The sequence below is a fragment of the Gobius niger genome, assembly GCF_951799975.1.
Source record: "Gobius niger genome assembly, chromosome: 3".
Taxonomy (NCBI): domain Eukaryota; kingdom Metazoa; phylum Chordata; class Actinopteri; order Gobiiformes; family Gobiidae; genus Gobius; species Gobius niger.
Genome location: NC_136854.1, coordinates 14,416,970 through 14,489,058, shown reverse-complemented (window position 1 = coordinate 14,489,058; position 72,089 = coordinate 14,416,970). Strand labels below are relative to the sequence as shown.

At 42.1% G+C, this 72,089-nt stretch overlaps 4 protein-coding genes and 1 long non-coding RNA gene across 5 annotated transcripts in view; 3 read left to right on the top strand and 2 right to left on the bottom strand.

The window, feature by feature from the left end:
* Nucleotides 1-14,781: 14,781 nt before the first annotated feature.
* LOC306961433 (lecithin retinol acyltransferase) lies at nt 14,782-17,800 on the bottom strand. Its single transcript, XM_079554174.1, has 2 exons — nt 17,009-17,800; nt 14,782-14,989 (listed from the first exon to the last, which is right to left on the bottom strand). Exons 1-2 carry the CDS (start codon nt 17,492-17,494, stop codon nt 14,834-14,836), a joined length of 642 nt encoding a protein of 213 aa, XP_079410300.1. The 5' UTR covers nt 17,495-17,800; the 3' UTR covers nt 14,782-14,833.
* Nucleotides 17,801-19,330: 1,530 nt separating this feature from the next.
* On the bottom strand, nt 19,331-20,252 carry lrata (lecithin retinol acyltransferase a; the record flags this gene model as incomplete). The annotated part of the gene is made up of 2 exons (XM_079553639.1): nt 19,331-19,563; nt 19,722-20,252. The coding sequence occupies 2 exons, from the start codon at nt 20,250-20,252 to the stop codon at nt 19,411-19,413; spliced, it is 684 nt and encodes a 227-aa protein (XP_079409765.1). The 3' UTR covers nt 19,331-19,410.
* Nucleotides 20,253-37,199: 16,947 nt separating this feature from the next.
* Nucleotides 37,200-48,384, top strand: fgg (fibrinogen gamma chain). Its single transcript, XM_079554163.1, has 9 exons — nt 37,200-37,348; nt 37,435-37,482; nt 38,817-39,003; nt 40,505-40,589; nt 42,189-42,319; nt 42,811-42,944; nt 44,629-44,813; nt 46,743-47,020; nt 48,117-48,384. The coding sequence occupies exons 1-9, from the start codon at nt 37,286-37,288 to the stop codon at nt 48,299-48,301; spliced, it is 1,296 nt and encodes a 431-aa protein (XP_079410289.1). The 5' UTR covers nt 37,200-37,285; the 3' UTR covers nt 48,302-48,384.
* Nucleotides 48,385-54,846: 6,462 nt separating this feature from the next.
* On the top strand, nt 54,847-65,523 carry LOC306961519. The gene is made up of 3 exons (XR_013792777.1): nt 54,847-54,950; nt 55,052-55,163; nt 65,455-65,523. It is a non-coding gene; the product is annotated as an uncharacterized lncRNA (long non-coding RNA).
* Nucleotides 65,524-70,280: 4,757 nt separating this feature from the next.
* Nucleotides 70,281-72,089, top strand: part of plrg1 (pleiotropic regulator 1) — a 9,785-nt gene continuing 7,976 nt past the window's right edge. Inside the window, exons 1-3 of the mRNA XM_079554162.1 lie at nt 70,281-70,423; nt 70,633-70,739; nt 71,867-72,003. Coding sequence (XP_079410288.1) covers nt 70,415-70,423; nt 70,633-70,739; nt 71,867-72,003 — 253 coding nt within the window. The 5' untranslated portion in view covers nt 70,281-70,414. The remainder of the gene's footprint in view (nt 70,424-70,632; nt 70,740-71,866; nt 72,004-72,089) is intronic.

Genomic DNA, 72,089 nt, shown 5'->3' with positions numbered 1-72,089 from the left:
TTGGTCAGAGTAATTATAAAGGTATGTGGCAGAAGTTGTTTTCACAGAGAACTTTATTAGACTCAATTTACAGCATGTAGAGCTTTTCCACTCACAGGGCAGTGAAGGCGCTTTACATCAAGAAACCACTTACCGATTCACATTTGCTTTCACACTCGGTGAGCACAGACATTGGGGACATGTGGGTGAAGTGGGGTTTTTTTCTGCTTTTTTCTGACCTTGTCCAAGCTGACCCAACAACCTGCATTTACAGTAAGGCCTCGTGAGCAACATTTAATGAGCTTCTGAGGATATATGCCTTACAGCACATCAGGCACAACAAACTGGACACTTTTGAACTGGTGGAAACTGTTGTCATTCTCGGTGCTGTTTCTGTACCGGTACCAGGAGATCTGAGGAACTGGGCCACTTTTAGAGGGACCGTTTCAGGTCCTGCTCTGGGGTACTACATTCCAGTCAGACGATCAAAGTTTATTTCTATCTAGCGCTTTACAACTACACTTGGCAAACCAAAGTGCTTTCCATAAAAACATCAACATTTTTATATATTCATTTGGTCGGGACAGAGCACCCCTGGCGTCTCTGGCCAGAAAACCATGTTTGCAACTTGACTGCCACTGGACTGGAGCAACCAATGCACACAAACCGAATCACGAAGAAGAAGCTAACATGCTAACGGGCAAAGCTAACTGCGGGCTAGCATCACTTTAAACAGTATTTACAGCCAAGTTTGAGTGAAAACAATTATCTCCATTGTGCAATTGGATGTACAATATCCCTCTCTCCCCTCGCAACTTGCTACGACATCTGCAGTTGCGCTTTTGGCCTCTAGGGGCAGGATATATGTCACTGGGCTTAGTGCCCCAAACCTTTAAAACAATTGGTCCCAAGAGGAGTAACTCTATTAAAACAACAATACGCAACGCAGATAAGTTCATAAAGGTTATTTACTACAAAAATAAAAGGTTTAAAAATGTAGTCCCAGGCCTAGGCTAAAATGGTCTAAGAAGCGCCTAAAAAGGGGAATTTGTTGGTCGATAGGTGCGCCAGTCCATCCGGGGGGGAAGCGCGTGGAGTGTGCCGTCCACGTCTGCGCGTAACGGGGGCTAGAAGTAGGACACAGGCCGTCAGGACAGTTGTTAAACTTTCACGAAAAAGTGCCAAACAGGACGTCTGCCACTTAACGCCAAAAAACGCGCAAGAAGGCCACTTAGCTGAGAGGAGGGGGATGGCGAACTCTCCCCCTCCACTGTTCCACCGGTGCGTCCGCTCTCCACAGCTCCTTTGTAGCTCCGATGGCGCCGCTCCGAGAGGGAAGCCTAGAAGACAGGCCGTCACTACTACAGGCCAGTGACAGGTTAAGGCTCTAGTACAAGCTGTCCGCACAAGGGCTAGCTGATACGCACAGCAAGGCACACACACACACACTAAACAGCGCAGTAGCCCTGCGCGCACAGCTTTATGGAATAGGCACTTAGCTGGGAGGAGGGGGGTTGCCGTACTCTCCCCCTCCACAGTTCCCACGACGCGTCCTGTCACCGGCCGCTCTTGTTGTCCCGTTGTCCCGCCGGCGTGTGCGCTCAGTCCCGGCTGGTCCCCTCGCCCCTCATCCAACCACTCTGCAAATCCGAGTCAGAGTCCGGTGCTGGGCGCTCCCCGACTGTTCGCTGTTCGGCGTCTGAAGAGCTGTCCCCCACAACACGCTCACCTGTGCCCAATTATTCACTGATGTCGTGGGCTGGGTCACTGTTCCGCGCACTCTCCCACTCGCTCTGGTCACGCCCAGCTCTCACACCCGGTCTCCAGTCACCCCGTGACATATACTTAGTACTGCTTTAATGAACAGGCATGGACACATGCATGTAAACACGCCACACCAGATTGTAGCCTTGGGCCAATTTCCGTTGTCCCACACACATTGTACATGTTTTTAGTGATAAGGGAAACCAGAGTACCCAGAGGAAACCTATCACAGGGAGAGCATGCAAACTCCTCACAGAAAGGCCCTGTCCAGGTGGGACCTATGTGTTATAGAAATCTGAACCATTAACAGTTTATTCCTCTGATCATGTCACATATGCTTTCAGGACATTTGACCATTACATACAGTGACCTATATTCAGTGAGCATGACCTCATTTGTTCCTTCTGGATAACTTCATTTGTTCTTTAGATAACCAGTCATCTAATCTATACACTGTTAAAAGTCGTATGCCCATTTTGTTATTGTAACGTAGAGTGTAGTTTGTTTTCACATGACAATGGTCGTTTTAAATGTTTAACTTATGTCAGTAAGTTCAAAGGTGAAAAACTCCTTGAGGTGTGTTGGGGTAACATTTAAATACATGAACTTGACTTAGTTTGGTAAGTTTTAGAAAGAGACCGGATCTTGTAACCCCACAACCATATTACTGCGCCACACATATAGTGCTAGAAAATAATATAAAATAATATTCAGCTTTTTTGAGAGTGAATATTTATTTTTAATAATAACTCTTACTGTAACTGCTTAAGAAATGTTGTTGGTAAAAATCAATCTGGACAAAACTGGCGGAAGAATGCGATCCACATCAGTCCGTCCTACGGTACATTTCAACAGTTTTGTTTTCAAATGAAGTGGACGTTTCTTCGCTGAGGATCGCGCTAAAGAAAGGAAACAATCTTTCACTTGTGTTTTAGCCAAATAAAATATATGTTCAATATCACCCTAAGCCATGTCCTGCCCATATATAGATATATGGATATATTTTTTTGTAAAGTAAGCCATGCGGTGCTAAAACTAGCCTCAAAAGGGGTGGGCTATTTGAAGAAAGTTGTCTTAGAGTGGGGTTTTTAATTTGCTCTAAAAGCTTCATCGTGGTAATATTTTCTCGTGTAACACAGCAGGCGAAGTCCAGGCCAGTCTCCCAGAAAGGAGAGAGACAAGGAAGAGAGGGGAGCTACTGGGCTAGCCATGCCACAGGTTTCATCTGAGTTCGTGTCTGTGCAAAGGTAAACTAGTACTAAGTGTAGCAGAGTGGAGGTTACTATAAAATAAATAAAATAAATATGTTGCCACAACGCCACCCAGTATAACTGGGAAATACCTTACAACAAGTCTAAGGCACACAAGTTCGTTAAAAGGACCGGGCAGAGGCAAATGATTTACAAAAGCGTGTTTTGTTTTATTATCCAAATTAAGTTTGGTTTCTTAAAAAGTTCATTTTGGACGTTTCGTTCTTTAAAAGCTGGTTCCAGGACGTACAGAAGAGAACAGGTTGACAGACATACAGGCAGGGGAGGCATGATGGTGCTGCCAAGACCCAGGTAGCGAAAGCGAAGTGAGACACCCTACGAGCCCGCAGACCCCGGACCACGTCCAGCTATACGGCACCACTCGGACCGGCATCAGCAGCGCATCGAGGCATGGAAGTTGCATACAAAGTTGACGGCCTTAAGCCTACGTCGCCGGCTTGACGCTCCCGACACGACGCACAACGAAGCAACCCCAGACTAGCAGCTAGTGAAGCCCCGCAGCAGGTGTGACATCAGAGAGGTGAGAGGGCAGGTGATGGAGAAGAGGCCCCTTCTATAGTGCGCCCCCTACATTCTATTGGCTTAACGCAGGGACACCTACCCCACCTCACTACATAAGGCTGTCATTTAACTGTTTAGCAAGTACTTTAACCGCTCAAGCAATGACTTTGTCGCCGATCATTTCCGCATTACGTTATTATTTGTGTTGTACACGCTGCGCGCCACTTTTCTCTACTTAGTGGAGCGGCAGTGCTAAGCTAAGCTAGCAGGGGTGCTAAGCTAAGCTAGTGCAGTTCAAGCCCAAGAACAGGCCACGCTCTGCGGTCACTGCAAGTGTATCAGGCCGCAGACCCGTCTCGGTCACTGGGCTGGTAAAGCCCCGTGCTCCGTACAGAGGTTTGAACGTGACCATTCTGAACATAACGTAAAGTACAGATAATCTGCAAACACATAGACACAAACAACTGACTCACAGATAGACAGTCACCCTCAGCACAGAGGAGCAAGACTGGGATAAAAGGAGATAAAAGGTCTGGACTTCTTCTCTTTCTCTGAAGTCACCAGCTGGTTTTACTTCTTTGTAACTGGAACAATGGCAGTAAAAGCCTTTTCTTTGAGACAACTTATATCTCCAGTGTTTGCTTTGGCCATATCCAAATAACTGTTCTCGCGTCATACAAAAGAACCAGATCCTAACAAACCCTAGAACACAATCGCTCAAACTCTGTTCTTTGACAGAGTAATATGGACATTCAGGAAGAAAGTCTTATATAAATCTATTAACACATCTGAAGGAATGAAATCTTGAATCTTTTAACTATACTGACAAAATCAAAGCACAATAACACGTAGAAATCCAAACTTTAAATGCAAATGTGAATATTTATTCAAAATTTGAGGTCACACACACACTTAAGCATCAACATTATTAAGGTTTAATGTATAACAGGTCTTAAATGGGGTGAATGACAATTACAGTAGTGGATGGAGTATCTTTGTTACATTGGTCTAATTATCTTTAATACGGTTTGGCCTGATCGATTTACAAAGGGTTTTCAAAAGTAATGTAATAAAAATGGTCAAAGGTAGCCTGGTCTTACCTCATACTCATTTCATACAGAGGGTCTGGATCTTCACAATTGAGCTCCATTTTCAGGTGGTAGGGGTGAACTCCTTTTATAGTTTGATCTGATTTCACGTAGGCGATGTAATGCGCCAGAGTGAGTGAAGAGAGCGATCAAATGCTACACCTACAAGCCCCGCCTCCCCTGCTCGCTGATTGGTAGGTTGAAAATCAACCGATGTAACGCGGCCACTGAGATCAGACCCACACGAAACATGTAGGGACATAATCATTGGCCGGAGTTACGGATGGCGATGGCGAGGTCAAAGGGGACATTGGGCAGAGCTGGAGTAGCCTGCGCTCAACACCAAGCCGACAGACACCGCAGGATGGAGGCGATCTTTCACCTGGAGGCCATGGAGGTGGACAGCACTTGTTTTGGAGGACGGGTTTGGGACCGTGGTGGTCAGCCTGGTGGCGCCCGAGAGGAGCCAGGTGCGCCTGGTTTGACCACTTCTCTCCTTGTGTGGGTCCCCAGAGGCTCTCCAGTATACTCGCTCAGGCCCAGCGCGGGTACTCTCGTGGAGCCGCGCTGAGCTGCTCTTTAAAGCTACTGCGGCCGGTGCTTGGTCGAGCCCGTCCAGGGCTTCATTATGTTGCAAAAAGTGCTTTTAACAATTGTGATCAAAAAACAGTTTCCCCTACCACTAAAAACGGATGGAATTAGCCCAAGGCTGCAATCCAGTGTGGCATGTTTACATGCACGAGACCCATGTATGTTAATAACACGCACTGTCCCGACCAAATAAACCAATAAATTAATTAATTACCTCAAACACAAGGCCAAGATGTTGGAGATTTAGCAGAGTCAGGGCTGGCCACCTTCCCCCCATTTCAATCCTGAATCCAGAGTAGTGTGGCTTTTCAGCAGATGTTAAAGCTCAAGGAAGTTTCATCTTTGTGAATGAGTTTTAACATTAGTATCAGCTCCTGTTTTTACTTTTAGCGGGTTCCTTGCCATCCCAGTGGGGGTCTTGCTTCTGGCAAAAGGAGAAACAAAGGAGTGCCAGTCTGGAGAGGATGGAAGTCATCCATCTTGTTGATTAGATCCTAGGAGTTTAATTCTAAGTTCAGTCCCAAAGAATTGTCATTACTTGAGTAAAAGCATCTTTGTAACTTCAAAAATATGACGGTAAACTTCTGAAGACGACCCAGTTCCTGATCACCTCTAAACATTGGTCATACGTTCTTAAACTCTGTACAGTTTGGGTAAGAGGGAAGGAGTGATCAAACTCACACCAGCTGTTCCCCTTATTTCCCTCTGCAGGCCTGAGCTCTGAGGCAACACGTGGCCGTCCCAGGAGGAGAGTGTCCCAACACAGGAGACTTGAGCCGAGACCGTTGAGCTGAAGAAACAACCTAAATGCAGGTACAAAGCGATGCTGCCCGCGACAGCAGCCACAGAACGAGGTCCACTGCAGCTGCGTGGAGCCCTGCCCCGGGTCCTGCACATGAGGGGGTTTGGTGACTCATCTGTCCCAGAGCTGCCCAGTCCGGTTACACACAGTACCCTCACGCCCCATAATGTCACGCCCTATCCTCTCTCGCGATGTCCTAGCCCTCGCTAAAGGCCGCGCGATGTCCTACCCCTCGGTAATGTCCCGCGCGATGTCCTACCCCTCACTAATGCCCCGCGCAATGACCTACCCCTCGGTAGTGTCCCGCACGATGTCCTACCCCTCACTAATGCCCCGCGCGATGTCCTACCCCTCGGTAGTGTCCCGCACGATGTCCTACCCCTCACTAATGCCCCGCGCGATGTCCTACCCCTCGCTAATTTACCCCATGCCGTCCCATCCTGGACTATCAAATCTCTACCAAACTGAGCTCAGTAAAAGCAAATTTTATGCCATTGATGTGAGAGAACCGCCCCCCCTACTCCTGTAACCACTGTCCTGTCCTAAACCTCCCCCCTCCCCCTACTCCTGTGACCACCATCCTGTCCTAATCCCCCCCCCCCCGCCCTCAAGTCCTACAACCACCGGCCCTGTCACACCAATGGCAGCAAATTTACCTCCCTGACGACTAATCAGCTTTTCGTAGGGTCCGCTCGCCGCAGAGGCCCCTCCCACCCCACCGTGCGGGACCCCGGGGTCGGAGGCTTCCAGACGCAGCTGCAGGTCCGCGCTCTGTGGCCGCTGTCGTTCGAGCAGCATCGTCCTTGCACCTGCATTAAGCTGTTTCCTCAGCTCAACGTTGTCTGGGCCCTGGTCTCCTGTAGGGGGCGCTCTCCTCCTGGGACGGCCGCCTGGTGCCTCAGTGCTCCGGCCTGCAGAGGAAACGTACAGGAGCTGAGATGTGTGTTTATCCCTGAGAAGAATATATTCATATTTTAGAAGACACAGTTTTCATATGAGCGAACAACTTTTACTATTAAAATAAGTTCAAGCACTTTACTGGAGTAAAAGCATCTTTGTAACTTCAAAAACAGACCTGATCACCTCTAAACATTTGTCATACATTCTTACTCTCTTACCCAAACTGTACAGAGTTTAAGAGGGAAGGAGTGATTAAACTCACACCAGCTGTTCCCCTTATTTTGCTCTGCAGGCCTGAGCTCTGAGGCAACAAGTGGCCGTCTCAGGAGGAGAGCGCCCCCTACAGGAGACCAGGGCCCAGACAACGTTGAGCTGAAGAAACAACCTAAATGCAGGTACAAAGCGATGCTGCCCGCGACAGCAGCCACAGAACGAGGTCCACTGCAGCTGCGTGGAGCCCTGCCCCGGGTCCTGCACATGGGGGGGTTTGGTGACTCATCTGTCCCAGAGCTGAACTCAGAAAAGCTATCTTGTCGCTGCTCAGTCCGGTTACACGCAGTACCCTCACACCCCATACTGTCACGCCCTATCCTCTCTCGCGATGTCCTAGCCCTCGCTAAAGGCCGCGCGATGTCCTAGCCCTCGCTAAAGGCCGCGCGATGTCCTAGCCCTCGCTAAAGGCCGCGCGATGTCCTACAGCTCGGTAGTGCCCCGCGCGATTCCTACCCCTCACTAATGCCCCGGGCGATGTCCTACCCCTCGCGCGATGTCCTACCCAGCGCTAATTTACCCCATGCCATCCGATCCTGGACTATCAAATCTCTACCAAACTGAGCTCAGTAAAAGCACATTTTATGCCATTGATGTGAGAGAACCGCCCCCCCTACTCCTGTAACCACCGTCCTGTCCTAATCCCCCCCCCCCTACTCCTGTAACCACCGTCCTGTCCTAATCCCCCCCCCCCCTACTCCTGTGACCACCATCCTGTCCTAATCCTCCCCCCGCCCTCAAGTCCTACAACCACCGACCTGTCCTAACACCGGCCCTGTCACACCAATGGCAGCAAATTTACCTCCCTGACGACTAATCAGCTTTTCGTAGGGTCCGCTCGCCGCAGAGGCCCCTCCCACCCCACCGTGCGGGACCCCGGGGTCGGAGGCTTCCAGACGCAGCTGCAGGTCCTCGCACTGTGGCCCGCTGTCGTTCGAGCAGCATCGTCCTTGCACCTGCATTAAGCTGTTTCCTCAGCTCAACGTTGTCTGGGCCCTGGTCTCCTGTAGGGGGCGCTCTCCTCCTGGGACGGCCGCCTGGTGCCTCAGTGCTCCGGCCTGCGGAGGAAACCAACGGGAGCTGAGATGTGTGTTTATCCCGAGAAGAATATCTTCAATTTTAGAAGACACAGTTTTCATTTGACTTAATAGTAAAAGTTATAGTAAAGTTTTGAGTTTAAGTCATTTTGACCTATTTACATATTCATTTGTTGATGCTTTGGTCTTAGTGGCACCATTTCTACAACTGTCACTGAAGGATCGTTCAGAAATTGTCCTTGTTCTGGGGGAAAATCCCCAAATGTGAGCAAAGCGTGGTTATTGTGGCCTTCGCTCATGTTGGCGCTGTTCGCTGGCTCAAATGTTTGCTGGACGTTTTCTGCTCCTGAACCCTGTGTGTTCGTCGTCTGAGGGATTAATATTTCTGATGTTCTTTCAACTTCGATGATGAGATGCCTTTCATCCTCTTTTAACACGTTTAAGAGAAGCTCCTCACGTACTGCAGACTCTCGTGCGGCGCTTTCAAAGTCTTGTAACTGTGACTTTCACACCAACGTCTTTCATTCTCAAATTGCGTCTCTGACCACTGTCGTTCTCTGGCATGAAAGAACGACAGCCAGAGCCCGTCACGCTCCTGCCTCCATCTTTCTCTCTGAAGGAGACCTGATCTCTCCTCTGTCCACTGACGCTCTCTGTCATGGAGCTCCTGGATCTTTTGTTTGAGTTTGTCTTTTTCAGAAAACGCTTCAGCTCCTTCGGTAACACTGTCAGAAGTGTCTTGGGCGTTTTCCATTTTGCTAATGTCACAAATGTTTGTAAAAGTCGATCAAAACTGTGAGAAAGTGCTGAGCGTTTGCTAAGACGGTGTCGCAATGTGAACTAAACCAACAGTTTGGCAGAAATGACCTGGACTCACCATAGCAACAGACACAGCATTCCATATGGAGCAGGAAGGAATGTGTCATGACACATTTTGGAATATGACCTGTTGCTAGGTTACAAGGTAGATTCCACTTTCCCAGGTCAAAGGTCATGGTACATTACACCAACGTGGCTAAAACTGAAAATTGCAAATGGTCTCAACTCCACCTACATTAGGCACTCAAAGCGCTTTACAGCAAGGATCATACTCTCATTCACACACCGATGTACGCAGACACTGGGGGCAATGTGTCTTGCCCAAGGACACAACGACAGTGTGCACTTTCAGGAGGTGGGATTCGAACCCCCGACCTTCCGATCATGAGACGACCCGCTCTACCAGCTGCACCTCTGTCGCCCCTATAATAATGATTTCTCTCAAAAGGTGCTCCATCTCAAAGCGCTAAAACTAAATTAAAATGAACACTGCATGAGTGCATCTAGTAGTTGTGGTAGGCCGGGCTATAAATAACACATTTCTTGGGGGAGGACCCCCAAACCCCCCTTCAGAGTACCCTCCCACACTTTCAATAGGTTCATCTTTGCATCTCAACAATGTAAGACTACTTTGACCACTACATCACTGGTTACACCATTGGTCTACTCTGATCGACCTGTGCATTAATGTCTCTCCATATGCATATGTCAAATAAACCTGCACACTTGATCCAAGAACACTTCTCTTCAGTTTTCATTCTACTTAGACCAAACCAAACCACATTTTTTCTATAACAATAGATAGACACGATACGTATACACAGATCGTGATACGATACGATATATCCCGATATTGAAGTATTAGACGATTATTGCGATTTTATTACAACTTTGGAAACAACTTTTCAGTGAACTAGTCCACCTTCATTACATTTGTATCCAATACTATCTATCTATCTATCTATCTATCTATCTATCTATCTATCTATCTATCTATCTATCTATCTATCTATCTATCTATCTATCTATCTATCTATCTATCTATCTATCTATCTATCTATCTAATGACTCATGTTAAACTTGTGCCGTAGTAGCGCAGTGACGAGACACAAGTTTAACATGAGTATTTAGTAATAAAATGCTATGAAGCAAAATCCTCTCCGAACGCAGCGGTGACAAACTCCGCAACATCTGCACAAAGCTGGAGGCTCTCGTAATAATCCAGGTCTGTCTTTGCTATAAAAGTGGGACCAAATGTAAAGTTATAAAAGAGCCCCTGAGCCTCTCATAACTCTTTCTTTTCCATGGTAGAACTCTTCCTGAGTTTCTCTAATTCTCACTAGATTCTAGTGTTCACCTGCGGGATTCGAGCCGCCGACCCTCCAGTCACAAGACGATCCGCTCTACTCTCTGCACCATCATCGCCCCTACGGTGACGGTTGTTTAACACAATTTAGCCGCTAATTTAAATTTATTTATTTATTTATCAGGGACGATACAATCAACATAGTTACAATTAATATTTGCAGCTGATGCGATGCATGAAGAGCTTGTAGCTAGTGCTAATTCGCAGCTCATGTCCCTGGTTGGGCCTTTCTACACAGTTTACAATAATAAAATACATAAATACAACATTTGTATAAAACTTTGTCAGTCACACTCATACACATTGTATGCACTCGCACCTACGTTCACACAGACTCAGTGCTATTTACAAATGGGTACAGCTTTGGTTTGTTTTTAGCCAGGACTTAACCCTAGAAGTGAACATTTTAAACTCAGATATGGTTTTAAGTTCTCTGGGTTGTGAGTTCCACAGCTAGCCAGTTTGACTCAACCTCTTCTATCTTCCACATCTTCTATGTGGAGCTACTCTTTGGCATGTGTGTCATGAAACTTTGAGAATTGTTGTTTTTCTGTAAACTCCCAAAGACTGCAGAGTGCGTAGAGTCGGGGTCTGAGGTGCAGCTGAAGTGTTTGAGCCAATTACACACAGGTCTGTCAGAGCTTGTTGTGCAGTTGGTGGTCACCCCCGCAATTTTGCTCTACTCTTTACACTGAACTGAATCCATTTCAACACTAGTTGCTGCTCTGTTCGCCCGTATCTCACAGGGCATACTACTGCTACTCCTGGATTAGAGTCTGGGGAAGTTCATGCACATTATTTTTGTCTAATTCTTTGTCTAATATTAAGTCTACACAGAAAGTTCCAAATGAACAAAGGTCTTTACATTTCTCCAACACACTTTGCCAGACTCTTCATCAGTGAAGATAACTTGAAGACGTGGCTATCTTGGAAGAAGAAGTTCCTTGCTTTCCAGGGTCACAACAAAAAGGTGGTCTGGGTTTTAAAAGAAGAACACCAGAAGAGAACACTTTGAAACAACTGGCAGAAATATGTCTTTGGCCTGCTCATCCACAAACCAAAATAACAGTTGTATCTTGAAATCTAAAGAATGTTCCCTGAATACTGCACTGTGACGCCTTCTGACAGGCACTGACTGAACAATGGGTCAAAGAGTACATTCAGGGTTTTTTTTACACAAAGGGGAAAATAAAGGCGACAGACCATACTGTCTGTTTTGAACTGTGACAGTGTCCCCATAATGAGATGCTTTGATACAAGTCTGAGTTCAGGTTTGTGCCCTCTTGTGTCATCACAGAGCAGTCAGTCCCAGATGTCTCAAGTGGATGATTGTCTTTTTCAAATGTGCCGTTGAGAACGCATCTGAAAGAAGTTTGATTTGTTTTGCTTTTTTTCATCCCTTAAAACCTGTATATGTTATCAAGAAAATGTGTATTCCAGACTTTGCTGCATTTACTAGATTGTGCTTTATGTTCAATATTAGGACCTGCTGTTCATCATGTATATTAATGAATTAGAACAAAATGTGTCTGACGCTGATATGCATTTTGATGCTGATGACACAATCATTTACTGTTTTGGTTTGAACCCTCCAAAAGCTGTAGAATCTCTGCAGAAAGTTTTTGACATGGTCCAGTGCACACGTCTGCTGCTAAAACTGGTCCTTAACGCTGAAAAGACAAAACTAATGTTGTTTTCAAACACTAAGAAGGTGCTTAATGACTCCCTGACTTTCAAGCCCCATGAAAACAATGAAAAAACTTAAAGGAACAGGCTAGATCTGACGCACACGCTACATTCGCTCCAGTGGCTGTGTCCGACTGTTGTGTGCATTGTGGTCGCTCACTACTTTTCAGAATGCATTGTGGGAAATGAGTGCACTACTTTTTTCTGTCTGGACCTTCAGACACCCCTACACAATGGGGTGACCATTTAACTGATTAACGTCTGTGTAAGCTCTCAGTCGTACAGGAGTAATCCATCTTCAATTAAGGTATTCAAATTGTCTTCTGTACAAGTGGAGATTCACTAGTACAGAAGACGATTTGAAAACCTTCATTGAAGATTAACTGATTAACAACACTAAATATAGTTCAGCTCAGGGCTCCATCTATTCAATTTATTCGTTAAGGGTTTTGGAATTTCAAAAACCCTTTATGATTATTTAATTACGGACCTGTAATTAACTCGATTAAAAAAATGTAATATATTCCCACCACTAACTATAACCCTTTCAAACTGCAAAATGTCTCCATCATAAATTAAAATGTAAAATGTACTTTTGTCTGAAATGTGAAGAACATACATCCATTGCTCTCGGTTTAGCGTGCTGTTCAGTTGGACGTCCTTGGAGACTCATTGATTGTCATTCTGTCTATTGGTCTCCACATCTTTGCAGATAATGACAGACAGACTTGAGCTGCATGTTGGTTCACAACATGTGTTTGTTTCTCTGGGCAGTGTGATGAATCTTCATGTTGTTGTTATTGTCACCGCGATGGCGATGATGGGAAAATCTTTAGACATGAGTGACAGCAAAATGCTTGGAGAAAATGCGTTTATTGAACACACATAAATATGATAATAATCTCTGATAGAAAAACGTGTTAAGCATTGTAAATGTGTGTGCGGGGAATGCTGAATTTCATGTAAAGATTTGAAGGCCTTGTACCAGATTTTGTATTTGTTCAGAAACAACATATTACATCCAAATAACAGTCTATGACATTCTAAACAGTCTGCCTGGTTTAGAGTTAATATCGATGTAATTGCTCGACCTAACCACATGAAACAAAAGCCACCACACACTTTAACATCTTCTCTCTCAGAACACATCCACTTAGAACAAATTACTGTCTCAAAGAGGTTTGCAAAAGTGGTCACAATATTCAAAATGATGTGCTTGTTGGTCAGATGAAAGGACTTTTTAAGTCGAGTGTGGCAGGTTTGTGATTCCAATCACCGGACAATGATCAGGGAAAGCATCTGGACACTGAGTTGTGCTGGCTCCTGCCCTCCAGCTGAAATGATCACATTTCAGAATGCCATAAACACAACCTTCAATTGAACATGCATATGAAACTTAAAGTAGACTTAAAAAACGTATTTGATATGTTTAATAATTTGAAATGATGTCTCTGTAAGAATCAAATGGTAATAATGAAATGCAGGTGAAAGAGCTGGTGTTAATCTTGACTGAGGCTCCTCCTGCTGGAAGCTATAGGAATCATTTTCTTTAAAAATAACTTCCAGGGAAAAAAAGGGTCAATTTCTAAGATATGTAATGAACTGTCCGATATGGAATATCCCTTCACTTGATCACCTAAAACACATGTGTCAAGGTCAAGGCCCGCGGGCCTTCCTGAGAGTGTAAAAAAAAAGTATGTCTCTCGCCCATTCCTGTGCAGAGTTATGGATTTTGGACCAGTTTGCTCAATTCCAGCCACTAGGGGGCAGCTTACATTTAGAAAAGGAAAGAATTCCACACGTGTCCAGCAAAGGGCACTGACATAATAAGAGATCAGGATATAAACAGCATATTATAGCCATGTGGTAAATGGTCACGTGGCTATAATGATGGTCTGCCCCAGGGCGGCTGTGGCTACAATAGTAACTTACAGCCACAGAGTGTGGGGTGACTGAATAATGACTTCATGTAGCACTTTAAGAAACATGTGACACAAGATGATAAAGTGCAATAAGTGTAAGATGTTGTTTTTCATGAGGCCACAGTTCTTTACAGTAATGTGACCCGCCGTGGGGCAGAATTTCGGCCCTCGACCCAAACGAGTTTGACACCCCTGACCTAAAAGAAGCTCGGCAGCTGGACGTTGGAATAAACATCACTGCATCTCAGTGGCCTAAAGCTCAAGACAACGTCCACTCATCTTCAGTCTGTGCTCGTCATGGACTGCTGTAATTCACTGACCAGTTTTTGGGCTTGAACAATGACATAATTGTAATCAGGAAGAAGAGAACGAGGCGCTGACACCGTAGAAGAAGAGACAGCTAAAATGAACAGCTTTGTCCGAGGGTTGCTCTAAACTGTGTGGATGTTGTGAAATATTACTCCAGGTCTGTCTTTGACGAGGGAACAAGAAAGTCGATTTTGCATGAAATGTCCACTTTAAAGGAGCAGCCAGCACAGTTTAAAGTATCAGTTGTGGTCTTTATTCATTTCTAATTTTTAATTGCATAGATCAGTTTATTAGCATGTTTCAGGGTGCTTCAGTCACATTAATACCAACCACATGTCTAGTTCATAACATAAAAGTGCAGCCAGCTCTGGGCCACCATGTTGTTATTACACAAAATAATATCCGCTTTCAAAGGTTTTCCTAACAAGGCAAATAATAATATAAAAAAGCTTCAAATATATACATCTGTACGCTTGTATTCCCATTGCTTATAGTCCCATGCAGCAGCTCAGTCCGTTGCCCAGGGGTTCATGCGGCCATCCAGATGGTGAAGGAGAGCAGCACGGTGAGGAGCATCGTGCAGGGCGCCACGCAGCCCCCGTACCACAGGCCCATCATCCCGAGCATGGCCGTCAGGTAGGCGCACATCCTGCTGCACACCACCTTACGCACCGCCGTGCAGAACTGGCAGGGGAACACAAACAGCCACGCGTTAATATTACATTATTCTGCAATACATGTTGACCTCATGGTGATAGACATGATAGAGGGCGGGGCCAAGCCGAGGGGGAAGGACTTGTGTGTCATGGGAATCCCTTCATATTTGTGCGTATTTGACCGTTCAGTGACCCGGCGGCTGTATGGGTGATCATTACATAGCTTTGCTTTCCATTCCGGTGGCTCCTATGATGATTCAGGCATTGTTTCAAGCTTTTAAGTTTTTTTCAGGCAGGTTTTGGTAATGAAATGTAGAGTATGCGTAACCTTGAAGACGGTTCAATCAGCAGTGAAAACCTACCAGAAATCCTAAAGACAGTTGATCATGGAGCGTCTAAGGGGCCACCGGGATCATAAGTAAAGGCGCAAAGCTAACCATCCAAGAGTTTGAACCTTTGACCCACCAGTTGAGGTTGTACACTGGTAAACACCCTCTGCCCCACCCTCTTATATAAACAGGACTGATTAAAAAAAAAATATATATATCAATGTTGTCAATATTACTAGAGGGAATTGTATGAGTGAAGTGCACTCTATGAAAATCTCGTAATCCTCATGTTGCCTTCCTTTAAGAGGCCAATGTGCTGTTTCTACATCTCCATAATCACTTAATTCCTTCCAGAGGGTGCTAGGTCCTACGTTAATCTGCTCACACAGCTAACAACATGTGGAATGAGCCTAATGCTGTGGATGTCTGCTCCATGTGACCTTAGTGCACCACACATTAGTTAAGAATGTGGTAGCCAGTGCTGCATTAAACATACGGACTCTGAAGGCGACTCCGACCACCGTCATTTACTCACTTTCCCTGTATTACACAGTGATTGTATGCACGACACCAGCTTTCTGCCTGGAAGATGGCTCGACCATAGGGGCTGATCTTTTCCAGTGGGTGCCCAGCCAAATGTTCCGAACCAATAAAAAAAAAAAATAGAAGAGCGCCAGACCTCAATCTCGTACACTCTTGCCTATAAGTCGGGCGCTGAGAGAAGAAAAGTGAGGTTATATTTATCTGATCTTTTACCTTGAGAAATTCGCCTGGGTGCCCAAAGTTTGGTTGAGTGATCGAGCCCCGCAGCACCCATGGGATTGGTGCCTATGACCTCAACCACCCGAGCCATGTCCCAATAACGTCTAAGGCACTTTTATTAACAAAGTCTAACAAGTCTAGTCCAGTGGTTCTCAACTGGTGGATAGTTTCAGTGAGTCGTACGATCCCGGTAAACTTACCATATATACAATTACAGTTGTGCTAAAAAATGTACATACCCTGGCAGATCTCCATATTTCACAGGTATGGTGCACTTTTTTGTTGTCAACAAGGCCTATGATGAAAAGTGCACCATACCTACTGTGAAATATGGAGGTGGTTCGCTGATACCACTGGCTCCTGCAGAATAAAGTGAAGGTTCTGGATTATTACCACAAAAGACTGTCAACTTTTGATCAGAGTCATTTTGGTCTTTCTTTTTTCATTATGATTTAAAAAGAGCAAAGTCAGTTGTTTTGCTTAGTAATCCAAAAGAGAAAGAAGAAAATGTTCACGAATTATTTCAGCTTCACAGGATTCATGCTCATTCGACAACAATTTGTGGGGAAATACTATAATTTTGCGTTTTTTAGAACAATTGTGATACTTGTTCAGACCATGGCTTGTCTTTCTAGAGAGATGGCGGGTTCTGATACTATATATCTAGACCAGAAGCACTGGTCTAGAGCAGGGGTTCCCAAAGTGGGGGTTGGGACACACTGAGGTAGATGTTGATGTTTTCAAGACAATATTTTTTGTATTCATAACAATGAATCTGATCTATTTTTTATTGAAAGTAAGACAGTTTAGCGAAATCAAGCAAAATATAGATGGAAACCCAGGTCTTGTGGATCATTTAAGTGTTACTATTACACAGTAACACTTAAATGATGGTCATTTCTGCTTAAGACTTAACTTGCGCCTGAAACCACAGCACATTAAATGCCCCGCAGTACCTGGTAAGTCTGGTAGCTGATGGCCATCCCGTATCTGCAGTACATGACGTAGTGCTCGCAGTTGTACCACAGCAGGCTGTAGGTGACCGACCCGAGCAGCTTCTCCGCCCGCCGCGCCACCTCGTCCCCGTCCAGGGGGACCTGCTTGCACACACTGTCCATGTGGTTGATCAAAATCTCAGAGCCGTACGCAAAGTCCGCCACCGTGTCCACCCTCACGCTCGCCGTCTTGGTGATCACCCCCATGATCAGCCGATTGTTGGTCACCATCTTGCCGATTGTTTTTCTGTCCTTTGTCATTGCTGGTAGGATATCCGGGATGAGATGTGCCACCCGATTGTCCCCCAAATAAATCCCGAAATGGGTGAATAGAGTCCTGGGAACTTCCAGCAGGTCGCCAGGCTTGTACAGAGAGAGATCGTACTTGGATTCCTCCTCTTTCTTGGACGCAGCGAAGAACATGTTGAAAATCTGGAAGAGAAACATTTTGGCGGAAGGTTTGGAACAACGGACTGGACTCCTGCAAGGTTTATATGGAAAGAGTGGGAGGTTCTAAGGTCATGCGGATTAAGCATTGGTCAACATACAGGGCTGATTTTGACAGAATTAAGACGATTTCGCTAATCACATTTGGAAAGTTCAGCCTTGTTTCGAGCAGTATTGAGGTCGTGGAGCCGCGCGCTAAGCCGACTGACTTGGAAAGCTTGGGAAGGTCAGGCAAATTGGGCAATCGCACCACAACAATGAGCTTCTGTCTGGTGCTGTAGATGTTTCTGTGGTGTTTACGCGATATTGAGCATTATTCAGCACATTTTCTGAAGTGGAGTAAATGGGGATTAGCCACAGCATTTGGCCTATAGCTGACACAAACATATTGTACAAACTTGACCCCACATGCATGGTTGGATTGGATCTTTCTAGCAAATCATATTTCGAATGGAACTTACTTCTGCCAAGAGACAAATCTTTTTCCACAAATGTAGACGAACCAAGGCAAGAAGCGGCATTCATTTAGGGACCTTCAGGGAATAATTCTGACAATGACAAGGGACCTGCCCTGCTAGTTTAGCGTCAATAAAAAGGATTTAGTACGCATGTCGAACAAAGGGGTTCAAAGAACTATTTAATCCTAGATGGTTTCAATCGAACACTTGTCTTCTTAGAGACTTGATATATATATATATGATCGACTTTATGGAACTCATGGATCCCAAGGACACAAATCCAATCAACGGAACCGATGAAAAATATAAATCTTTATTAAACAAGTTTCATATTTACAAAAGCATTATGTTTATACAGTTAAACTAAGGCCAAGACCTATGCAAATGTGTGTCATGTTTGAAATCTCTTTACATACACAAATATTTAGAAATTCTACTGTTAAAGGTATACATAGCATACGTCAGTGTTTTCCACAACATTTCCAAATTTGTAATCCGGGTATTCGATTCATGACCTTAAGGCCAGACTGGTGAATATCCATCCATCCATTTTGTTCCGCTTTATCCGGGGCCGGGTCGCGGGGGCAGCAGTCTCAGCAGAGATGCCCAGACTTCCCGATCCACACACACCTCCTCCAGCTGTTCTGGGGGGACCCCAAGGCGACACCAGGCCAGCTCAGAGACATAGTCCCACCAGCGTGTCCTGGGTCTTCCACGAGGTCTTGTCCCACTAGGACATGCCTGGAACACCTCCACCTCAGCTGGCTCCTTTCCACTTTCCAAATATGCTAAAGTGCAGTGACATGCCCCTCTCTGGTGCACTGAATTGGAAACTCTTTACATAATGTTTTAGTTAACAATTTCAAGCGTTCCGTTGTCAAGAATGAGTCTCGAAGAACGGCGGACAAAAAATAAAGCCTTTTATGCAAATAAAATGCATATACTGTCCCAAGAACGTTGCTAATTGCTTTAGCCTTCATCCTTGGGAGAAAACTTGTTGCAGTTTACATAAATGAAAACGCATACTTCAGAAGAACATTGCCCTCAAAAGGTCGGGCGAATGAAAAACTGAACACTCGCAAGGCACTCTATGGTGAACACATTCTACACTTAATTTTTTTTTTTTTTCATCTCTGGGCTCAACTTTTTCAAGGCAAAGAAAGATGGAACATATTCAATCAAATCAATGAATTACACAGCCCTCAAGGTTGCACTCAGCATGGTACCTGCTCTGTAGTTCAGTTTTTGTTATATACCCAGGACAACCTCTCTGCCACTGTAACACCTTCATGTAAGTGAGCTTATTTCAGTGCTAAATGTGCAGGAAACACGTCCAACATAAAGCCATATTAGTAGCACATATGTGGTGTTCTTAGTAGTTGCTGGCACTGGTGAAAACATGAACAAAGTCCAAAGTTAATAAAACAGTTCAATGTAGAAGGCTTCAGCTGAGCGTCTTCATCCAGCCATCCACAGGGTGAAGGGGATGAGGACTGTGGGTACCGTAGTTGAAGGTGCGATACCAAAGTAGATGTTGGAGATGATTCCCAGAAGACCGGACGCCAGGGCGCTGCGCTGGTCTTGGATCAGGGACTTCAGAACTTCACAGAACTGCATCAAACAAGTCAAAGGAAAATAAAATTAATATTGTTTTTCTGTAACTGATTAATTTTTATTGATTTATTAATTTTACTTTTAATTACAAGGGTACAGTCAATGGATTGTGAATTTGAGCTCAAACGAGGATTAAACACAGGAGCTGCTTGTACCTTGTCGGTCTGCCTGCTGACTGCACAGCCATATCTGCAGCGCGTTACGAAGTGCTCACAGTTGTTCCACAGCAGGCTGTAGGGCGTGCTCCCGAGCATCCGCTCTGCACGCTTGGCCACCTCTTCATTGGGCAGTGGCGGGGCTTTTATCACGCTGTCCATGCGGTTCACCAGGACTCTTGCACCGTACGCGAAGTCCTCCAGCGTATCCACGCGCACAGTGGCGCACTTGAACATGCAGCCGCTGATGAGGCGCGTGTTGGAAATGACGGTGCGGATGAGCGCTGGGTCACGGGTGAGAGCCGGTAGGATGTCGGGAATGAGGTGCGCTACACAACCATCGCCCAGGTAAATGCCAAAGTGAGTGAAGAGAGTGCGGGGCACCTCCAGCAGGTCTCCGCGGCGCAGGGCCGAGGGGGGACCCTGCTGCGGCGCACGCTCCTTCTGTGGCTCACGCCAGTTGGACTCAAAGAGCGTGAGCTGCGTCAGCAGCGTCACCTTCTGCACGAGGAAGGTCCACAGGGACAGCATTTTGTTGTGGTGGGGCCCTCCTTCGAGGGCCTTTTATCCGTGTGCACGGGCACACCGGCGCGTGCACCAAAAGGGATTGGCCATTTGTGCACGTGCGCATTGTGCGGGCAGAGAGCGTTAGTCCTGCTTTGGGCTCTAACCCACATGGCTCCACACATGGGCTTCTGAGATCTGTGTGGACAGAGCAGCAGTGTGAGGAGGTCAGGAGGAGTGGGACACAAGTTTGGAGATATCAATACATCTTGATGCCAAATGTCACGTCATATTGGATTCAGATAAAATCTCTTTACCTACTGTAGTTTTATATCAAAACCCATTATTCACCGCTTATTATTATAGCTCACGTTTTTGACAATAAGTGCAGATCTTGATCCCAGTGTTTACTCCTCTGACCCTTCATATAAGCTCATTGCACTAATCTGCAGTGGAGTTTTAACCAGATTAGCCCCAGATAAAGTGATCCGTGCGTGATCACAGTGTGTCCGTATAGATGAGGAGTCTGAAGACAGCGGCTCTCGGCGCCCGGGGTGATGAGATAACTTTCACCTGTTCTCTCATTATCCCCGTGTGTCTGACCCATATACACAACCAACCCCAAGTCCCCGGAGCATGAGCACGGCCGCACTAAGTGACCTACAAAACCGGCTGTAGACCGGGGCGTGATGGATGAGACGGGGAACACGATTAGAAACGCTATGCTCCGATACCGATATTACTCGAGTAAAAGTAGTAATCCACGTCCAAATGGAATGAGAAGCCCTCTGTCCATGTGCCCGCGTGGATTTCTCCAAACAAAACCAATTAAAAAGCACAAAAGTCAATTATCTCAGTCTGTGAATGACATTCACAGACGGATTTACTGTTCAGCATGGGGGAAAAAAGACGTGAATTGACTCCCTTTGGCAAAACTCCCATTGTGTCACTGTTTAATTTATGATATTCTGGTTATACCCCCCAGGCTCCTCAAGGACATTCAACCGCAACCACACTGTTATGAGCTGAAAGAAGTGCAATCTAATGAGGAATTTGCAAGAACTTTTATTGTTTAGTTTCTTGGCTTTTAGATGCTTGGTCAGTGACTCTTTATATGAATGGTTTTGCAGATGATGCCCTATTGGCCCCATAAACCCGGATCCTTCGCGGCTGAGTGTGAAACGACAGGGCACGAGAATCAGCACCTCCGGGTCTGAGCGCCGAGTTCACGGCAGAGGTGGGTATTCGGTCACATTGCAGGCACATTGCACTGTTGAAAGTAGATTTTACCTCACGTGCCGCTTGACTAACTCCATCCATGTGTGAGCTTTACACATGAAACAGTTGGAGTAGTTTGAACGAGGAAATAACATTTGAACGTGGCTAAAAGTGAGCTTTAGTCTATTTGGGGCCTTCTACCATTGCAAGTCTTGTTTTGTATTTAAATATTTAACCTCTTAACGCCCGCCTTAGCCGAGCACACACACAAAATGAGAAAAAAAACGAGCAAAAACACAACAGGACAGGCGACAAAAACGTGCTTAAAAAGCAATTAAAAACGACAAAAAAATAAGCCGAAAAAGTGACGGCAACGTGAGGAAACATCTTAGATCTGGTTGATCTTAGCTTTCAAATGAGGCGTTACACTGGCCTACAGGTTGTAAGCTCCTGTCAAGAAGCTTTTAGATTTGGGTAAAACCGAACTGGAGAAAATGTGCTTGGTTAAAGTCGGGGGTTAAAGGAACAGGCCACCGTTTTTCCATACTGAGATATGTTCTTACCTGAGCTTAGACGAGTTAATGCGTACCTGGTCTTTGTGTGTGGGCTCAGTCACGCAAAACGACCAAAGATGTTGCTAGCATTGGGCTCTCCCAGCATATTCCTATAGCTCCAAACAGGGGGAAGCTGGAAGCGACCACACTCTTCCATGGGCACAAAGACAAGACAGGTACGCATCAACTCTTCTAAGCTCAGGTAAGAACACATCAAAGTATGGAAGAACTTCGTGCCCTCAGTCATGCAAAACGATCAAAGATGTTGTTAGCATTTGGCCTCTCCCAGTATATTCCTATGGCTCCAAACGAGGTGAAGTTCTAAGCGATATAAACTTGTCTAAGCTCAGGTAAGAACATATCACAGTATGGAAAAACTGTGGCCTGTTCCTTTAAGAGGTTCATTAATAACTGCTAACCAAAGACAAAAAGAAAGTTGTTGTTGCTGTGCTAATCAAATTATTTGTAGTCGTCAAAACTCTTATAGTAAAGTACATTTTCACCATCATTTGGTACCATTGTGAACGCAACATTTGAGAGAGAAAAAAACAAATCCCATGCGCTGCTGTGTGTTTAAATTTCTCCATTGTGAGATCACTAAAGGGTTGTCTTATCTTATCTTATCTTAAAAGGGACACTGCGTAACATTTTGTACTATACTGTTGCCATCAGTGCAAAACATGCTCCTATTGACCAGGTCGACACAGAAAGTGCTATTACTGCAGTGAATAATCAAAGAATGGATTCTGATGAGAACCTAAGCTGTTTAAATCTCAAATTCTACTGACTTTAGTCGACATCTCCATGAGACGAGCTGGAGGCGTACCCACTCTCGGTAAAGTTACAGTCATGTCTTAGGAGAGCTGAGCCGCTCACAGCAAAGGCGCATGTTTGCTTGTACATTTATGAGCTATTTTTCCAATGACGAAATGATCTATCATAAAATAAATGATTAAAATGAATAAATAATAATAAATGATTAAAATAATGTAAGAAGAAGTGAAAATCCTACGCAATGTGGCTTTAAAAGAACACATTTTCCTCCAGCGTGAACCAGGAAGTCAGAGGCTAAATTAGCTTAGCGTTAGCATTGGCGGTCCACCTTGTTCATGTCTCAACTGCAGCTGAGGCGAGTGTCTAACCGCCAGATTCCACATTCTCCGTGTTCACCCCGACATCCGTAGCAAATACGAAGCAAATAACTAATAGAATCATTGAGCCTGTTCTGATTTTTGCCGTCCCCTGACCACTTGTCCATGTGCCGCTGGTGACACCCCAGCGTCAGGCCTTCAGGTCACACCTCATTCAGCTGAGTGGGCTTAGGCTCTGACCGGTGTCTGAACCCTTTATTAGCTGAAAACCTTTGCCCCTGTCCCAGAGATTTACACACACACACCCCTCCACCGGCTCTGCGGTCCCAACGTGCTCCTTAAATTTAATACTTGGAACTGTGCACACTTTGTTAGTCCACTTTGAAAGTATAGGCAGTAATCAGTGACCAAGACCTTACCCTAGCCTTAACCCTCTGGTCTGATCACATATGTGTTCATGGGGACCATAAAAGTGTAATTTAAAGGCCCTGTACCTTTTTATTTTGGTGGTTCTCGAACAGTGAATTATTTCGTCCAGTTTTTTGGTCTAGCAGTTTGGGCCTATTTTAACCCAGTAGACCTGTTTCAGTCCTAATTTGATCTTGGCCTTCCCGCAGTGGTGGTGCTTGAAGAGCCAGACATCTCACGAGGTTGTGCTTGGTGTGAAGAGCTTGAGAACCACTGCCTTAGTTTTCTCCACCCCAAATTGTCTGCCAAAATGGGCAGCTCTGCCATGATGAGGGAGGATGAAGAAGTAACACTATCTCACTATCTGAGCTTCAGACCAAAATGTGTCTCATTTTCCCTAAACACAAGGCAGCCTGCTAAGAGAGATGGATAAAATTGTATTCTCTGGACACAGCATCCATTTTTAACAATTTAGAACATTAAAGGGACTGGAAAAATGGAAATGCATTATCATTTTGCATCATGTAGTCTAACATAAACACCCCATTTTGGATCCATTTGGCCGGTACCTTTTAGTTGCTGTTGATGCTAATGTCTCACACGCCTCACCATAGATTTTTACACTTTGATGACACTCTTCCCTGATGCAATTCTCTGTCCATTTGTCCGGGCTGTAGTGACTGACCCTGAGTGTCAAAGCTCCCGTGCTCCTATGCGGATTGAAAAACAGCAACTTTATGTCCTATAAGAATTAATTTATGAATGATCCGGCTCGTAGGACCCAAACCAGAAGAGGCTGATCCCGTAAAAATGAGTGCTGCTCCTGCTCCAGTCTAATACAAAAAAAATCAATCCAAGCCTGTGCCCAGTGTGCGGCCAATTGCATGCAAGACAGCTAGAAGCTTATTATGTGAAACAAGCGAGATGGGCTTTGAAATCAATGTAGTGGAGTCAGTGCAGAACATTTTTATTGATACGGAAATTAGACAAGATGTGAACGAACGTAATGAACATTATTTCCAAAATAAAATGCTCTTTTGTCATAATACACAGAGAGCCGTTTGATGTCTTTTATCATTTTTACTATCACACTATGGTTGGTGGACTCGTCTTGGTGTGGACATTTCAAACAAATCAGAGTACGTTAAGCCTTGAAGTCGACATATCATGCAGAATTGCTACTGTATCCCTTATCAAAGGAATAGAATTTCACTACATTCACGCTGGAGGAGCCAAAATGTACCTTCCTCCCTGTCATTCGGGGACACTGACCTTATTTGGTTGTTGACTTTACTTATAAAAGGGCAAGATCAGCGGCCCAGGTGGCTGCTGGTTAAAAGGTCAATCGTTTGTTACTGTGTCAATTGGACATCCTATATTGTACATTGTGGAACTATTCATGGAATAAAGGAACTGGTCATAAAAAATAAAAAAAAAGTTTGGCACAATTTATGACATGTCCAGTTCACTTTGTTGACAGAGAGCATCCAAGTGTGGATAAAGACGCACTTTCCATCTGCTGCCGCACAGTTCAGCCAGAGTTCAGCTGTGTTCAGGTTCACCCTCAGCGGTTCACTCCCAGGTCAGCACCCGGAGCCATTTTCACGTGGTAAAATGAGGTCACCCCGGGGTGCTCACAGGGTCAAATTTATGATCCAATGCCAGCAGTCGTATTTGACTTCGTCCAGTCACACAGACCTTGCTCTGTTTGTTTTGATGCAATAAAAGAAGCCCAGTCAGTACCAAAGTGACGCCCACGATTGGCGGATACACCCATCTTTACACAGCCCACACAGCTTTATATGGTGTGTATTGAGTGGTGTTCCGGCTCGCATCTGGATATAGTAGGATTGCATTGTGCGTGTTTTCTCAAAGCACCATCATTACTCAACTCAAATCGTTTGACTCATTGAAAGAAATTGAGTGGATTGATGGAAAACATATCCATATATCTGAAAATCGAACGCATTGAGCCTCATATCGTACATTGGATGACTTTGATATGTTCAAGTACGCACAATAGATTAGTGTTGATTGTTGAATGTGAAAGGGGGGCCAAATGCATGTTCAAACGGATGCATTTCAAAATTTACGATCAGCATGTTTTTGTATGTCAAAGCATAAACATCAAGACACAGACATTAAAGCAATTACAGTGCGAGGAAATTTCTCACATTTCTGCCTAAATTGGTCTCTAAATGTGGTCTGATCTTTAATGAAATCATAAGAATGAGTAAACAGTGGGAACAAAACAGCCCCAAACCATGATTCTCCTGCACCATGCTTTACAGTGAGCATAGGGTTTTGATATTGATGGGCTGTTCCATTTGTCCTCCACAAATGACGTTGTGTGTTCCTCCCAAACTATTCGACTTTGGTTTGCAAAAGAGGTCTCAGATGCTCCACAGCACTACTGGAAAAATATACTGTGGACTGATAAACCCAAAGTTGAATTTTTTTGAGCGGAACTTACACTCAAAGTCATGTGTGGAGGAACAGCACACCAACATCATAACCCTATCCTTACTTTGAAGTATGGGGCAGGAGAATCATGGTGTGGAGCTGTTTTGTTGCCTCAGGGCCTGGACAACGTGCTGTAGCGTGGAATAAGTAAATGAACCCTTGTATTAAATATCTGGCTGATCCTTCTTTTAAAGCAATAACTGCTTTTCTGTAGTTGCAGATTAGACACTCACAACAATGAATCTTGGACCATTCCTCTTTACAAAACTGCTGTCGTTCAGTGAGATTCAGGTGGTGTACTCACTTATTCCATGCTGTCCTGTGAATGTTTAGTGGTATTAGCCTGGACAACGTGCTATCATCAACGGAAAAATTTATATTTTGCAGAAAGATGGTCCAAGATTCCTCTTTACGAAACTGCTGCAGTTCAGTGAGAGTCAGGCGGTGTACTTACTTATTCCTCGTTGTCCTGTGAATGTTTACATGTTATGACCCCCAAAAATATGATAAAATGTAAATGTTTGGAATGCATGAGTTTCAGCAGACACTGTTTACTCATTCTTGTGATTTTATTAAAGATCAGACCACATTTTATGAGCAATTTAGGCGGAAAGGTAATAAATTCCAAACGGTGCGCTGTACTACCTTTTTCCTCCCACTGTAGCTCCATAACTTCCAGGGCTCATTTTGATCATCTCCACATTTATACGGGTTTCCATGCCAAACCTCAGACAACAATGTCAGACTTTGGAAAAGGCTCATACTGTTTTCTTAGTTTAACTGTTAGAGATAGTTCTTTTAATAAGACAGAGAGCTTGTTTACCTGCTTCACTAGTTTAGATTACTTGCTGTAATCCTCCACAGAAGCGTCATGTGATGGTGAAGTGGATGGACAGACAAACAACTGACAAACAAGAGCAATAAAATAAGAAATATCGCAAGGTGATCACAAATCAGCCATATCAGATCATGACAAGAGGGAGAACCGCATCCTGGACATCTGTGCTGAAAGCAACAAGTATCACGGCTGGATCAGAGAAGCCATCGAGATCAGGGAAACATGCATCGACATTGTATGAACCGGGACGATGGAGCGTCTACCTTATTCCACACTTGGGACGCCGTCCTGGAGAAGAAGTCAGTAAGGGGTGCAAGTTCTCTATGTAAGCAGCCTACGACACGTCACAACACCAACATGCGATCTTTAACAATAATGCAGATTCAGAAAGCTTTATTGATCCCAAGCAAACCTCAGAACATTTCACAAACACATCACAAACAGTCACTGTGTGTCAGTCCCAACAGTTCAGACAGGAGTAAATGCTCAAGATCAACAATAGATCAAGAACAATAACAGAATGTTTCAAATCATCTATATGTAAAAACACACTCCCTTCAGAATTCAACAGTTCAATGGCAGAGGGGACAAAAGAGTTGGAGAACCATTTAGTTTTCCGAGAAGGTACATAAAAACAACATTTTAAGCGAACACTCTGAGGACAGAGCATGGAGAGGCTGACCAAAGATACATTTAGCCGTCTTTAGCGCCTGCTCAATGATCTTAGAGCAGGTTTTGACTACAGTACACACTTTTTATGTCTTGGCTTTTCTTTATTTTCAACATTATATACACACTACAATTCTCATTGAAGGCGTTAAACTATGAATGAACTCATGGGATTATGAAGGAAACAAAAACAGATGAAATAACTCCAGATATATTTTATATTCTAAATTATACAAAATTACCGCCCTTAATTCTTGGCATTTTCTCCATGAGCTTCATAAGGTCGTCTTCTGAGATAGCGTTCAACATGTTCGAGAAGTCCAAACCATTTCTGTGACGACATCGTGAAGCTAACTGAGCAAATGTTAAAAGTGTAAAGCAGTAATCAAAGCGGCAGACGGCAATTTGGAAGAATTTAACTTTTTTTTGTTTAAAACACAATTCCGTATGTGTTCACTCACAAATGAACGGCTTCGATGAGACTCTACCATAGGAACAGTTTTGAAATGAAAGGCGAAACGAATACATTTAAAAAAAAGCGTTTCCAAACTTTTGGCCTGTACTGTATGTTCTGCAGGTCATTTTTATCTTTCACAGACAAACCCTTGAACCTGCAAACAAATGAATAAGTAAAGAGGCTCTCTATGAAACAGCAGTGGAAGTGGCCGAGAATCCTTTTATTTACATTAAAAGAGTTCCGTTTCCTTCAAAGGCAGATTCTTGGCTGACCGGTGACACGTTTAAAAATGTCTGTACTTGTTGTGAATCCAAGTACCAAGTATATTTGTACTTCTCCACCACTTCAACCACTTGAATGACACTGCTGCCCAGAGAGGACGATCATGTCCTTGAGTTCTAAAGGAAATAGTCCACACATTTTGTATACTGTACATACACAGTATTTTATGAAATGTACGAGGCAAACGCTGTGATGTCCAATCGTGCTTCCAAATGCCTGAATACTTCATAATGCTCCTTTTGATGCTTCCCAACAGAATAGAAATAATATTTGCCAAGGTTTATCCCAGCAAGATACCAGGAGACGTCCAGTGTTTATGCACAGGTGCAGATAAGACCCAGCTATTTTGCAAAAGATTGTTTATACTCATTCATGCGGGTCAAAAACGCGGTCTCGAGATGTCTGTTGTGGTGGTACTTCAAACATCCTCTGTGCAGAACCAAAGAGATTGTCAAAGTGCTATATCGTTCAACAAACACAGCAGCAGCGTCATTTGTTCAAACACATTTCGACTGCTGCCCTAAATGCACTCCGGGACAGTCCAGACTCCAGAGAGGGGTGTACAAGAGGACAAAAGGAATGAAATGAAATGAAATGAATGCAGAAATACAGTATATGCTGGGGCTACCCCCACACAAACATTAGTTTCTGTTTCATGCTTTGTTTGGGTTTTTGCAATAACTGCCCCCCTTAGCCTGGTATTTCTTGTAGTTGAACTTCAAATGCAAAGGCGTGTACAAAATATCCGTCTGATTCATGATGCAGAGAAAGAAGACGAGAGAGATGAGTTAAGATATGACTTTGTTCATCTCACAGTGGAGAAATGTACGTGTTAAAGAAGCTCCTAAAACACATAATAAGGTAAAGATAGTTGGAAAATGTGCCAACAAAGAAAAACAAGGTAAATTTGCACGTGATAATGATGCACCATAAACTTGGAAGATTGAGCAGTGCAAACAAACAAACAATTCAATGCAATACTTAATGTTCTTTATTAAGCAAACGTAAAGATACAGGATCAGAAGAATTTACCGTACTGAAGTAAAGTGAAAGTATCAGATGACATTCTTACTTAAAGGTGCAACCTTTTTCTGAGAAAAAAAAGTTGATATGTGAGAAAGTAGTCTTAACTTATATAGTGCTTTTCCGCCTACATTAGTAAGCTCAAAGCATTTGATAGCAGGGAACCACTCACCCATTCACACACCGACAGTAGACACTAGGGGGCAAGGTGGGTGAAGTGTCTTGCCTAAGGACACAATGACAGTGTGCACGTTCAGGTCAAACGACCCGCTCTACCATCTGCACCACTGTCATACATGCTAATACACAGCCACTGGGTCACTACAAGGTCAAATACACACATATGTCAACAGTTCTTTTCCCACATGAAAAGTTACAAAATGCACCTTTAAAGGGCATATCATGCAAAATCGACTTTTTGGAGCTTTTAACTATGTTGGTATGTTCCTTATCAAAAACACCCCCAGAGTGGTTTTTGACATTCACATAGTTCTAAGCAATCCTCCTGAATCCTGCTCTCTGAGCAGCTGCTCCGCCCTCTGCTGGTGAACGACTGACTTTCTCAGTTGTGTCGTCACAGCGGAACGGAAGTGCTCGACGTCTGTAATGTAATGTCTTAATTCTATGCTTACGGCCTGATTATATTAGCTTTTACATTATTTCTGTGGAGAAAACAAATGCACCCCCTGAGTGTCTGAACAGATGTCATGTTTGCTTCGAAAGCTGTGAAGGAGCTCTTTCTAACCTACTCTGGACACCTGTTCTTTTTTCTTACTTAACGTTAATGTGGCGAAAATGCGTGTTTGGCTACGAGAGAACAGACTTTATTCAACCATCAAGTAGAGGCCACTCGTCAGAAGTTGAATTTCTTTCCGGGATTCAGCGACTTTCAGCCAAGATAGTGTTTTTCTGTGACTGTCTCTGATGGATGTTTGGTGAACCTTCGCCTGAATCAAAGTGGATTAACTTTTAGAACCAACGCGAGTCCCATATTGTAAACACCTGATCTGCTGTTTTTCAAGGTCACAGACTGAATGTGTTTTTAGACTTTATTATGGCGAAGTTTATGATCAAAATAACTTCACTGCAGCTTTAGATTTACAGACGGAAAGGCACAAAGAGGTCACTGTAGAAATAAATGAGTTTGAACCACAAACTAAAATACTTTTCGTTAAGTTCAAAGTAATCATCCAAACTCCAAATGTGGGGAACTCAAAAGTATTCATTATAAAACATCAAGAAGCAAAAGTAGCTTTTACTAGCTATGTGTACTTTTAAGGCCTAGACCTTAAAAGACAAAGACTTCTTGGTAATCTCTGTGTGATGTACTTGATGCTTGGGCATTTAAATGTAATGTTTGTAGGATTCATTCTTAATGGTTTAAACATTTTTTACTTGGGTTGCCTTAAGCTTCATGTAAGGACACAAGCACACGTTTTTATTATGTGAATCTACTGGAGGCTGCATCAGGACTTGACTGGGGTCATATTGCTCGGATTGTGGAAGAATAGAAGAGACTCGTGGCACCAGAACTAACCTTGGATCTGCACCACATGTCTTAGTTCCTCCTCCTCTGTTGCCATTAAAAATAGGCCTCAGATAATTGTACTGTCCTTTTAATCCAGAGGTCAGTAGAAAACGTATTTGCATGGTGGTTTGGAAAGATCATGCCTTTGAGTACACAACCACTAGATACAACAGCAGACATTATTATACATGTAGATTACAGAGGAAAAACTTTCTATTATGTGTAAGACTGTTGCATATTGCATTTTGAATATGTATGAGAATATTTTTCTTGAATCTGTTTCTCCACAATTGTGTATTGTGTATTCTGCAACTGAGAGGGGGGTCTGGGGGTCTCACCCTGGACATTTTTTGCCAAACAAAAAAATTCCTTTTGTTTAGGCCTTTCAGAATGCTTGTACTCTCTCTGCACGTCAGTATTTCAGTTTAATTATATGTGTCAAAATCCCTCCAAGTCCTGCGCCATGCTCGGCTGGTGCGTTTCAAATTCTGAAACACACAATATCAAAGCTAAGGCACCCCAAAGGTACTTTAAAGCATTAAACCACACTCACACATGCGCCTAAAGTCAGGATCGCAGGACTTTAGCCTGCTGGGGGCACATGTGTGAATGCAGCTAAAGGGTCATCACATAAACAACTTACTTTCCATAATATTTTTCTTCTTTTACCGTACACAGGTTTGATTTACAACTTCACTTCAATGGCCCATTGAAAGCAGCTCTGGGTTCAAACTGTGTTCATCATGGCACCATCGATTTGTTAGCATGCCTAAAATTTCCCTTCAGCTTTACATTGAGTAGAAAAGTGTATTTTTCCGTACCTCATTTAAGCTTGAAAATGTAACAAATGCAGGCTTACAAATCACAATTATAAATGATATGTTCACTTAAAAGACATAAAAATGACATGAGGGCATTTGAGTGCAAGTAAATTATTGTTGAAAAAAAACACTTTCTCAGAACAGATTAGCATGGCATTCCTAATGGGATCTTTGCGGGCGGATTAAGTGGGCTTTGGAACTCAAAAGACGGTCACAAATGCCTCCATCTCACAAACAACATGTGGCCAAGATTTCCCCACAATAATATGCTCCACTACTGAGTTCGCATCGCGTCTGTTTGACAGAGGTCTAGGATTATCGGCCGGGATTCACGGAAACGCTGCGTGCCTCCAGGGAGGACACTGTCAGTATACTCTCTGTTCATCCAAAGATAACAGCCAGCGTTCTCACTGCAAATCAGCCGCGATATAAAAGCAGCTTTGTTATTTGAAAGAAAGGAAAATCCTGGGAAAATACAAAGTGGCAATCTTCCCTGGAGGCTGACTATTTTAAACTATGCAATCTACAATATATAAATGGTATGGTAAATATGTAATAGAGGACATATCACAAATACTCGACTTATCCTGAGCAAAGACATACCTGGATATTTATTTTACCGCTCTACTTTGTTGTTTCTTCTTCTACTGCTTCTAATCTGCATGTCCTCATTTTTTTATCTTTTTTGCGCCATGACAACACAAAACTGTTCCATTTCTTTTTAACCTCTTACCACCCGCCTAAACCAAATGCATTCTGTCCTCTTTGGCTGTTATATAGGCCTGTGTAACACCTCATTTGAAAGCTAAGACCCACAAAACTGATCTTTTTCCTCGCATTGTTGCTGTGTTGTGTCACCTTTTGTATGTTATTTTTTTCTTTTCTTTTTTTTTCAGAGTTTTTTGTCACTTTTTGTTGAATTTTTGTCACATTTTTGTTGAATTTTTGTCATTTTTTTTGTTGAGATTTGTCACTTTTTGTTGAATTTTGTTATTTTTTTGTTGAGTTTTTGTCACATTATGGTGGAATTTTTGTCACATTTGTGTTGGATTTTTGTCATTTTTTTTGCTGAGTTTTTGTCACATTTTTGTTGGATTTTTGTCATTTTTTTTGCTGAGTTTTTGTCACATTTTTGTTGAGGTTTTTGTTACTTTTTGTTGAATTTTTGTCACATTTGTGTTGGATTTTTGTCATTTGTTTTGCTGAGTTTTTGTCATATTTTTGTTGGATTTTTGTCATTTTTTTTGCTGAGTTTTTGTCACATTTTTGTTGAGGTTTTTGTTACTTTTTGTTGAATTTTTGTCACATTTTTGTTGAATTTTTGTAATTTTTTTGTTGATTTTTTTTACAATTTTTGTCACATTTTTGTCACATTTTTGTCGTGTTTACATCCTTGTTTTCTTCTAATTTTTTGTGGCTATTTTGGTGCTTTTTTCCCCAAGAAGCTTTTTGATTAGAGTAAAGCCAAACTGGAGAAAATAGGATCCGTTCAGGTGGGAGTTAAGAGGTTAAAACCCATGGATTTTCTTTTTTCTTTTTCTTTTTACTGTTCTACCACAATGCTATTCCCACAACAGTCAGCAGAGGGAGCTGCAGGCCAAGTCAAAAAAGCCTAGTTGCGTTGTATTCAGCGGTAATTTTGACAACATATTTTAATTTAGTTTCAGCCGTAGTCTTTTGACGAAAGTGTAATTTAATTTGAATGAATTCTGGCTTACGTCCTTGGTGATGAAAATCTTTGAGAAAATTATTTAAGAAAACATTCTCTCTTCTGAAGACAAACTTAATCTCCTGCAGTTTGATTATCAAGCGGGTAAGGGTGGGGACGATGAATATTCCTTTTAGATAAAATGCACAAACACTTGGACCTCATTCTCTCGCAAGAATTCTTTTTGCAGATTTTTCTTCGGCTTTCAATAAGATGCAGCCCCATACTTCCATTGAGAGACTATCCTCTATTTTTAAACTGTCTGATCAATTCTTGATGTTGCTCTTAAACTTTTTAACCGACCGCATTCAGAGAGTTCTTGTGAACGGTCACATGTCTAACACTCTAGTTTCAAATACAGGGATCCCTCAGGGCTGCGTACTATCCCCATTGCTCTATATCATGTATACAGACAGCTGCAGGTCTGTCCATGAGAGCAGTTACATTATTAAATTCTCCGATGATACTGCGCTATTGACCCTTTTGCTGAATTTAAACTTTCTCGACTTAAATGTGACAAAAACTAAAGAGCTTGTTGTTGACTTTAGGTGGAATCCAGAGCCCCAAACCTGGCTTCATCCACGGGGAGGAGGTGGAAAACGTTGACTCTTTTAAGTACTTGGGGGACTATTTTTGATTCCTTCCTACTATTTGATAAAAACGTGGCCAGCAGCGAGTTCACCTGATGAGGAAACTGAACTCTTTTAATGTATCAGCAAATATTTTAATTAATTTTTATCATTCTTTTATTGAAAGTGCAAATAAAACCTTTGCTTTTATTTTGCAGGTTTGACGGTCTGTCTGTGAAAGATAAGAACAGTCTGAACCACATAGTCAAAGTGTGTAGTAAGATTTCTGGCGTGCATTTCAAAGACCTTGCCTCACTCTGTAAGAAAAGAGTCGATTTTGGGTCAACCAAATCATGTTTTGCGGTCGTGCTTTACTCTGATGCCCTCCGGGAGGCGATGTGTCATCCCAGAACAGAAAAGAAATCGCTATTCAAAGTCTTTCATTCCGACTGCTGTCAGAAATTGAAATGACAACAGCTGGGAAAGTGTTTATCTTTCTTCTCTTTTTCCTCATTTTTACTGGTCCTCTTGTGTCCTGATGCAGCTACAGTTCATGACCTATGTATCGAATGTGGTAGTATGTCTCCTTTTGATTGTTTGGATTGTTTTGTTGTGACAGAATTGCCCTTTGGGATGAATAAAGTTGCTTTGATTTGATTTGATTTGTCGAGATAAAATTGCATCTAAATGTAGTCGACTAAATTGAAGACGAATTTAGTCAGCTCTACATGTATAATATTTATTGTAATCATTCTGTCTATTATCAAGGTCCTCTGCTTCATGGAGCTGGATTTAGTCATATTTTAGTCGACAAAAATATCTGGACATTTTAGTCACAGTTCTAGTCTCATGAAAAACTTTTGATTTTAGTCCAGTTTTAGTCAGCAAAAATATTACCTTGACTAAAATTATGCGTTGATCATTTTGATGAAATGAACACGGATGATGATTATAGTTATTATTGTTAGCTATAATTATCTATTTGTTTATTTTTCTAATCAGAAGATGAACAATTGTGAAACATGCGCTCAAACGTTTTGTTGCAGCCGACACTGGAGAAAGTGCAACACTGGTCAGTGCGGTCTGATGCGGCTTTCGAAATGTGTTCAGTTTTGTATTTACCCATGATGCAATGTAAAACAGGAAGTACAGATTAGAGCACTGCAGCAGTCTAAGAAGAAACAAACATGAACCTAAGTTTTTCATGGCAGCTCGGTGGCACAGCCGTAAGGTCCCGGGTTTCTTATAGGTACTCTGGTTTCCCCTACCACTAAAAACATGTACAACAGGCCAGGATGACCCGAGAGTGTGTCCGAGAGCGTGAGTGTGGGACAATGGACTTTCACGGCCAAATAAACAAAACAAACAACGCAAATTACAGAACCACGTTATAGCACGGTTAAAAGCTCAAAAAGTACATTTTGCATTATGTCTCCTGTATGGGTGAGTTAAAGGGACTATACGGAGTTTAAAAATGTTTAAGCTAAGTATTTTCCTTAGTTTTTACTACATTTTCCAGCCATGTCCTGTGTAAAATGAGCCCAGAGTGCCGTCATGCACGAGCTTAATATAGAGAGTGCAGTTACGCGTAAGACCTGAGGTGGCAGTAGTGAGCATACAATGACCAACTTGCATCTAGTTTCTTTAAAGCCACACCGCGAAGAATTTTACCCAATAAATAAAATTGAAATACAAGCATTTATTTTATGACAGATATTTTCATCACAGAAAAATACCTCATAAATGTACAAACAAACATTTATGAGGCTCACCCCTGCTAAGATATGACTGTAAACTTTACTGGGAGTGGGTACGTCTCCAGCTCGTCTCCATGGAGATGTGACGAAAGGCAGTAGAATTTGGGATTTAAACAGGTTCTTTTCTCATCCAAATCCATTCTTTTATTACACATTGCAGCAACAGCATTTTCTGTCTCATTAGGAGCATGTTTTGTTTTGCCGCAACAGTATAGTCCAAAATGTTACGCAGTGTAGCTTTAAAGACTTGGCTAACTAAGAGCCCCTCCCTTTGTCACAGTGAATATACTCTGCCATATAACTTTCTGTGTCGCGGTTCATGACGACACAGAAACGACACATAACTTTTGTTGAATGTCCCTTGAAAATCAAGCGTTCAAACGGAAAAGATCTATTGTAAACTTGGATTATTTTGATATAAACAATCTTGCAGACAAATAGGACTGTTTAACAGAGGTGGGAGACAAAAGTCAAATGACAAGTCTAAACTACTTACTTGACCAAATCTCCAAAAAGACTTGACTTGACTTCGGACTTGCCTGTTTGTGACTTGAGACTTAACTTGGACTTGAGGCCAATGACTCATGACTTGCTGTTATTGTAGGCTAACTGTAGAAAGACAGGATTTATTGCGCAAAACCAGTGCATCTACAGTATGTTTACATATGGTAATGAGCCACATGCTTTTTCCTCCAGTCACAGCGAGTCTATAAACAATACAGCGTGAACAGGCAGGAGGAAATGTGCGTTTCTTTGAAAGCATTAAATGTTTGCTGCAGTGAGTGAAGAGGTGAAGATTCATTGATATTGAGGGCAGTAAAACATTCAAGACAATGGACTGTAGCTATGGCACAGACAGGCAGCCTCCAGAAGCAGGTCACGGAAAGAGCTGGGTTAATTGACAAAAATCTTTGGGGCGGTTTGGTGTTTTAAGGCTTTCACTCAAAAGTTAAAGTATTTAGTAGTTATTTTCCACATACACACAGAGCCCTGTAACAATGGGACTGAAGGCTGCACAGAATCTACTTTGAGCAGGGGCGAATCCGAGTATACAGGGGCTGGGGCATTACAGGGGAACCACTGACGAAAAACGGTCAGAAACTAACAAAAGTAAACATATTATTGTATATTTATCTTTCAGACTGCAGGGAAAAGCAACTCATGTTTAAAAGTCTTATTTTTTCTAGACTTGTTTAGGCATTTTGTGATTTATTCCCACCTTCCACCCCAATTTTCAGATAACATGAACTATCATATTGGCTTCTTAAAATATGTCGAAATGATTCAATATTTCAAAAGGCTCTTCAAAAAAGACCCCTAAGTCCCACCACTATCATAAGCGGCAGGCTTCTTTGTGTGTTGTGACCTCAAGGGATTGCGGCCCATTCTATGCTTTCCTAGTTATTTGTTTCAGGACTTAGCTGGAACGTACGTCCCGGTCCACGTGGAGGCGGTTTGGTCAGATCTGGGAAATGACAGCGTACAGTGCTTTGAGTCATGGTTTTGTCCTGACGCAGCAGGTGGGTGGTTGGGGGGCGGGGGGGGGCTGGGGTTTGTTTACTCACGAACCTTTCATCAGACACAGCACCCAGGACCTTGTTCAGATAAATATCCCACTGCGCACCGCGGCTTCTCCATTCTCAGCAAAGTCCGAGCCCAGGCAGTCACATCAGCATGGGACCCTCTATTCTCCACGCCACTGTGGGACTCCTGTTCCTCCTCCACTCGGCCAACGCGGTAAATAGTTTCACCTTTTGTTTTTTGTTTTTTACTATGAATGTCAACAATTTTATTCATTTGCTTATTTTTTTATTTTATTTCAGCAAGTCAGAGGAGACAACCTGGCATCATGCAACATGAATGACGGTTTTGTAAGTTCTATTTACTTCATACTATAACGGGCCGTAGTCTAGGGGGGAAACAAAAACTTCCCAATTCTAACCGATATCAGGAGACTTTCTTTAATTTAGGGTTTCCTGCAGGCTCTCGAAAAGCCTTGAAAAGCCTTACATATGATTTTGTACATAAAAGGCCTTGAAAAAAAAAAAAACTGCTGGATTGGGTAGTCTCAGGATTGAAATGAAAAATGTACTCATGTGATAAGATTTTTGTGCATTGTCTATTTTCAAACCAGATTTTGTGGCTTTCAAAATTCAACAACACAATTTGAGCATGGCCGCTTCTAAATTTGGGGTCAGGGCAATACCAAATGGTTTTTTTTGGGGGGGGAGAGGGCCTACGGTAATGTGGCAAATTTCAATGGAGCAATTCTTTTTTTGTTGTTTATAAAAAGCCCTGTACCAGATTTGTTATTTTTGTTGAAAGAGAGAACATTTAATTTGTCATTTTTGTGCAAACTCATTCTTAACTTTCTTAAAACAGTGGTTCCCAAAGTGGGGGTCAGGATGATTTTGAGACAATATTATTTACATTTCTGACATTGAATTTGATTTATTTGTGATTGAAAACAGCATATTTTAGTGAAATTAATTTGGGGGTCCCGGCCTGGAAAGTTTGGGAACCCCTGTCTTAACCCATTAACCCCACCTTAACCAAGTGCTGCTCAGCTTTGCCCAAATCTAAAAGGTTGCAGTCTATAGGCCAGAGTAACACCTCATTTGCTGAGACCCACAAAACTCATCTAAAGGGATCTATCTGTTCTATCACTTTTCCGTCAGTTTTCTGTCACTCTTTTGTGGCTTATTTTGCTGCATTTTCGTCACTTTTTCCATCGCTTTTTAGATGCATTTTTGTCCTCACTTTCATTTATTTACTTTTTGGCTCTTTTGACACTTTTTCAAGAAGCTTTTAGATCTGAGTAATGCCAGACTCGGTTCAGGCGGGGGATAAGTGGTTAAAACACTACTAACATTCCCCCTCTTCACTTGGATCACTTTCTAAGCGACATTTTACAACATGCAGGGTCACTTTTCAGGGTCACTGTCACAGAAACGCTAACAGAACAAGCCTGAAAGCTCATTTAATTGATATAATTACATGCATAGAGTTATATTCCCCCCCACAAATGTCCAAGTTTACAATATAAAAAAAAACAAAAAAATCTGGTATATGGCCTTTAATAACCAATGAATTTCTACAGCAGGGGCACATTTTGTATCTCTATTTCTTCTTGAATTTGTGTATTTTTTTTACATATTATTATTGATTTTGTATTATTTACAATTTCTTATTTATTTCTACGTAGGGAAAGTACTGCCCCACCACATGCGGGGTTGCCGACTACTTGTTCAGGTACCTACCAGCCGTCAGCAGAGACCTGGAGAGTATGGAGAGGGACTTGGAGCTGATCGCCAACTTGACCACCGACGCGGAGGAGAAGGTGGTTTTCATGAAGGATTCGGCCACAGCGGCGCAGAAGAGCTCTCAGTCTGGTGAGGACAGGGGGGTGAAATGGTCGAGTGCCTGTTGATACCTGAATCGAAAAGATTTTTTTCTTCAAACCAAAAACTCACAAACGTTGAACCCGGCCACTCTGTTAGGATTCAGAATAGATGGACAGATGTAATATAATGTAGCGCTTTGTGTAGCTTGCAAGTCTTTATTAAAGGAACAGGCCACCGTTTTTTCATACTGAGATATGTTCTTACCTGAGCTTAGACGAGTTGATGCGTACCTGTCAGGTCTTTATGCGTGCCCTCAGTCACGCAAAACAACCAAAGATGTTGTATGCATTTGGCCTCTCTCGGGATATTCCTATAGCTCCAAACGGGGGTGAAGTTGGAAGCTACCACGCTCTTTCACGGGCACGCACAAAGACCAGACAGGTACATATCAACTCGTCTAAGCTCAGGTAAGAATATATCACAGCATGGAAGAACTGTTGCCTGTTCCTTTAAAGGTTTCCATCTTTGCAAAGGTTTTCGGATGTAGTGATCTAAACGTCACGTCAAAGTCATTTTTTGATATTTGTGAAGCAGAATTAAAGTATTGCAATTGTTGACCTATTTGTATGGAATGTGAGGCTGGGCTGTATTTATGCTGATGTTCATGAATGAATACACATAATGTACATGTAAGCCGATAGACACAGACGGCATCTCGTCATAGAAGAGGGCGTGGCCTCGCCGAGGGGAAAAATAGAATCAATCACAATTTTTCACTCTTTTTAGCCATTTTCTGGTGGAATATGAACTTATTTATCACATAAATACAGTCAAGTGTAAATCGGGTTCATATGGATATTTTCGCACAGCAGATTGTTCAGTAGAAGTGAAAAAATGGCAGTTGTAGCTAGCGCTAGCTAACCATTAGCATTCTCTGTTATTTGTGTATTTATGGGCTGTTGAACCACTTTGCTCCTCTCCATGTCTTTGTATCTTTATTTAGTTGAAAACTATATTCATAATTCAGAATTTGTTAAGACGTTTTTGAATAATTAGAGAAAGATTACATTTTTTCTAAATTGTTTTCCCCCTTAACTGTTTTCAAACATGACCATATATGTGCAATTCCAGAGATGCCGTCTGTATCTATTGTAACCATCGGTTCATTTCTATCGGCTGTCCCACACTCTCACTTAAACACACTTTCATTTATCCTGGCATGTTGTACATGTTTTTAGTGGTTGGGGAAAGTGAGGAAGCACATGCAAGGCTGAGTTCCCTCACATACGAAAACTCAAAACAAGTACTACGTGTTACAATATTGAATGCTGGCGATTATTGAAACCCATGCAGGCCTTTTCATCACCTTGGGCAGATATTTTTTTGTGGTTCCTTTGTGACTCCGAAGCTAAAATGTCCAGAGTATTTCAAAAAAACCTTTGACCCTTCTGACCTATAGGCCTGCCCTCAGCGCCGGCAAACCATAGGTCCACACAATCACAGCTGTGTTGTATCTTTGAATGGTCTTTGTCCATGTGTTTTATTGCAGACGGTTACATCAAGAAGTCTGCCAGCATGTTGGACGATGTGCTTCGCTTTGAAAAGACTATCTTTGCGCAAGAACAGCAAATATTGTAAGTACCGATGTACTCTGGAATAGAAGTTGTTTTTGTGTCTCTCTGTACACCTGAAACACCCACGGCTCGTCGCCCACACATAGTAAACAAACTGTGGAGTTTGGACAGAATCGGTCGCAACCGAAATTCATCACACTCCATTTATGAGTAGTTTGTGAAGAAAGAAAGAAAGAAAGAAAGAAAGAAAGAAAGAAAGAAAGAAAGAAAGAAAGAAAGAAAGAAAGAAAGAAAGAAAGAAAGAAAGAAAGAAAGAAAGAAAGAAAGAAAGAAAGATGCTGTATACTTAAATCCAATACTTTAGGCCTGAAATAATCTGAAACTTGTCAAAACAAAGGAGGTTAAGGTTAATTCTGAATTAATTCAAATTATTTGAATGAAACTCTTTTAACGTAATCATGTAACATTAGTTCAGTTTAGCTTATTTCAGCAGTTCGCATCCTTACTTTTTTCTAAATTCACATCATTATACAGTACATTATTATACAGATATGTAATAGCCTATGCATTTACACTTCACAAAGATACAACACAATACCACATGAAGACAGTGCCCACAGACAACAAATCAGAACAAAGTATTGTATTATTTATAGAAAAGTGTCAACATAGCATGTATATCAAAGGAAATGACAGGACTGAAGCTGGTGTATATGGCACACAGTCCCCATAGAGAATTGTTACAGAAACAACATCTCACCTTCATGCAGTTTGAGATTAAATGTATTACATGATTCCTTTCTGGTTTCCCACTTACAACAGACTGTAGGAGAAAATATACTTATTATTAAACTATAATAATGTAAAATTGGGGTCTTACACAGGTACAAATACTGGGTGCAAGTGCTCATCTATGATCAGGCAACATAATAAAATCCAAAGATGTTAGGAGTTCAAAAACCTTTACCAAACATGGCATGTTTAACTTTAATTACATGTTATGTTATGGGTGTTATTTCCTCATAAAAGCATGAATTAAATATTTGTTTTCTGTATTAAAAAATCAAATATATTAGTATGGCTTTCACTTTTTTACATACTTACTCCAGGCACAGAGTGCAATAGTCTGGTACTGCTCTGTTGGGAATTCCCACAGATGTATTAACTGGACCTGACGCTGATTTGACCAGTGGACGCTCCAGAAACTTTTTTTTTTTTCTTCCTTTAACCAGAATGTAAAAAAGAATTGTGCATGTGCAACTTACAGGGCACCTAAACTTTCAAAAAAAACACGAGACGGCCCAAAACGTTAGAATTAAGACATATTTTCAGCAATTTGCACCATCCAAAAGGCGGCAATTTTGAGGCACTGGGGCTTGGATCTACAACAAAATAACACAACACTTTTTGAAATATGACAAACACATTTCTCTAAATGCTTTACTCTGCCCCTGTCCCACCTTAAAATCAAAAGTCCGCAAACCAGGCGACTGTTATTGTGTCCATAAAGACACTTCTTCCATCCTGCTTTTATTAGTGATTGTTGGGGTCCGGGGAGGTGCAGATGGAGAACCACTAGCTTCCAACTTTGAGTGTCTGCAAAGGTGCTGTGTACACGGCTAATGCATGATGATTCCTATTATTATGTGCCATTTCCAGAGAACTGCAGAATGTCCTTACGTCCAACCAGAGGAGGATGGTGGAGCTGGACAAACTGTCCTCGCAGCTGAAGCAGAAATGCCAAGAACCTTGCAAAGACTCTGTGGAAATCCAGCCCACAACGGGGACAGGTAGCACCAAAAGAAACAAAATCAACACCACCATGGCGACAGACTGTTCCAGTTTCATAAGCGCTTTCTCAATCTCCTCTCATCTGGATGGTTAGCCTTGACCACTGTTTGGTTAGAGTCACCGGTCGATATTCCACTTTGCTGCAAAGTAAACACACGCTCGGGCTTTATAGAGTTGTGACCTGATTTCGAGAAAATAGTTCGCTCCAGGGCTGAATGATTTATCAAATTGGAATCGCTATTGTAAGTTCGCACTTAGCGAATCGCAATGGTTGCAGTGAGACAATAACGGCTAATACATCGACAAACATGTTGCCTGAAAGGCGCATTATGTTTCTGAATGTTTTCTAACCGGGAGCGATAACACTTGAGAGACCGACGTATAAACTGCTGAACAAATGCAAGAGTCATTCCATTTCAATTTCATTTCAGACAATGTGCAAATGCAATTGTAAGAATTATTTTGTCCCCCCCCCCCCCTTTGTGATTAGATTGTCAGGATATTGCCAACAAAGGCGCCACCACAAGCGGCCTGTACTACGTCAAACCTGCGGCAGCCACGGAACAGTTCTTGGTCTACTGCGAAATCGATGAATTTAGACGGGGCTTCACCGTGATACAGAGGGTAAGGAGATGTCCTCAAAAGCATTCGTTTGATGCTTTTGAAAACATGACTTATTTAGATGGGTAACATCTGTTTACATCTAGTGAAGAAATGTTGGGAAGAAAAGTTATTTGCATTGGAATTGTTAAGCTACTGGTGGGAAGTGACATAGATAGAGGTAAATATATCCAAAGATCTTTAACAAAACTCTACAAAGGACGTGGCCATAGTTATACGTTGGAACGGCAATACTGGCGGCCATTTTGTGACTGGCCCTTCTTACCCAGTGCAATGTAAAGAAATTGAAACCCCACTTATTTGCGTGATGATGTTTTGATCGGAGTTAGTTCATGACTCTTTGATAATGGTGACTGACTGTGTCATATCTGGCAAGACATTTTTATTTTTGCAGTTTTTCAAATGTTATTCCAGTTTGACAGAGGAAAATCCATGAACAAATGTAGCTAAAGTCTATGCCTCCTATAACACACTTCAAATCATTCACTTCCATTTATATCAAATATAACATCTGTTTCGTACTTTTAAACAGTGTTTCTGTACTTTTTAACACGACATGACCAATATTTATTAAACATGTGACAGAAATACAGTGAATGCTAGCCACTGGAATGCTAACCATCTAACCCTGGGTATGAATGGAGAAAACAAAGCTAATACGGCTAAACAACACGACTAAAAAAACGAGACATTGCAAAGAAATGACATACTGACTGAGATACCTCGAACCAATCACAAGCGATGAGTGTATGTCACATTCTGCCGTTGAATCCGTCATAATGTAACTGCTGGTTTTGCATCGGTTGCTATAGGGGTTAGCTTCGCTGGCCAGTCACAAGATGGCAGCCACGTTTGCCACGTCAACGAGTGTCATGTCCGATCTAGAGTGTTATTAAGTAGCTTTGTCATGTTCATAGCAGGTTGACTCATTTCCCATTGATATAACACGGTCGGCACGGCAACAATAAAACCTTTTTTGCCCCTATCTATGTCACTTCCTGTCTGTGTCCAATAAGGAATCACAAAAATGGTCAAACTATAAAGAAAGCTGGAAAAATCTTAAATATAATTGTGTTAACTATGTTTTAGCAGAGATAGTGTCTAATGTTTCAATGTCTAATGATGTCTGAATCTCACAAGAATTACTTAAGATTTGTTTGGTTTAATTAACTAATTTATATGAAGCCGTGTCTCCTTTTGAACAGAAAAAAAAGGTTTAAAATCTTCACCTGATTTGTTTCATTATTTGACCACTTGTATAGGCACTTACCTACTACGCAAAACAGACTTTTATGGGGTTTTAACCAGGTTATAGTGTTATATCTTCATCAAAAACATACCCAGAGTAGTGTTTTGTTTCATTAATCGTGCATATCCCGCCTGTTTCCTCTGCCACACACACAAAACGCCAGCCCACACTCTGTTGTACGTCACATGGAGATGACCATTATCTTATTTATTCACTGTATTCAGCCCATTTTATAAGCCAAATAAGAAATGTAGCTCAGGCTAGACCAGCAGCTCGGCCATAAACAAAAGATGGAGCAAGATAACGCTATTGCCTTTATAAAACATGTCCCTAATTCATAAATGCTTTACTCCCAACTGTTGCCAGCAGAGGATGCTAGACCCCTTAAGTCCAGCGTACAAGGATTAAGTTATTTTGTGTGTGTTTGTGTGCCCGCAGAGACGAGACGGCAGCGTGGATTTCAACAAGAACTGGAACCAGTACAAGAACGGCTTCGGGTATCTCTCTCCGGACGACACCACGGAGTTCTGGCTGGGTAATGAGAAGACCCACTGGCTGACCGTCGGATCCACCATCCCCACGGTGCTGCGGATAGAGCTGGTCGACTGGGAGGGCAACAAGAGGTACGGCCAATAGCGGATTACGTAAGACTAGCTTTGGTAAAGAGAGCAAATATGACCCTTGGTATGACACAGGCTGACAGACTATGGTGAGGGTGATTGTGGAGAGATCACCACTTCAGTTTTAAAAGAAGAAAACAAAAAGCAGACAGGACAGTGAACAAAGTGTGTTATTTTTCTGTTTGTAAACATAACTGCACGTTTTCAGTTTTTAATGATTATTCATTCAGAACGATCTGTAATTGCATTTTAGAAACGAGACCTAAATATCTACATTCTGGTGTATTGTAAATGATTAAAAAATAGTTCAAATGGTCCTTTTGCTATTGCCAACATGGGTAATTTGTGCTTTAAATTGTGATTGAAATTGTGTGCAATTGAAAGCGCTTGTCTTTTTCAAATGTTACTCACCACATGAGTCAAAGGCCTGAGGAGCATACATTTGAGTATGTGAGAGAGAAAAAAATGGAAGTCTCTAGCTCATTCGTGTGTGGAGTTATGTTTTTTTTTTAAAGAAATAACCAGTATGCTTACTCCAGCTTCTAGGGGCAAGCCAGACTAAAAAAAGGAAAGAATTCCTCTTGTGTCCAGCAGAGGGCACTGACATAATAGACACATACATTATAAACAGTCAGTCTGCTCCAGGGCTGCTGTGGCTACAATAGTAGTTTACCACCACCAAGTGTGGAATGAATGAATAATGACTACAATGTGGCACTTTGAGAAACTTGTGACGTGGGCTGGTATAGCACAATACAACTGTAGACGTTTAATATTATTTATTAGGCTCCAGTCCTGTCAGGCTTTTCACAAAATCAGTTCTATTTTAAAATTACAGCTCATTATTATTATTATTATAAATTTACTGAAAATGTTTTCTCAATAGTGTTTTGCTGTTTACATAAAATGTGGTCCGCGACCTGCCGTGGGAGCTGAATTTCAACCCACGACCAAAATTTGTTTGACACCCCTGACTTAAAGGGATATTTCAGGATTTTTGACATAGGGCCTCATTTCCTAGTTATCCAGAGTGTTGTTGATTTTTTTTTTTTTTTTAATACATGCAGTCCTTATATTTGAAGAGTTTAGTGGTGCTTGGCTAGTGCTAGGCTAGCGCATGTCTATGCTAACTAGTAGCCTGCATTAAAAACCTCTTCAAAATCATGGGGTAGTCCTCCAAACGTTGCCATATCTGATTTGTAGAAAGCTCCTTTGTGAATTCCACGTGTAGTAATGCCGGCCGCAGGTAGACCCGGTAACTGAGCAGATCACGCCGCCGCTGCCTGGCTTACAAGCAGGAAGCTGATGCTGCTCAAAGTTATTTTAAATGCAAAATGGTTATATTTCAAAAATTATTCAGTCAACACAGACATTTAGTAGTGATAGTCTGGTGTTATAAGTGATTTTCCTCAGGTGCACTGTGCTTGGGTCAGACTGTTTTTAATGCAGGCTACTAGTTACCATAGACATGCGCTAGCCTAGCACTAGCCTAGCACCACTAAACTCTTCAAATATAAGGACTGCATGAATAAAGAGATAATAATAGCTCCAGAAATCAACAACACTCTAACTAGGAAAATGAGGCCCTATGTCTAAAATCCTAAAATATCCCTTTAATGTTTTTACAACCCACCAAACCCCATTGATGGCTATCGTCAGCTCTATAAATTAAAACCATTGTACAGGTAAGTCTAGATTCTAGTCCTATTATATCATGTTCTCAGATTCTAGACACTCTTTCTAAGGCCGCACCTTGCCACTAGCGGGTGGCATCATAATTATGTCAGCTGTGATGTGATTCTTGCATTAGTTTGCCAGCTCATATTCCTCTCAAGTCTCTAATGTCAAGGCTCTTTGCGCACTATGAACTAAATAATGCTTGCCCGAAATATCTGGCATTATCCGACGTTTTCTCGCCAATCTTTTGTCCAGATACGCGGATTACAACATGTTCGCCCTGAGTCCGGAGATCGACATGTTCCGTCTGACGTACGGCTTCTACATGGGCGGAGACGCTGGAGACGCTTTTGCGGGCTTTGACTTCGGAGATGACCCCAGCGACAAGTTCTACACCATGCACAACGGGCAGCAATTCAGCACCCAAGACAAGGACAACGACAAGTACGACGGGAACTGTGCCCAGCAGGACGGCTCCGGCTGGTGGATGAACCGCTGCCACGCTGCGCACCTCAACGGGAAATACTACCAAGGTACGCAACTCCTTTCAGTAAATGCCTTTCCTTGGGATTGTGTCATCAATACAGGAGCTGATTACACAACTCGCATGATTTCATTGGTATTAATTATCATTCAAGTTTCCAACATCATGTCAGAGATTATCGACCGTTTAGACATTGATTGATCTGAGAGTGAATCCCTCAGTTCGCGGCACGGTGGCCTCTCAGCAAGATCCATTGATTTTTTGTTTTTTGTGATGCTCTGTCTGTGGAGTCTCTGGTTTCCGCATCAATAAAAGTGTTTTTGTAAAGTTCAATATGAGCAGTCGCCTCACAGGGCTTTCCAAATGTTGTGGATTTGGTTCGAGAATGAGACACATATCAAACAGTGAAAAGGACAGTGAAGCAGCAGATGGATCACTGTCCCCAGGCCTCCCTCCTTCTCACCAAGGGAAGGTTCAATGCTACTGCAGAATTGTTATTTTTTTAAAGGGGGGGTATTAGGCAAAATCGACTTTTTCAAGCTTTACATCATGTTATTATGTCATTCCCTCATTTAAAACATGCCTGAAGTGTTGCCTTGGCACATTCACGTATTTTTGAGTAATCTGTAAAAACTCTGATGGCAGCCATTTTAGGGATAGGTTTGCCTGAGTCCTCCTAGGAACGCCCCCACCTCCTGGAGACGCCTCCGAGCTTTCGTCACCAGCCGAGTAACCAACCACTGCTCCTCAGCAGAACCCCCTCCCCACTGATGCCACAGACAGCGTGTGGAGGGGGCGTGTCGGAAAGGGTCAGAGGTTCTTAAAGAGACAGAGGCCTATTTCAAGACATTCGCTACAGCCATTTTGAGAGAGCAATTTTATACAAGGCAGTTATTCTAATTTACTGCATTTACAGACCAACAGAAGGTTTGGTCAACATTGTAGTGTGCTATAGACTGGTGCTATGTGATTGAAAAAAGCACAACACCCCCTCTTTAAGCTGAGGTTGATTTTGAATCGGCATAAGGGGATTCAGAAATGTATTTGACCACAGCCCTAGTGTAAAGAGATTCTTGGGTTTGAGTCACAGTCACTGCTCACCAACAGAGGGCTGTAACAGAACTGTCTTGTGTCCCGTCGTCCAGGTGGGAAATACACGGCGAAGGATGCCGGCGAGTTTGGCTTCGACAACGGCATCATCTGGGTGACCTGGCACAACCGCTGGTACTCCCTGAAGGAGACCACCATGAAGCTGATCCCCCTGACCCGCCTCGCGGCCGGGGGAGGACAGCAGGGCGGCGCGAAGCAATTCGGAGGACTAGGGGCCTAAACGCCAGCAAAAGCCTTCATTAAATGATGAATGCTCCCAAACTGTCATTCGAACATGTTCCTTGTATCTGTCTGTTCTGTTGTCGTGTAAATGTCGGGGTTTTTTTCTCCTTTAGCGTAAAAAGTGAATAAATGTCTCCTTTGTACTAATAAATCGATGAAAAGCATTTGAGGAGGGAAATAAATATGATCGGACACTACCTACTAATACGTTTTGTTTGCCTTTTCTATTTTTATTCCAGGTGATGTATTGTTTTGTTATTCACATATAAACTGGAGGAAGAGTTCCTTGACATAAGAAGCTGTTTACTTGTCATTGTCACTCCGGCCAAAAGGTTCTACAGCAGGTTAAAATAGAACTTTTTGTCCGGAGTGAGCAAAGGTCCGTTTGGAGAAGAAAGGGCACCGAATTTCATGAAAGCGCTTCTGTCTAGCTGCTTAGCTTCGAGATGGATCCATCCTTTGGGGTTGTATTGTAGACAGCGCCATAGGGAACATTTCTAAGGTAGAACGAAGAATGTATTCAATTAATTTCCTCAAAAATTCTGGAGGAAAGCGTGATACCATGTGTGAAAAAGCTGAAGTGGCAAAGCAAATGGGCAATGATTGTAAACACAGCTCCAAATCCACGATGAACGACCTCAAAACATCCAGTCTGAAGGTTCTGCTGTGGGCTTCACAGTCTTCTGATCGAAACACCATTGGAGATCTGTGGATGTACCTGTGCATAACTGACAGCCAAGAAATCTCTCAGCTTTGGAAGACTTTTGTAAGGAAAGAGTAATAATCCTTTAAACTAGAATTTAAAGACTCTTGACTGTGAGGCATTACCTCTTCCGGGGCCCAAACGTTTGCTGTGGCCTTTTATCCTCTTATTTTATTTTGAAAATGCAATAAGGCAAGGTTATTTGTAGAGCATAATTCATAGACAAGGCAATTCAAAATGCTTCACAGTTACATGAAATTACAAGCAGATAAAAAGCAATCCATAAAACATCAACATAAAAAACTTCTTAATTACAGTAAGATGCAAAATACTTTCAGTTGTCATATGCACAAGTATAAAGAAGAGTTTTCAGCCTGGATTTGAACATGGTCAGAGTTGAGGCCTGTCGCACATCCTCGTGAAAACTGTTCCAGATGGTTCATAAGGCTCTAACATGTTAGAGTTTTCGTGCTAAACCATGGAGAGACTTGTAAACAAGCAGAGCTGGAATGTAGCTCAGTGGTTAGCACACGTGCTTCACAGATAGAAGGTCCTGGGTTCGATTCCCATCTGGACAGGGCCTTTGTGTGTGGACTTTGCATGTTCTCCCCGTGTCTGCATAGGTTTCCCCTACCACTAAAAACATGTACAATAGGCCAGGATGAATGAGAGTGTGTTTGAGAGTGCGAATGTGGGACAATGGATCCAGTGTGGTGCGTTCATTAACATGCACTGCTCCAAAGAGATAAACAAATAAATGAATAAAATACATTCTATTCTCTATGTGACAGGAAGCACTGGACTAATATGGTCGTATTTCCTGGTTCTGGTCAGGACTTGAGCAGCAGCATTCTGGATGCTCTGTGTAACAGTGAACAGGCCGTTACAGTCGTCTAACCCAGTGTTTCCCAACCAGGGGTACAGGGACCCCTGGGGGTACTTGAGGGCTTAGCAGCGGTACTTGGAACCATTTCAGTTTGAATAAAGGGGAAAATGTAACCTAATTTTTATAGGAAAAGCTATATTTTTTGGTAAAATGTGTTTTGGGTTTATTTTGACTGCAACATTGTCCTTTTTCTTACAAATACAACTTTTAAGTAATTACTTTCTAAATAAACAATAACACCCTTGAGGTAGGGGGTACACGGTTGACCACTGAAAGGCCAAAGGGGTACGAAAGACAAAAAACGTTGGGAACCTCTGGTCTAACCTGCTGGAGACAGGTTAGACAGCAGAGACTACTTGTTCATAGTCTCCAGCAGAGACTGTGAACAAGTCTCTTTAAGTCAGGTTTCGACACTATATCTCTGTTGCAATGTTTTTCAAATGGTAAAAAGTTGATGATGTTATAGCATTGATGTGGCTGTTTAAGTTCAGGCCTGAGTCCGTCATTACTCATACTGTAGGTTTCTAAACTGACTTTTTTAATACACCAGAAATAAATGAAAATAAAACCTGACGTTTAATAATAATGCTAGGGGAATGTCTCATCTGTAACATCATACCTTTTGGAGATCACTTCATCTTCCCCTTGGGTCATTGCTTCATTAGGATTTTTGATCCAGGGTGTCTGAACTTTCACACCCCACTGTAAATACTGTAGGAAACATAATGCACACTGACAAAAATGAGCGAAAAAGCAAAAAAAGACAGTGTTCCAATTTTTTTTTAAATCTCGCTATGAAAAAACCCCATAAAGTTCTGAAATAAAAACATTTTATTATAAAAATACACACGCACATTCACCCAAACTTACCCAAATATAGGCCAGGGAGCAGCATGAGGCCGGTCTAGAGGAACAAAAGGAAGAGGATACCAACAATAACCACAACAAACACTTGTATGAGAGAGCGGAAAATGTGAATGGTTGCATTTATTGTGTTGATAAACTTTATTAAAATTGACCAAAATGTTTTTTTGTTATCAGATGGATTGGAAAGTAAAATGTGGGCTGTATTCCGATATGTTGGTGTTTTATGAGAGGTCATTGAGCTGTTTTATAATCTCAGACCTGGCAACCCTGCACCACACACAAGGGAGAAAATACACTGTACACAAGTGACTACCACCAGAGATACAGAAGCGGAAAGTTGCTGGACTTTCAGGAACACCAAACTTTTACAAATAATCAAAATGACTGATAGAGTATAATATAATTCACAATATTGAGAAAAAGAAATTGCAGTAGTCCATTTAAGAAAACACTCCTGAAGTTGGGGCTGCCCTATATCCAGTCAGGTCAGGACAGCAGAGGGTAAATAAAGATTTCTTTTATATTAAAACTAGCGTCAATGCCAATGTGCTGCACCATTTTAACATACATTGTTCTTTTCTATTTCTATTCCAAAAAATTGACAGATTCATATGCAACAATTTGGGAAGACAACAGTAACAAAACTAAATGCTTTTCAGTAGAATTAGTGGATGGTTTGAATATTAACAATGTTATCAAATCAAAGCGATTCAACGGAATCATAAAACTGTTCCACTCATGCTGTTTTTTAGGGCACTGATTAAAATGCAATAAAAAATACAGAAAAAATACAGACTTTGACACCGGACTCCCAGGCCCTTCTCCTGAAGTGGGTCTCTGAGGGTTTCGTCAGACCAAGCCCTGATGATCCAAAATGGGGCTGTATTGACTTCAATGGTCTGTTCTCATGGGCACATGTTGCTGGAAAACTTTTTTTGCTGTTATATCATGTGTTCTTCTGCATTATAGGTCGTTTCTTTGACTGACTCAGCAGGCAAACTTTATACCTCAATGCAAGCAATGCCGCAACGGCATCTTAAACACACCTAGGTGTGTTTGAGATGCCGGGCGGAGAAAAAAAGTCTGAAGCCAATCCGACCCTCCACATGCAGAGAACAACGAGAGTGGCCTCAGATCACGCAGCGTCTCGTTCAGATATCGCGTTCATTTAAAGTTTATCCTAAATAAAAGTCATTCACCTCCTGCTCTGTTTCCTTTACTCCAGTGACATCATTCTTCATCAGAGAAAACGTTCCCATTCGTTTGTTTGTTCAAGTTTGTGAGATAAAACACGTCCTTTTAAATCATTAGTTTGTTCTGAAAAGCATCAAACATGAGCTCTATTTTAGGGGGCGATGCATAACTTTAATAGTTTCAGTCATAGTTTATTTGTTCAGATCTAAAGAGGAGAGGGGAGGGGGCGAGGAGCATGTTTCTGATCACAGCAGACTCGTATCCAATCACCTGAGCGTGAGCCGCGGACAGGTGGGTGTTTTCCCATCATGCACGGGGCCGTGGAGCCGCTGCAGTTGCCTCTGGAGAGATGCAGCGGCTGATCAAGTCGGCTGCTCTCGTTGGGGTCTCACGATCTTTCCGTGCCCCACGTGCCCGTGACATCAGAGCCCGTCTGGAGCAAGTCGGACAGAAATCTAACCGGCATGCACCGTGCGTCTGCAGTCGGCTGTCAAAACTTCGTCCGTCTGGCTCATCTCAAACACACCTATTATCACCTTTTTGGGGTGACATTAGCATTCTGACAGGAGGAAGAAGACCAGGATTAAAAAACAGATAATAACTGCCACAAAATCCAACTATTTGAGAAAGTTGTAATGACCGTGACTGTCGAACATGAGCAGTTTGCTTTTCCACAGTGCACTATGAAACAAATCGTGTGGAGACTTAGAGAGGGTTCATGTAACGGCCTCTAATGAAACAGGTGACAGGTCAGAGAGGGTGCTTTGCTTTCTAGTTCTTTTTGAATACATCATTAGGTCAGACACACTCACACCGGTGGTCAGCTGAGGGTCATATTTGGCTCTGGCTGCTCTAACCCTGTTTTACTTTCCACAAGCAAAAATATTGAAAGAGTAGATGAATTCAAATATCTTGGAGTAGTTGTAGACTCCCATCTTAAATTCAGAGCTCATGTAAAGAAAATAACTAAGACTATTAGGATTAATTTCAATTGTTTTCGTTTAATAAGATCTTGCCTGTCAATCTGTGCAGCCAAGTTGTACTTTCACGCAATGATCCTGTCTCATTTTTCATACTGTATCACTGTGTGGGGCCAAGCTAACCAGTCCACTGTGAAAGGTGTGATCTCTCTGTACAAACAAGCTTTAAAAGTGCTTGACAAAAAGCCCATGATGTGGCACTATTGCAGAATTCAAGAGAAGCATAATCTTTTAAGTTTTGAACATTTTAAGAAGTATTCTTTTGTTAAATTTGTTTTTAAATGTGTCAACAACCTCGCTCCCGATATCGCTGCAGGAATGATTGAAACATGTGCAGCTCACGGGATCGTCACCAGGGGGCTGTCAGTGGAGACTGCAGACCAGCCAAATGCAAAACAGCTCTTGGACAGACAGCGTTCGCGGTACAAGGGCCACAGATCTGGAACAGTTTACCTGCTGATCTGAAAACTTTAACAGTCCTGAGCGAGTTTAAAAATAAAGTTAAACAGTGGCTCAAACTGAATCAATCTTGTGAACACAATAGAAGTTTATAATATTTTATTGCAAACCTTTTCTAAATTGTATTATTTGTTATGTAATGTTGTATTGCATTATTTGTAATGATTTATGTAAATGTTACTATTTTATGACCAGGTCTGCAAACTAGCTTTTAGCTATACGGCCTATGAACATGACATCGGTTATTGTAACAATGCTTCTTGTTCTGTCCCTATCAAATAAACATATAAATAAATAAAAGCTCTGATGACGGCCTGAAGGCCTTGCCCATTTCCAGAGAATTTCTTTACTTCACAATATCTTTCAACCGGATCAAATATTAACTACAATGACCATGAAGAAGCAGTGACAGCATTAAATGGAAGTTTAATCTATGACTTACTCGATCCATCTTTTTCTTGGAATCTTACAGAGCCGTCTTTTATTGCCGTAAGCGAGTATAAATAGAGGAGGTTTCGACAGATAAACCACTGAAGTGACATCTGATCCACTGAAGCAGGTAAGTCCTCTCCTCATAGACGCCACACAGGACCTAACTTTACTGAGACATTGATTTGCTTTTTATTTGTTGTAAGGTTTTCATATTTGGACCAGAGCATCAGAGCATCATCCTCATCATGAAGCTGCTCATTTTGGCCCTGCTCTTTTGTGGTGCCATGGCACAGACTCAAGGTGGGTTCTACATGTATTAATGGGTCTAGTTTACATGATGCCATAGCCTTGTTAGAGCCTATGGGTCTCAAATGATGGAAAAAAAACAGGACCACTTTCACAGCACAATCCATTAAACTGTATGTTTTTGTGCTTGACCTGTGCAGGAAAGGAGCTCGACAAGAAAAGCGAACTGAACGAAGGTGAGTTTTTAGAACTGAGTGCAGAGATTTGAACGTCACTGGCACAATCCTTCTTTCAACACCACAACATAAACCTATGTGTTACATTGTTGTAGTTATTTTAATGACAAACATGTCTACATATAATGAATTGTCTCTGTCTTCAGCTGAAAAGCCACCTGGACTTTGGCAACAGCTCAACGGTCAGAGTCTGGTGTTCAACCCCACTCCTGCGACCTGGGCCACTGCTCAGGTAAGTTCAGCTCATGAGAGGGCTCTGGCCTCCATTTTCAGATACCTCTACCCACAATTCACCCGAAGGCAACACATACAGCAACATTTAAAATCTTGTACACCATCACCATCACGGGGTGGATTATGGAAACTCCTCTTTCTCCAGCTTTTGTGTGTTGTGTTATGTTATTTGTTTGTGTAACGTTTGACCCTCTCACAGCAACTCTTTGAACCAGACACCATCCATTGTCAGGTTGGTTCAAATGTTCTTGCAGCTCACAGCAGTTCCATCTTTGCTCTGTCTCACTCAGATGCACTGTCTGGCCATGGGCGGACACTTGGTTGTTATTAACGATGAGGAAGAGGACCAGTTTGTGAAAGGACTTGCCGGGGGGAAAGAAACATGGATTGGACTCTCAGATGCGCAGCAGGTACCGTATGTTTAACTGCGGTTGGTAGTAGGTAGTAGTAGTCGTTGTAAAAGAGTATTCCGAAATGTGAGTAAACCAGTAATCATGTATGGATATTTCAGGTTGGCCACTGGTTCTGGATCAACAGTGAGCCTCTGGCCTACACAAACTGGTGTCCTGGAGAACCCAGCAACTATGGTGGATACCAACTCTGTGCTTTGACCAATTATTCAGGTCAGTGCTTGTACACATTATATAAGAACAGTTCAAAATGTCATGATATTTTTCCTTCTTTTTGCTACAAAACCCCAACACCATTTTGTAATAACGTGCCACATTTTGAAATAATGTATCTGATCTGTGCAATCAAATGTATGGCTACGCTTCATGATGACTGAACACCATTAAAGCCTTGTTTTATCATTTTTAAAACAACAGTGACTATCTTTATTGTTCAGTCCATGAGTAAGTTTAGACTCTAAACAACATGCCCAAACTGTTTCCCTGTACGCAACCATTAGTGACCTGTCCCAAACCAGACACACGGATGATGCACATTGTCACGCTGTACTATCTGTTTAGAGGCTTATTAACGCCAGCAATGGTTAAAACACGATGTGCATGACTTTTAAATGAGGATGTGTTGAACAATGCACTACAGTTTGATAGTGTGTAGTGACCAATTTTATCGCAAAATGCCTTTTTAGAGTTGATCACATTATTAGGAAATATGTATTTATTACACAATGAAGAATCAATTCTATTACATTTGGAACTTAATGAGGTTATTGCACAATCTGGTTGTTACAAACTGCGACTTTACAGTTGCTCTGCGTGATGATTATGAATTAGAAAAACTCTTAAATGTGTCTTTGTCACTTACAGGCCAGAAGTGCTGGGATGATCAGAGCTGTGGCGCTTCTCACCCCTATGTCTGTGAGAGGAATTAGCTCCGACAGCGCTTTTCTGCTGATCACAACATAATCAAAGAAGGAAGCGACAAGTGAAATGTCACAGATGTGGGCTGTCTTTTGTAGAAGCAGCTGCTTTCTGTAAACTTCACTATTCTTCAACTAAACATGATTAAAAAGCTTCAGCGTTGTCCTGTGATGTTTCTCAAACTGTTTCTTATCCATTTAACTGTAGTTGTACATGATGTTACACATATAAGTGTCCCCAAACCTTTGAGCGGTAGTGTATATCCAACTATTATGGGGAAATAGCTTTGAATTTGTCAGGTGAGTGCTTAACCAAGACTCACTGATTGACACAAAATGGCACGAAAAATCTATTCCACGACTATATATGGCACATTTTTATGCCACTGAAACAGGTCTGGTTATGAAACCCACTGCTAGAATCAATGCTGGGCAGTAACTGAATATCCACTTTGAATATTTCGAACACTTATTTCAGGTAACTGTATTCAGGTTAGTTACTCCTTCATTTGAGGGCATTCAGAATACAGTTACTTTCCTGATATCAAAGGAATACATTAAAGTAATTGGTCATTAAATTTCAGTTTCATAATCATAATATTAAGAAGAAAAAAGGATAAAAACGTCCGGGGAAAATTGTAGCCCCGTCTATCTTGTGCAGCGCTTTTTTTGCATTCCACATTAGTGGTAAATAAGCTGGTAACAGGCATGTAACAAGTATATTACAGTTTTTCTCCATTGGTTTGTCTCATTTCTTGAAACAAAAATTACATTCTTAAAACTCTAAGATCATTTGGCTCATACCTCTCCCAAAACAGTTCACTCATGCTTCAAAGCTAAATTTCCTTCTCATTTAAACAGTCAGTGTCCCCAAAATGCTTTGTCCCTTTGGCCTTGTGTGAGCACTGCAAGTCTAAATGTTTAGATGTTTTATCACTATGGCAGAGGACCATTGAAATGTCCCTCTTGTCCACCTTTCAGTCTTAGCCCAGTCCTTCATTGACAACGGTTACTGTAACTTTTTTTTTGTCAAGCTAGCAGAATACAATTGTGTATAAAACTGATAAAACAAAAACAACAACAACAACAACAGAGAAATAGGATTTGAAGGTAAGAGTGGCCTCAAGGTTTGATATCACACATTGCACTCACACTGCCAAGGAAACTGTAACCATTATCATTCACACAAATAAAGTAACTTCCATACATCAGAGTAAACAGAAATATTTACTTGTAAGAGGAGGGTGGGTCGGGAGTGCTGCACTGGGTCTCAGCAAATGTTCTAAAATGTCTCAAAATCTTTACAAATCAGGTGCTCTTCCAGGATGAAGTGGAGCATGGAGTTATAGCAGACTTGCCTTGTGTTGTAGGTGAGTGCGTGTGGCAAAAGGAATCCGAGGCTCTGATGCAGTTACAGTGAAGTCCTTTATTGGCAGCTTCGACCATTAGACGCATCAGAGTGCCTCCGATTCCTTTTGCCACACGCACTCACCTACAACCCAAGGCAAGTCTGCTATAACTAAAAACAACATGTATTCAAGATAACATACTGTAACACAACTGCTGAGGAGCAGTGGTTGGTTACTCGGCTGGTGACGAAAGCTCGGAGGCGTCTCCAAGAGGTGGGGGCGTTCCTAGGAGGACTCAGGCAAACCTATCCCTAAAATGGCTGCCATCAGAGTTTTTACAGATTACTCAAAAATACGTGAATGTGCCAAGGCAACACTTCAGGCATGTTTTAAATGAGGGAATGACATAATAACATGATGTAAAGCTTGAAAAAGTCGATTTTGCCTAATACCCCCCCTTTAAAAAAATAACAATTCTGCAGTAGCATTGAACCTTCCCTTGGTGAGAAGGAGGGAGGCCTGAAAAAGCTTGAAAAAGTGCATAATACCCCCCCCTTTAACATAAAAAAGCATGGCCATTGGCCCACTGCAAAGCAAAACACACCCACAAGAAAACCCACACCAAACTTAAAGTGGTAGTAAGGACGACACAGCATGACCTGTTACATTCCCACAAATAAAATTAGGCTATCTCTGTTTTTCTACTTCACTCCCTGAACAAACGGCGTATCTTTCTAAAACATCAGTGATATTCCCCTCTGTGGCTGAACTCATCTGACACCTGGCCTCCATCTCCCTCACCACAGCATTACAAAGTCAGGGGCGTGATGTCCCTTTGTGACAAATCCAGAAGCTGTTCATGGCTTTCTGGAGAAGTGGCGCTCTTACAATTTGAGCCAGGTCTTGAGACATTTTAATGAAACCCGGACAGAACACGGATGGGTAACTTTCTACTGTAGGGGCAAAGTGGTTGCTACGGGAACTGCATAAGGTGTAAAATGCTCAAATCTCTAGAATCTCAGGGAATCCATAAAGTACATAAGACGTTTTCTTTTTCGGTGTCCTCTTGATTACAGCATTTTCTTTATAAGGATTTGCTTTTAAGCTCAATGTTTGCTTTAGTTTTCTGTGCTGTAGGCAACAAACTCAGATCTCATTTTATCACTTAAATGTATTCAATTCGAGAAATATGCTACCCTAACCCTTCTTTCTTATACAGCAACATGTAATTTATCAAAATATCAAATCTTTTGTAATGAGTGTATTCTATTCTCATGTCGTACAATTGCTCTAAAAGATAAAAGGATGATTAAATATTTTATACTGAATATGTTTATAAAGTTTCTGTCTTCCCATAAAAACAACAGGGAGCTCATTGCCTGTGTAACTTTCACAAGAAAAGCATTGAACTTCAGAATCAACAGCCTCTTGGATGAAAAGTAAAATGTCCACAAGTCAAAAGCCTACCTTTTGTCTTCTTTTTACTTTTTGAAAACCTTTTCTTGAAGTATATTTCAAGTTTTCAGAGGCAAAATGTGATCATTTGCACCAAACAAGTTGTTTTTTTGCTCATATAGCTCAAAGCTATATACCACTGAGTAAGCTCTTCTTCTAGCTTTGTATTCACGTTGAACTGCTAAAAGTTAGCTTCAGATATTTCCCAAAACATTCAGCTGTTATTATTTTTACTCAGTGCCTTGTTTGCTGAAAAAGGTTATAGTTTTTGCTTTATCTAACATCAGATGTTTGTAAACACTGATAAGAGAGTCGAACAGCAGTGACAGTGAAGTCTAAAGTATTGGATTTGGTGCGTGCTGCACAGATGTAGCTCTGTACAGCCTCCGGCTCTGAGAGTGGTTTTCGGTCTCTTAACTTTCTGAGCACGACTTTAACCTCACTTCAGCATTTGTTTTGTGTTTCCCATGAAGTGCACAATAAAGATCAGAGCTCGAAAGATGACTCAAAGTGCTGTGAAAACAGCCTGCTGCTTTCTGCTACTCCTGGCCTCCATCATACAAGGTAATCCTGCATGGCCTCACATGCACCAGAGCTGCATTATTTTGGAAAAAAATATTGAATTGCAATGTTTTCACAAGTATTGTGATTACAATAAGACTACGTTGATTCACATACAAGGCAAATTTTCACAACAAAAGAGCATTAACAATTTAGAGGTCTGAAATAATACAAGAGTAATGCATTTCAGAGCATATTGAGATCTAAACTACAGGATTATCATGTGGATTATCATGTTTTTATGCCTCACTAGACCACATGGAGACAAACCAGGTTATATGGAAACAGTTTTATACTAACCAAATGATCGCAGCTTTGCAATCAGCAAATTTGCTGATTCATTCAAATTGTGATCTCAATTTGACTGCTATCAGTGTTGCAGACCTCACATGCACTCTCTACGTCTTATGAAAACTGAAACATTCACTGTGGTCTTCAGATGTTCACTGTTAGAGTGATGGGCTGTCTCTCTATAATGCTTAGTGTCTTTCCCAGTGGACTGAAGCATGCAATATCAACTACAAAGTGATGTTCTACCTTCTACTGTACTTCCAACACTTTCTGATGTGTTTGACAGGGCTCCAGGATGTTCCGGTGTTCCATTATAAAACTATGGAGGTGTTGGTGGGGCAGAACGCTTCCTTACCCTGTTTTATCCAAAACGTAACTGGCAACATAATTATTGTCAGCACTGAATGGAGAAAAAAAGATCCAAAACCCACAAAGTTGGCTCTCTACACACCAGGACATGACTACTTATATTTTGTACCAAATGTCACCTTGAAGAATATTTACAATGGCTTTGATAAACTAATAGGGACTCATGTAGAACTTCTTAATGTCGACAAGGGAGATGCTGGCACCTACATATGTGACATAACCACTTATCCAAATGGAGTCATCGCAAGTGAGACAGAACTGACAGTCAAAGGTATGCACTACTCTCCATCTGATGTGCACATGTCAGACGAGGACCACCACCCTAACAAAGTGCTTTGTTCCCTGCATGAGCTATGTGTTACTCTTAAGTGCATCACGGCTCTGCTCCCGCACAGTTCTCAGAGGTTATTTGATGATAGAGTTATAATATAGCTATGATAGAGATATGATAGAGTTATGATAGAGTTATAATAGAGCTATGATAGAGTTATAATAGAGCTATGATAGAGCTATGATAGAGTTATAATAGAGCTATAATAGAGCTATGATAGAGTTATGATAGAGTTATGATAGAGTTATAATAGAGCTATGATAGAGATATGATAGAGTTATGATAGAGTTACCAAACACTACCAAACAGTTACCAAACAGACCAAACGCTAGCGAAGCTCAAGGTCATTGATAGAGCACATTTACAAACAGCAGGCACTGCCCCAACGTGCTGTACAGATTCATAAAATAAAACAATCAACATTTAATACAAATAGAAAATTAAAAAATCAACACAAGAAAATGTTCAGCTCAGCTCGCGCCGAAGGCCAGTGCAAAAAAGTGAGTCTTCAGCGAGTGCTTGAAACTCTCCAAGGATGTGGCAGTTCTAATATCTAAAGGGAGAGAATTCCACACAATAGGGCCAGCTACAGCGAAGGCTCTGTCCCCCTCTGATGGTCTGGAAGACATTGTTCAGCGGACCTCAGTCTTTGAGTCTATTGTCTGTTTCTATCAACACGAGTTTCATGATATTACAGATGCCTTACCACATATTGTCAGTTCTTATTTCTGTCTTTCCATCAGATCCATCAGACTCGGAAGGGCAAAGTCATTTTGACACTGAGTATCATTGGAGGACTGTTGCTGATCGTCGTAGCTCTCATGCTGTACAGGAGAAGAGTAAAAAATAGGTTTATCTCCAAGTTTAGTTCCTCTAGTGTGTTCAGACAGTTGAGAAAACGCTTTTGCTTATTTCTGTGTTATCAGGTAGTGACCTGAATCCTACATTCCTATTCTATTAGTATCATTTATATAATAATCACACCGAAATATGATTACATATATTTGAAAACATAATAACAAAATAATAGTCTATAAAACCACTGCAGATCAGTTCCATTGCTCTAAGTCAAAGTGCTTTTTTTCTTTTCTTTTTATGAATAACAATTTGCACATTTTCAGCATCGCAAGTCAACAATACTAAAGCTGTGTTGTTGAAATATCATATTAGGGCACTTCCTGAATGGTGCAACAAAATTTGACACACAAAAAAAAGCAATTTGATTTGTTCATCAAACTGTGTCAAGACAAGAATAATTTATATATAAAAATGTCTTGTCATGTCTAAAACGGCACACTTTTAAGTCACCAATTGATTCAGGCTCAAGCTCTATTTCTGAACCCACTGCACTTTTCTATTCAATTTGACCAACAATTCTATGATTCCAGGATGGATCTTCCGCCTCCCTTCAAGCGGAGGCGGTACTTGACTGCGGTCACATACGCCGCAGTCAGGAACCCTCAGCAGCAGTTCCCCGCACACAAATGTAACTCTGTGACAATCGGGGTCAACGCGGAGAGGAGACACATGCTCGCTTAGGGATTTGGGCATTATTAGTGTATATAGTACAATCATGCGGCATGGGCTTTGTGAATTTGCCAAATCACCGAACAACATACAAAATAAAATCCTACATATCTATGAAATTGTCAAATATACGCAGGTAGACATGTGGGGGAATGAGTGGATCGGCTCATATTACTTGTACTTATTTGTTTTATTGATTTATTATTATTATTGTAGTTATTATGTATTTGTGTTATTTCCATTCATGTACTGTAACTGTATAGAAGAAACTTTGAAATCCTATTTTATCAAATATTGGTGAACATTGTGTTGCATAAAACTTATTTTACCTGAATATATCAATGTTTTTGGTAATAAAATGAGTTCATGTGTTTTGTTCTTTGTTTTTTCTTTGAAGTATAGCTGACTCAACACAAATTTAAACCCGACACTTTTGCGTTTGCCTCCATTTTTTATTGAACTATAAACTTTTTCTATTTACACAGCAGACCCGTTTCTCTAAAGTAGCAGCCCCACAGCATGATGCTCTCCCCCCATATCCTACACTGGGGATGGTGCACTCAGGACGATGTGCAGTGTTAGGTTTGCTCCATACATAATGTTTTGCATTTGGGCCAAAAAGTTAATTTTTTGTCTCATCTGAACAAAGCTCCTTCTTCCACATGGAGCTGTGTCCTCCAAATGACTTCTAGCAAACTTCAAACGGGATTTCTTATGGCCTCCTTTCAATAATGGCTTTCTTCTTCCACTCGTCCATGAAGGCCAGATTTGTGTAGATACGACTTATAGTTGTCCCATGTACAGATTCCCCCAGCTCAGCGGCAGGACTTCACAGCTCCTCCAGAGTTATCTTGGAGCACTTGGTTGCATTTCTCACCAGTGCTCTCCTTGTTCAGTTTGTTAGTTTACGTGAACAGCCGTGTCTTGGTAAGTTGGCAGTGGTGCTTTACTCTTTCCATTTCTGATTGAACAGAGCTCCGTGAGATGTTCAAATCTTGGGAAATCTTTGTATAACTTAACGCTGCTTTAAACTTCTCCACAGCTTTATCCCTGACCTCTCTGGTGCTCCTTGACCTTCATGATGTTGTTTAGTGACCAATACACTTCGACCATAGCTCTGAGGCCCTCACAGAACAGCTGTAGTTATACTGAGAGTAGATTGCACACAGGTGGCCTCTATTTAACCGTTAGGACAAGAGGTGAACATTCTGCCGTCATTAGGAATGTTATAAAGGCAATTTAATGCACTCAGAAAATGCTGTATGAATACTTATGCACGCCCCACTTTTCACTTTTCTATTTTTAGAAAATAACAGAATCATGTATCATTTTGCTTTCACTTCACAGTTGTCTGTTACTTGTGTGTGAACGTTCAGTAAAAAAAATCAAAGGAAAATCTTAATGTTTATGGTTGTAAACATGATTGTCCCTGTAGGGAAATTTGTTCTCTGCATTTAACCCATCCTTCGAAGCCGCCTGTAAGGAGCAGTGGTCGGCTGCAGTGCCGCACCCGGGGACCCAGCTCCATGATGTGGAGCCAGGCTGATGGTCAGAATCACCTGGCTGGAGGATTCACCTACATGTTGCGGTAAACCGGAGTACCCAGAGGAAACCTATACGCAGACACGGGGAGAACATGCAAACTCCACACAGAAAGGCCTCGTCCTGGTGGGAATCGAACCCGTGACCTTCTAGCTGTGAAGCGGAGGCACTAAGCGCTGCGCTACCGTGCCGCCCTATTAACAGTGTATAGGTGTATAAATACTTTCGAGGGGCACTGTAATTATAGTTTTCGGAGGGCCCACATTTCATGAATGAACTTTTTCATTCTAGTTTTCCGAGTTTCACCTGTAGTATATCGGAATATTTCAAAACAAATAGTACCTTAAAACAGGCAGATTCACATGTATATATTTGGAAAGACAACAGTAACAAAACTAAATGCTTTACAGTAGAATCCGTCTAAATATTGACTTCATTATCAAATCAAAGCGATTCAACGGAATCATAAAACTGTTCCACTGAAGTGTATCAAGCATATTCTGAAGGTCATGCTGATTAGTGCTTTCTGTAAACAAAAAATAGGGTCTTTCTTACCAGTGACACCATTATAGTGCAAATGATTGGTTCCTTTAACAAACAGTGACAAATTCTGTGTAACATTGCAGTGAACGAGCAAAAACGTCCTTTCGGGCAAAAGACCTACCTGCACATTTTAGTGAAAAAGCAGAAAACGCTTTGAATACAATAAAATAAATCTTAAATCCAATATTAACAATCTTCAGAAATTAAAGTGCATTTTCTATAAACAGAATCCAGATTGAAGTAACTTTTTTTTCTTTTTGTCCTTGAAGACTTTTCTGCAGTCACTGGACAGATGTGACCTGTCCCAAACCAGACACACGGATGATGCACATTGTCACGCTGTACTATCTGTTTAGAGGCTTATTAACGCCAGCAATGGTTAAAACACGATGTGCATGACTTTTAAATGAGGATGTGTTGAACAATGCACTACAGTTTGATAGTGTGTAGTGACCAATTATATTGCAAAATGCCTTTTTAGAGTTAATCACACAGAGCCGGTTCTTCCTATACGCAAACTACGCAAGGTGCGTAGGGCCCCCGCAGCCGCAAGGGCCCCGCACCTCAGTCAAACTACGGTGTTGTTTCACTGATTAATCAACGCGTTGTTACGGGACAGGCTCTTCCAGCGCGCACTCACTCTCCGCCTACTTCGCCACATATAACACCAAAACGGAGCAGTCTGCAAGTGAATGAGCAGGAGAGACCGACCGCCGTCCCCCTGTCACTTCCAAAGCGCGAGTGCTTCTCCGCTCGTGTCCCGCTTGGCCGTCTGTCTCCCGGTGCTTCGCCTCATGCGCGGCTCCTCCGCGGCTGCATCACGTCACCCGTGTCCCGAGTGCTGCTCTCATGTTTTCTCTGCAGGACTGTGGGCTGCAACTCTGGGCCTCACTCTCATTTAAACTCTCTTCTTATTGTGTCTGGTGAGTCTGGAGCATCAGGACAGTAGTTTGATGAGTAGACGAGAGTAAAGCCGTGTCCGTGGCCTTTTTGTTGAGTTGAATCCACATGGTTCTCATGAGCACAGTAACTTACAGTAACTCTGGTTCTCTGAATGTGCACAGGCTAAAATGGGTTGGGCGACTCACAAGACAGAAACAACCATCAGGAGCAGGTTTCAGTTAGTTTTAAATCAGCGGTTCCCAATCTGTGGGTCAGGGACCAGAGGTGCGAGAATGGGACCATTTGCCATTTACTATTTTAAAAAGGGAAATAGACTAGTAGTCGTCCTAAATACCAGTCTCACAGTGGCTTAGTGGTTAGTGGTTCTCACACAGGGGGCAGGACCTGAATTGAGGTCTGTATGTTCTGCTTCTGCCCTGGAACAGTGGAACTGTTTTGACCATAAATGGATTCTCTCTTCATCGAATAGCCATGGGACGCTACTGTAGGGCCCCCGTGTGGATTTTTGCTTAGGGCCCCAGAAGGGCTAGCACCGGCTCTGTGATCACATTATTACAAAATATGTTTTTATTACACAATGAAGAATCAATTCTATTACATTTGGAACTTAATGAGGTTATTGCACAATGTGGTTATTACAAACTGCGACTTTACAGTTGCTCAGCGTGATGATGATGAATTAGAAGAACTCTTAAATGTGTCTTTGTCACTTACAGGCCAGAAGTGCTGGGATGATCAGAGCTGTGGCGCTCTTCACCCCTATGTCTGTGAGAGGAATTAGCTCCGACAGCGCTTTTCTGCTGATCACAACATAATCAAAGAAGGAAGTGTAACGCCCAGAGTTCTGTCTGACAACCAGTATGTGGACAAAATTGCAGAGCTAGGTCTTGTTTAAAAGGCTAAGTTTTATTGTTACAAAAAGTAAAAATGTTAAAAAGGTATGATCGAATGGGGGATTTGTCAAAAAGTGCGGGTGTGCGTAATGGTCGGGAAGGGGAAAAGTCAACGGAGGTGTTGGGTCGATTCTGTTGGTCCGACTGGCAAGGCCGGGCAGCTGTGACGCAAAGCGTTGCTGGGCTGCGTTTTGTTGGACCTTGGATTTGGCTTGGACCCACTTGATCTCTCCGGAGGGCCACGCCCGCACACCTGCACAGGTATAACCAGAGACAGAGAGAGTTAGTCACATGTTCAAGACTCGTTTTAAAGGCAAATATGAGTCAAGTGAAGTGATTAAAGTATGCCGTTTAGAAAGGTCGATAGGGCTGCAGTGCATTACCTGGACAGGTATAACCAGAGACAGAGAGACAGAGGCCCTGTCCCAATACCCACACTGTGGCCTACGCCCCTCTTTGAAGTGTGCACTTGTTTGAAGTGCACGCAAGGGTCCGAGTGCGCAGGTTGCAAGTGTTCAAAAATGGCAGAATAGGGACAGTGCGGCTGACGTCATTTTCAGACCTAAACTAAATAAAGTTGAAGGTAATTTCGTCCAGGCCTGTGAAAAAAAAAGTAGTAGTTAATGAGTTGACGTTAAAACACGTTAAGATAAATACATATTAGATATTAGTAATTTATTTGAGCTGGTTGTATAATTTTTATTTCAAATGTAGAGTGGGTAACTAGCTAGTATATGGTAAGCTTTATGTTTTTATACATCCTAAGTTTTGTTGAAGTGAAAAGTTGAAATTGGATTTTAATGAATGACAACACAAAAAAAAGTATTGAAATTGTTGCACAATGTCCGTAAATACCGGTGCGCAAAATCATCGTAGTGCTTCATCATATATTTATGATCCAAGTAACATAGCAAACCTTGAGTGTATTTACAGATATACAGCATGAGAAAAGTTGAAATATTTAATTAATAGTATTTTTTTTTTGCGCAAGATCCGCGGATGCAGCCATTTTTCTGTCTCTTTGGTCTGTACCGCAAAGAATTATGGGCAATATGCTTTGCCAAAGTCCGCTTGGATGCGGGCTTCGGCGAAGTGTGGATCAGACACGCCCACAGACACACACAAAGAGGAGGAGGTGGGGGACACAGCTCTACCAGGTTACAGAAGCGACAAGTGAAATGTCACAGATGTGGGCTGTCTTATGTAGAAGCAGCTGCTTTCTGCACACTTCACTATTCTTCAACTAAACATGATTTAAAAGCTTCAGCTGTGATGTTTCTCAAACTGTTTCTTATCCATTTAACTGTAATTGTACATGATATTACACATGTAAGTGTCCCCAAACCTTTGAGCGGTCCACAGCTTTTCATACTATACTTATGGACCAAGTTTGCAAGCATCCAGAAAGATGGCGGGTTTCAATGACTGAATAATAACAAAAAACTCATAGATAATTTTAAAGACGTCCCATCAACTGTGATTGTGATTGATTGTGTTGACAGAAAATAAAAAATATCCTTTTTTTTTTCCTTCTCCTTTCTCAGTTTGCTTCACTGCCACACATGCAAAGTGCAAATAAAGATCCCCGGGCGGACGGGGCCTGTCTGTGTGGGGTTTGCATGTTCTCCTCTGGGTACTCCTTTTCCCCCTACCACTAAAAACATGTACAATAGGCCAGGAGGGGCCAATTGCGCAGACTGATCGCCTCGCTTCCGTCATTCTACCCCAGCTGTGGCTACAATAGTGGCTTACCAACACCAAGTAAGGAGCGAATGAATAATGAATCTTTGAGTTCTCCAGAAAAGCGCTATATAAAACCAATGCAGTATTTGTATTATTACTATACAAAGGGTTGAAATGTTGTGTATCACAGCAACAGTTGCCATCGGAGACTCTCAGTCATATTACAGATGTTCACCAAAAGATAATCCCAACTGGCAGCAGAAAAGCGCACAGAGAATAACATTAGATATTTAATTGAACAATGGAGGGGTGAAGAGAAAGTGCATGAGGACAGAGAAAAGCTCTCCTGTGAAAGGGAGAGACTCTCGAATATGAAAGCCGAGCGTGTCCTGGGAGATGCCTACGTGAGGTATCCTTGGAAGACTGGTTTGAAAAAGAGACCGTTTACAAGGACAATGTGGAGGAATTCCTGAGAACGACGGAGGAAAAAATGGAGGGATCGGCGGATGAATTCCCAAACGTGCAGGCTTTCGGAAGCATTTACCACGCCAGAAAGTCATGCCTGGAGGAAAGATCCGTGATGAGGACCAGGGAAGATGAGTGGCATGAGTGTCGGGATGCAAATATCAGTAAATCCCAAAGGTGCAGACTCGCAGCCGTGCAGTGGATCTTCCTTCTTGGGGGTCGCAATGAATCATGCCATCAGGTTAGCTCACTTAGAAACAGAAAAAAGCTAGCGAAACAGTATAGGCTTCATTGTTTGTATGGTCTGCCTCTGGAGGAGAACAGGATTCAGGATAAGTTTCTGTTTAAAGTAGCAGCTAAAGACCCTGCAAAGAAAACAGAGATGAACGACAACATTTCTGTGGAAGGGGATTTCACAGACTATAGTGATTCAAGCACAACAAATGCACCAGAAGAGATTGTAATGAAGGCTGAAAACTGTGAGCTTGAAGCACATCAGGATGGCAGTCAGAGGGACCAGAGCGATGAGGAGCCCCTGTTGAGGGAGAATGTTCTGTCATTTGGGGAAAAACAAGACCAGGAGAGAGAAAAATATTTCTGTCTTTATCCAAAACCATGGAGGAGCATGAGAGGCAGAACAGGGGATGGTGATGCGAGAAGAGGAGCAGGAAGCACAGCGTCTTTCTGTTGACAAACTAAAGAGCCAGCTCACGTCTCGAGAAATGACTCTAAAGAAGGAAAGGCATGAGCGGGAAGTGGACCGAGAGCAGCTCAAATCCAATCTCGAAAAGAAGATCCAAGAATCGCTTAGAGATCAGAGAGAAAAACTTTTGGTGGAGATGAAACAGCAGCAGGAAGATTAAGAAAAGTGGCTCAAAGGTTCCAAAGGAAATGACAGAAAAATATGAAAAAATATTTGTTCAGAATAATAAAGTACATGCATCACAAACTACGGCTATTTTATGTCTCATCATGAAGCCTTTGCCAGATTTACTCACTGTGGAACAGATAACTATTCTTTTTTTTTTTTCCTTTTTTTTTAAGTAACTGACTACTACTACTGACTAACCCTAACCATACTTGACAATACTGATGATAGTTGTGTCGTGCTTGCCTTTTTGTGCAGCCGTGGTCTAATTTAGGCCATTATTTTACCCAATGATACTTAAATTTAAATGTTTTGAGCTACTGTTTAATAAAATAACTCTGCAAAAAATACTTTGTAGAGTACTCAACAACATAGCAGGGGCGGACTGGGACTGAAAAACGGCCCTGGACTCTGACCAGCCTGGCCCAAATTAGCGTCTATACGACACTTCCACAAAGACATATTTTAACCTCTTAACCAAGTGCATTTTCTCCAGTTCGGCGAATCTAAAAGCTCCTCGACTGGAGAGCAACAGAGAAACGCCTCATTTGAAAGCTAAGACCTACAAGAGTGATTGTAAGTTTTTGTCACATTGTCGCCACATATTTGTCAAATTTCCGCCATGTTTTGGTTGATATTTGTTGCTTTTTCATTCCTTTTTAGTGCCTTTTTAGCATATTTTCATCACGTTTTTGTCACTTTTTTGGTTTTGTTTTTTAATAATAATAATAATAATAATAATAATAACGCATTGGTTTTATAGAGCGCTTTTCTGGACACTCAAAGACCCTTTACATTGCACTATTCGTTCACTCCATACTCTGTGGTGGTAAGCTACTAGCCACAGCTGGCCTGGGGTAGACTGACGGAAGCGAGGCCAGTCTGCGCCATCGGCCCCTCCGACCACCAACAACCACTCACTCACTACATTCGCTAGGCTTCCTGGTCTCTCCAAGTCCTGCCAGGCCCTTCCCTGCTTAGCTTCCAAGGTCTGACGGGATTGGGCAGAGCAAAGGCGGTGTGGCCAGCATGAAACTTTCATTGCTTTTCTTCCTTGTTTTCGCCGCTATTTTGATGCTTTTAAGCTTTAGATTTGGGTAAATCTCAGAAAAGGCGGAGGGTAAGAGGTTAAAGGGAAAACTGAGAGGCCAGGCCGGTGGCCCTAGAGCCAGTGGCCCTTCTGTGCTCTTCCAGAATGAACATATGACCAGTCCGCCACTGCACATAAGCTACTTCAGTATATAACTAGTACTCACCTGCCTGGCCAGCCTTACTCAATTCTTTCTCATTATAATTGAAATATAGGCTATTCGAAAGAAAGTGATAATCTCCAGTTTTAACAGAGAATAGCATGGCTGGCCAGACTAATCACCAGCCTGGTGGTCAGACTGTATCCTTTTATATTTTTTTGTTTCAAAATAGATTAAGTAGCTAGGTAGCACCATTAAAACGACTAACATTAATTGTAAAACAAAGCATACTCGTCTGAACATAGAATTTACAAAGTTCGTAATGATAATTCAGTTTCCTTCTCATTTGCAAGTAGTGCACGCAGTTCGCCTGCAGAGGGCGCGCTAAGAAAGCAAACAAGTGTTCATTGTCTTTTCTTCCGGGACAAATTTCCTTCAACTTCCGGTGCCTGCGCATTGTGGCGATGGTTGTGTTTATCTGCGTTTCATTCAGACTCTGAACACGCACTGGGAGGTGTTTATTGATATCGTAGAGTTAAAGCAGCGTGGAATTGATTAAGGAACATATATCGACAAAATGACGGAGGTAAAGAAAGTTTGTTGTTCTTCTCTGGGCCATGTTGACCATGTTCTGTGCTCCCGCTCAGATGTTAGCATAGGCTAGCTTTTGGACGGATAGTTTTATTTAATCGTTAAGCTGACGATTTAACGCTACAGGCATCTACAGACACTCACATGACCATACATTAACGTGAGCATCTTTGTCATATCTGTGATGTTGTCTCCCCTCAACAGGACGTACAGAAGCACTCTGTCCACACTCTGGTCTTCAGATCTCTGAAAAGAACCCACGACATGTTTGTGTCAGACCAGGCCAAGCCCGTCGCCATAGATGATCAAAGGTAACAGTAACCCCTTCATCCTCAGAGGGATTTACCTTTTATTATTATTATTTTAAACAAAGCTTAAAAATGCACAATTGCAAGGCGCTTACCCTAGGGTGACCATCTCAAAAGCAAGTCTTAATGTGTTGTGATGCCCTGGATAAATGGACATCTTCTAATAATACCTGCCATTTTTAAGTATAATTTATTTTATTAATTAAAGTTAGGATATTGAATGTAAGGGTTTTGGGGCTTTCAATCATTGTGAGCATCAACACAGCAGCTCAAACATGGCTCTCCTCACATGCTCTGAGCCGCTTTAAATCATATTCCCCTCCACAGGCGATAGAAAACTTGTTCCCAACCTTTTTTGTCTTGAACCCTTGAACGCTTCAGTTTTAGTCCGTGTTCTCCCTACCTCAAGGGCGCTGCACTTTTTCTAGAAAGCAATCACTTTAAAGCGCTATTTGTAAGTAAAAAGATAATTTTGTGTTCAAAATAAACCTAAAATTCTCCCAAAACGACACATTTCCCTGTAAAATATTAGCCTGGCTATCTTGTCTGTGGTGCACGTAGCCATAGCCAATCGTATCAATTGTATCCTATGACGTATGACGTACCCACTAGGGCTGAACGATATGGACAAAATGTAATATCTCGATATTTATGCCAGATATCTCGATATCGATACGATATAACTATGGGTTCAGGTATTTTTCAGAATAATACAAAAGAGTGCAGTCTTGAATGTTCGTATAGATTTGATAACAATATATCGGTTAGCTCGAGCCCGCTGTAAACATTCGAACACGGTCTAAAGCTTGATCGAAAGATGGCCTCCTGTCTGCTGCTGTCATGTTGGACCTATAAATAAACTTTTTTTTATTTATTTATCCGTAAACAAATGACAAGCTTCCATATGTCGAATAGCGCATCATCGTCTTGCCGTCCCTCCTCGTTCTGTGATTGGTCCCAAATCCATGCGAAGATTTTAGCCATGGTGTCCTGTGCAGTTTGAAATTATTCAAGTCATATTTTTGGCACGAAATATGGCAGTTATATTTCATCTTACAAACTTTGTTTTAAGATGTAGAAGAGATATAAACTCAAGTGTGTGTGTGTGTGTGTGTTTCTCTGTTCCCCAGTCACAAACTGAAGATTGGAGCGAAAATGAAAGCCGATTATAGCCCGGTTTTACACATGCCTGTCCTGAAGGAGAGCAAAGAGCGAGTCCACCCGATGTCTGGTGGAATCCCCACTTCCCAGGGATACTCCCAGATGGGTAAGTCTTTTTTCTACTTTCCTGGGGAAGATTTAATGCTAAACTCGAGCAAAACATTCCAGCTATTATCAGTGCAGTGTCATATG

Coding starts and splice junctions, on each gene's coding strand:
- fgg (XM_079554163.1), top strand. CDS start 37,286: ATGGGACCCTCTATTCTCCACGCCACTGTGGGACTCCTGTTCCTCCTC. Junction 42,945..44,628: donor GCTTCACCGTGATACAGAGG/GTAAGGAGATGT, acceptor GTGTGCCCGCAG/AGACGAGACGGCAGCGTGGA. Junction 44,814..46,742: donor GACTGGGAGGGCAACAAGAG/GTACGGCCAATA, acceptor TCTTTTGTCCAG/ATACGCGGATTACAACATGT.
- LOC306961433 (XM_079554174.1), bottom strand. CDS start 17,494: ATGTTTCTCTTCCAGATTTTCAACATGTTCTTCGCTGCGTCCAAGAAA. Junction 14,990..17,008: donor TCAGCTACCAGACTTACCAG/GTACTGCGGGGC, acceptor TTCCCCTGCCAG/TTCTGCACGGCGGTGCGTAA.